This window comes from Heptranchias perlo, unplaced genomic scaffold (assembly GCF_035084215.1).
Source record: "Heptranchias perlo isolate sHepPer1 unplaced genomic scaffold, sHepPer1.hap1 HAP1_SCAFFOLD_63, whole genome shotgun sequence".
Taxonomy (NCBI): Eukaryota; Metazoa; Chordata; class Chondrichthyes; order Hexanchiformes; family Hexanchidae; genus Heptranchias; species Heptranchias perlo.
Genome location: NW_027139655.1, coordinates 521182 through 593270, shown reverse-complemented (window position 1 = coordinate 593270; position 72089 = coordinate 521182). Strand labels below are relative to the sequence as shown.

At 45.0% G+C, this 72089-nt stretch overlaps 8 non-coding genes across 8 annotated transcripts; 5 read left to right on the top strand and 3 right to left on the bottom strand.

Moving 5' to 3' along the window:
- Positions 1-13258: 13258 nt before the first annotated feature.
- On the bottom strand, positions 13259-13330 carry trnag-ucc (transfer RNA glycine (anticodon UCC)). Its single transcript has one exon. It is a non-coding gene; the product is annotated as a tRNA-Gly (tRNA).
- Positions 13331-38898: 25568 nt separating this feature from the next.
- trnav-cac (transfer RNA valine (anticodon CAC)) lies at positions 38899-38971 on the top strand. The gene has a single exon. It is a non-coding gene; the product is annotated as a tRNA-Val (tRNA).
- A 4142-nt stretch (positions 38972-43113) lies between these two features.
- trnav-uac (transfer RNA valine (anticodon UAC)) lies at positions 43114-43186 on the top strand. The gene has a single exon. It is a non-coding gene; the product is annotated as a tRNA-Val (tRNA).
- A 6448-nt stretch (positions 43187-49634) lies between these two features.
- On the top strand, positions 49635-49707 carry trnan-guu (transfer RNA asparagine (anticodon GUU)). The gene has a single exon. It is a non-coding gene; the product is annotated as a tRNA-Asn (tRNA).
- A 2547-nt stretch (positions 49708-52254) lies between these two features.
- trnal-cag (transfer RNA leucine (anticodon CAG)) lies at positions 52255-52337 on the bottom strand. Its single transcript has one exon. It is a non-coding gene; the product is annotated as a tRNA-Leu (tRNA).
- A 78-nt stretch (positions 52338-52415) lies between these two features.
- trnak-cuu (transfer RNA lysine (anticodon CUU)) lies at positions 52416-52488 on the bottom strand. The gene has a single exon. It is a non-coding gene; the product is annotated as a tRNA-Lys (tRNA).
- Positions 52489-53664: 1176 nt separating this feature from the next.
- On the top strand, positions 53665-53737 carry trnav-uac (transfer RNA valine (anticodon UAC)). The gene has a single exon. It is a non-coding gene; the product is annotated as a tRNA-Val (tRNA).
- A 1299-nt stretch (positions 53738-55036) lies between these two features.
- On the top strand, positions 55037-55108 carry trnae-cuc (transfer RNA glutamic acid (anticodon CUC)). The gene has a single exon. It is a non-coding gene; the product is annotated as a tRNA-Glu (tRNA).
- The last annotated feature ends 16981 nt before the right edge of the window (positions 55109-72089 follow it).

Genomic DNA, 72089 nt, shown 5'->3' with positions numbered 1-72089 from the left:
TCTCATAGTCTGTTTGAATAATTGCAGGGAAATCCATAGAGTGTGCGAATATTTACAGTAGAATCCAAAGACTGTGCCATTATTTACAGGTAGATCCAGAGACTGCCCCAATATTTACAAGAGGATCCATAGACTTGCCAACATTGACGGGGTATCCAGAGATTGTACCAATATTCGCAGAATGGTCTCCAAACTGACCAGTAGAATGGTTCAGTTCCCATCTCTGAGTTTAAACCCAACCCTTGAGAAGTGGATAGTAACTCTCTGAAATTAAAGGATTTCACTCAGAAATAATCTGCATCTGTGAATGAAACTGCTCTCCCTTCACATCAGTGCTGTCAGACTGTGGGTCTCATAGATTATCTTCTTTCAAATATTTATTAAAATAATGCACTGAGCTTTGGGCTTTCCATCTGTGTAATATTTGATTAAATATTTGTTGTGATATAAATCTTGTTGAATTTAAAGTTGATCACTGAATCTGTTTGTTCAGTGACTGTAATTAATGTCAATCTCCATGGGCCCTACTTGTGTCACTGGAGTGTTTCTCCCTGCTTTTAATAAGCGACTACTTTCAACATGTTATCCCATAGTGTCAGTGGGAGCATCACCTCCAACGTGGCCTACGGAGCACGTCACACTAGATTTATGTGCGCGGATTCCGGACGCCATCTGGGCACATTGTGAGGCCACGTTGCGCTGATCCAACGGGTGTTACACGACCCAATTTATAGCCCAGTGAGCTGACACGTCGGGGGAGGTTTCACAGTGCTGGAAATGCAATGAAATACATTGAAATGTTTATAAACACTGAAAGCTGACACACCAGGGGAGGCCTCACATTGTTGGAGACGGAGTGAAATACAGTGAAGTGTTTATAAACACTGAAAGCTGATACACCAGTGTCGGCCTCACAGTGTTGGAGACGGAGTGAAATAAGGTGAAGTGTTTATAAACACTGAAAGCTGATACACCAGGGGAGGCCACACAATGTTGGAGACGTAGTGAAATACATTGAAGTGTTTATAAACACTGAAAGCTGATACACCAGGGGAGGCCTCACAGTGTTGGAGACGGAGTGAAATACAGTGAAGTGTTTATAAACACTGAAAGATGATACACCAGGGGAGGCCTCACAGTGTTGGAGACGGAGTGAAATACAGTGAAGTGTTTATAAACACTGAAAGATGATACACCAGGGGAGGCTTCACAGTGTTGGAGACGGTGTGAAATACACTGAAGTATTTATAAACACTGAAAGCTGACACACCAGGGGAGGCCTCACACTGTTGAACACGGAGTGAAATCCACTTTAGTATTAAAAACACTGAAAGCTGACACACCAGGGAAGGCCTCACGGTGTTGGACACGGAGGGAACTACAATGAAGTGTTTATAAACACAGAAAACTGACATATAGGTATATTGGAAGATCCGAACAGGATTAGGGCATTTAGTCCCTCGAGCCTGTTTCGCCTTTCAATGAGATCATAGTTGATCTGTGACCTAACTTCATATATCCGCCTTAGCCCCATATCCCTTAATACATTTAGTTAACAAAAATCTTTCAATATCAGATTTAAAATCAACAATTGAGCGAGCATCAACTGCCGTTTGAGGAAGAGAGTTCCAAACTTCTCCCACCCTTTCCCTGTGGAAGTGTTTCCTAACTTCACTCCTGAAAGTCCTGGCTTTCATTTTTAGGTTATGTCCCCTAGTCCTGGACTCCCAAACCAGCGGAAATAATTTCTTTCTATCTACCCTATCACTTCCCCTTAATACCTTGAAAACTGCGATCAAATCATCCCTTAATCTTCTAAATTCCTGGGAATACAAACCTGGGTTGTTTACTCTCTCCTCGAAATGTAACCTTTAGTGCCCAGGGATCATTGCAGTAAATCTGCTCTGCCCTCCCAAATTCAATATATCCTTTCTAAGGTGTGGTACCCAGAACTGAACACTGTAATCCAGGTGTGTTCTAACCAGGGCTTTGTATCGATGTAGCATAACTTCTACCCACGTATTCTAGTCCTCTAGCTGTAAAGGCCAGCATTCCATTACCCTTTTATGATTGTTTTCTGTACCTGTCCATGATGTTTGAATGATCTGTATACATGGACTTCTAAGTCTCTTGTGATTTTGTGATTTCCGTTCCCACTGCTGTTTCCCTGCACCAGTTGCAAAGTACAGTCCTGGTCTCACTGCTGCTGAGACCCTGTGCTTCTGCCATCTCAAGCCTTCATTTCTCCAACACTCTCGCCACCTCATATATTTAAATTAGCCGAGCGAGGGAATACCACATGGAATCACAGTGCCTTACCCTGATATCTCTCGGTGAGACCCGTCCAGTTAAAGGGGCCTCACCCCACCCTGTTATCTCTCGGTGTGACCCGTCCAGTTAAACAGGCCTCACCCTGTTATCTCACGGTGTGACCCGTCCAGTTAAAGTGACCCCACCCTGAGATCTAACGTTGTGACTGGTCCAGTTAAAGGGACTTCGCCCCGTAATCTCACGGTGTGACCCAGCCAGTTAAAGTAGTCTCACCCTGCGATCTCACGGTGTGACCCGTCCAGTGAAAGGGGCCTCATCCTGTGATCTTAAGGTTTTAACCGTCCAGTGAAAGGGTCCTCACCCTGTTATCTCACGGTGTGACCCGTTCAGTTAAAGGGGCCTCACCCTGTCATCTCACGGTGTGACCCGTTCAGTTAAAGGGGCCTCACCCTGCCATCTCACGGTGTGACCCAGCCAGTTAAAGGGGCCTCACCCTGAGATCGGACGTTGTGACCCGTGCAGTTAAAGCAGTCTCACCATGAGATCTCACGATGTGACCCGTCGTTAAAGGGGCCTCACCCTGTGTTCTCACGTTGTGACCCGTCCAGATAACGGGGCCTCACCCTGAGATCTCAAGGTTTTACCCGTGCAGTGAATGGGGCCTCACCCTGTGATCTCACGGTGTGACCCGTCCAGTTAAAGGGGCCTCAACCTGTGTTCACACAGTTTGACTTGCCCAGTTAAAGGGGCCTCACCCTCTGATCTTACGGTTTGACACGTCCAGTTAAAGGGACGTGTGAGAGACATATGAAATTGTCCCAGCTCCAGAAAAGCATGCAGGATCTGCTCCAGCTGCAGTCGATGGGGATTGATGTCGGGGAGGAACTCAGGGAGTTGAAGGGCCAGAAAGTCTCACTCTTCGCCTCCGAGGCCTCGAAGATCAGCTTTCGGTCCAGAGTCCACTCCGTGGGGCAGGGCGAGAAGTGATCGCCTTTCTTCTTCCAGAAGCTGCACAGAGAGACATCTGGTGATCAGCAGCCTGAAGGAGGAAGAGGGCTCGCTGACGTCTTCGCAGACCGACAGACTGAGGATCAGCAAGTCCTTTTATGCCGGACTGTATGACGCAAAGCCCAGAGACACCACGGCCTCCCAACCCCTCCTGTCATCAATTACGGAGGTCTTTGAGGACAGCGAGCGGGAGAGCCTGGATCGTCCACTGACCCTGGACGAGCTGATAAAGTTCGCCCAGTCCTTCGAGAAGAGTAGAACTCCGGGGAGCGATGTTTTACCGGTTGAGTTGTACTGGGCTCTGTGGGACTGGATGGACGCAGACCTACTGGAAGTATACGGGAGTTTGCTTCTGTCAGGCAGCATGTCAGAGTCCATGATTAAAGGCATCATCACCCTCATCTACAAGCAGAAGGGGGAGAGGGGGAAATCAGAATTTGGCGACACATTTCCTTGGTAAATGACGACTACAAGATTCTGTCTAAGGTCATCGCCAACACGCTCAAGTCGGCTGGTGCGGGTGATCCACCCGGATCAGACCCGACAGGAAGTTCTCTGATAGCATTATGCTGCTCAGGGATATGATCGCCGACATACAGGACAGGGGGTAAACACCTGCCTGATCAGCCTGGAACAGGAGAAGGCCTTCGATAGAATATCCCACACGTACATGATGGAAATGCTCTCCAAAATGGGGCTTGGGGAGGGAATCCGCGATTGGATCCGACTGCTCTACGCGCACATCCATAGCGCAGTCCGAATCAATGGGTGGAGTCGGAGAGTTTTCCAATCAGATCTGGAGTCAGGCAGTGCTGTCCTCTCTCTGCGGTCTTGTTCGTGTATTTATCGAGCCATTTGCAGCGCCCATCAAGTAGGACACAAGTATCAGGGTGGTGACGACCCCAGGCATTGTAGGCACACAGGTTAAGGCCTCCCTGTACAAGGCTGACGTCACCGTTTTTTGGTCCGATCAGTCGGTCCACAGACTGATGGGCATCTGCCACCAGTTCGAGCTGGCCTCAGGGGGCCAGAGTGAACCGCAGTAAGGGTGAGGCCATATTCTATGGCAGGTGGGGGACCCAATACTTTGTCCCCTTCACCATCATGTCTGGCTACGTGATGGTGCTGGGTATCGGGTTCGGGGGGCCCCAGGCTTCAAACAAGAAATGTAACTGGAAAGAACCTGGTGATAAAGTGTGAGGTACTCACAGTTTTACTTCATGTGGCTCAGGTCTGGCCCATTCCCCGCAGTTCCTTTGCCACAGTCACCAGGGCTATCTTCCACCTTGTCTGGAGGCGCAAGTTAGAACGTGTCCACAGGGACACCATGTACAAACCCCCAGACAAAGGGGGGAAGAGCGTCCCCAAAGTTTTTACATTTGTGTGTGTCTGCCTCAGGATGTGTGCAGAGCCCCAGTACACAAACACCAAGTGTCACTACGTGCTGAGTTTCTACCTGTCCAATACACTGAGAAAACTTGGTCTGGTCATGCTGGCCGAGCAGACGCAGGACGTCCCGTCCAGCTGGCCCGCCCCCCCCCCCCCCCACCACCCCCAACCTGTCCCAGGTGGAGAGTTCCTGAGGAGGAACCACTTGGACCTCAAGGCCGCCAGACGGTGGTCGAAAGAGGAACGTTCTGGCGGTCCTGCAGGAAAAGGAGAGGGTGGATCCGGTTGGGCAGCTCCCCAACCAGAAGGTCGATGCCATTTGGCAGAATGTCTCATCACCAGAACTGACCAACAGGCACCAGGATGTGGCCTGGATGGTGGTGAGAAATGCCCTCCCAGTGCGGTCTTTCCACCACTGCGAGCTGCCCTCGACACTGCAGCACGGACTGGATCATCGTCCATCTCCAGGTAGACTGCCCCTTCACGCAGAAGTTGTGGAGAGAGATGCTTTTGTTTCTGTTCCAGTTCATCCCCAACACTTCGGGAAAACAGGACGCTTTGCTCTACGGGCTCTTCCCCGGGGACGCACACCGAGACAGATATGACCTGAGGCTGGAAGACCATTAACTCAGTGAAGGAGGCTCTTTGGTCCACCTGAAACCTGGCACACTCCAAGGTCCAGGAATACGTGCTGCGGGACGCACTGAAGTGAAGTGCGGCCGACGCGTTGGGTCGATGGAGAACGGCCACCGTGTAAAGCCACCCCACCTTTTATTGTACAGAATGTATAAGAAAATATGGACTGTGTTTTGTATTCAATTAATGGGATCATAGTGTGTGCGATCTGTTTTGTATTGTTTTGAATTGAAATTGCGACTTTTACCCTGAACTGTAGGTATCATTAAATTTTATGAAATAAAGTATATTTTGAAATTTTAAAAGTTGCTCCTCGAATGCGCCCCCTGCTGAAGAGCAGAGACAAATGCTCGAGTGAAACAGCCGTGTTCGGGCAGACACCTGAAGCTTTAAGGTTTGAGGAAGGAAAAGAGGTGTCCTGGGCCTCAGCGCCAACATGTTAAGCTGTCGGCTGCCTGTAAAGTTCAGAGGGCCACCTTGAGATAATTGCTGCTGACTGTAAAAGCAGACTTATTCCTTCGATCTTGAATTGAACCAGCAACCGAAGGATTACTTTGCTTTATTTATCACTTATAATCCTCTGTCTTACCACCGAAGTGATGGAAGGGATGTAGGAAATGGGATTGTTCACCATGCGCACTTTGACACTCCCGGACTCGTGGAATCGCGTGGGCATAACCGAGACTGACTCGGTACCTGCTCATACTGCAGCGCCGTGAGAGTGTGAGCTCCTATTTACTCCCCACAGCCCTGGGCCGGTAGAGCAGTGGAGATCATGTCTGACCAGAGTTCCGAAGATTGTTGATTCGATTTCGACCTGGATGGATGCTTTTTGCAGCCTGCCCCTTACTTTATGACGTGACACCCTGCAAACTGTCCTGCTCGTTAGTGCTGCCTGCTTAATTATATGCCAAGTGTCTTTTTAGCGCAGCAGGGCAGCGCGTCAGTCTGATAACCGGAAGGTTCTGAGTTCGATCCTCAGCAAAGGCATTATGGAGTCTAAAGCTTTTTTTAAACTTCTTTGCTCAACACCAAAATCAAGAATTTCTGCTTATTGTCGCACACCAAAAGATGTGCTGCCACTTGACCTCTCTGTACCGTAGCACATGGTGAACTTTTGGAATTAAGTGGGTTATGGGCTCGCTGAAAACTGAAGCCATTTCTGTTTCTGGACAATTGATCCAAGGTAAATGAAGAATACAGGTATCGATCCCGCTAAGTGAGCACGCTACCATTTGGGCGAATTCCCTGTTTAATACTCATACATTGACCCTTCCAGTATCTGCTTCACACTCGCCTCCACCCAGCTCCACGACCAGTGGAGAAATCTTGCCTTGGGTTGGTCCCGTCCCTGAACTTTTTCAATACTTTGCTCCAATCGGTGATATCGAGTAACAGCAGAACGGGAAGCCACAGTGAGCGGCCTTGATCTAACTGCTGCTTATTCCAAAATCAAATTCACGGGTGCATGACCGAGACTGACTCGGTACCTGGTCATACCGCAGCGCTGTGGGAGTGTGAGCTGCTACTTACTCTGCACACCCTGGGGGGCCAGTGGAGCAGTGGATAACGTGTCTCATGACAAATCAGAAAATTGCCTGGTTAACTCCTAACTGGCTGGATTGTTTTTGCAATCTGCCCATTACTTTATGACTTTCGATAGCTTGCAAACTGTCCTAATTGGCAGTGCTGCCTGGCAGTCTCCACCGTAAGTGCGTTCTTAACACAGCAGGGAGTGCATTAGTTTTATTAACTTTGTAAATCCTGAGTTCAATCCACCGAAAAGATATCAGGACCCGTGAAGCTTTTTTCCATGTCTCACCTCTTCTTTCCATCTTTACTAAACACCAAAATCAAGAATTTTTGCTCATTGCAGTACACCAAAAGATTTGCTTCCCCTTGACCTCTCTGCATCGAAGCTGAGGATTAACGTGGGACAACTGACACCATTTTTGTTTCAGGACAATTACCCAAGGTAAAAAAGCGAGTGGAGAATGCGGGCATCGATCCCGCTACCTCTCACATGCTAAGCGAGCGCTCTAACATTTGAGCTAATTCCCCAGTTGCGGTGGTGGAATTGCCCTTCACAATGGTCGCTTCACACTCGCCTCCGAGCAGCGGCACGAATTTCCCCCTCCCTGAAGACATTCAATACTTTGCTCCAATCGGCGGTATCGAGCGTCAGCAAGTGAGCAACAGCAGAACGGGAACCGACAGTAAGCGGCCTTGATCTAACTGTTTCTTCTTCCAAAATCACATTCGCTACTTCGAGACGGAATTAAATCAGCAACCTGAGGGTGACTCTGCTTTGTTTTCCACTCTAGTCCTCTGTTCCACCAGCTGAGCGATCGAAGGGAAGCAGCAAAGATCCTTCTGTGTGGTGATTGTTCACTGTTTTAAACTCCCCGACTCGGTAGTCGCGTGGGCCTGACCGAAACTGGTTCGATACCTGCTCATACAACAGCTCTGTCGGAGTGCATGCTGCAACTTGCTTTTCACAACGTGTGCCAGTGGACCGTGGTAGATCCTGTTCTGGTATTATACATCAGAAGATTAGTAGGTTCGAATGCTACATGGCTCAAAGGTAGCTGCAAACTTTTACTTTCTCACAAAATATACTTTATTTCATCAAATTTAAGAATACACAGAGATCAAATTAAATATCACAATTTCAAAGCAATGAATTTCAGATCGTACATCGTACGATCCCGATATTACAATTTAACCACGGTACATATTTTTTAATACATTCTATACAATACCACGTGGGACAGCCTTACACAGTCGCCTTTCCCCATAGAGCCTTTGCAACGCCGCACCTCGCTTCAGTGAGTCCCGCAGCATGTTCTCCTGCACCTTGGAGTGTGCCGGTCGGCAATACTCGGTCGTGGACAGCTCCCTCAGGTGGAAGAATCGATCCTGCTACCTCGCGTATGCTCAGCGATCTCTCGACCAGAATCATTAAAAGTTTACAGCGCGGAAGGAGGCCATTCGAAGCATCGAGTGCGCACCGGCTCTATGCAAGAGCAATCCTGCGAGTCCCACTTCCCCGCCCCATCCCCGTAGCCCTGAAAATGTTTTCCTTTCCATGATTGGACCACCCCCTCGGGCAGTGCATTCCAGATCCGAACCACTCTCTGTGTAAAAAGGTTTGTCCTCATGTCACCTTTGGTTCGTTTGCCAATCAACTTTAATCGATGTCCTCTGGTCCTTGACCCTTCCGCCAACGGGAAGCGTTTCTCTCTATCTGCTCTATCTCGACCCTTCATGATTTTGAAAACCTCGATCAAATCTGCTCGCAACCGTCTCTGTTCGAAGGAGAACAACCCCAGCTTCTCCAGTCGATCCACGTAACTGAAGTCCCTCATCCCTGGAATCATTCTAGTAAATCTCTTCTGCACCCTCTCTGAGGCCTTCACATCTTACCTGAACTGCGGTGCCCACAAGTGGACACAATACTCCAGTTGTGGCCGAACCAGTATTTTATAAAGGTTCATCATGACTTCCATACTTTTGTACTCTATGCCTCTATTTATAAAGCCCAGGACCCCGTATGCTTTTTTAACCTCTTTCTCAACTTGCCCTGCCACCTTTAATGATTTTTGCATACGTACCCCCAAATCCCTCTGACCCTGTACCCCTTTCAAAATTGTGCCCTGTAGTTGACATCGCCTCTACTCGTTAATCCTACCGAAATGCATCACTTCGCATTTGTCTGCGTTAAATTACATTTGCCATGTGTCCGCCCTTGCCACCAGCCTGTCGATGTCCTCTTGAAGTCTATCACTGTCCTCCTCACTGTTTGTTACCCTTCGAAGTTTTGCGTCATCTGCAAATTTTGAAATTGTGCCCCATACACCCAAGTCCAAATCATTAATATATATCAAGATAAGCAGTGATCCCAGCACCGACCCCTGGGGAACACCATTCTACACCTCCCTCCAGTCCGAAAAACAACCGTTCACCACTGCCCTCTGTTTCCTGTCCCTCAGACAATTCTGTGTCCTTGTTGCTACTCCCTCTTCATTCCATATTTGAGGTTGTTTCTTGTAAATTGCCCTTCACAGTAGCTGCTTCGCACTCGCCTCCAAGCAGATCCACGACCAGCAGAGAAATCTTGCCGTGGGTTGGCCCCCTCCCTGAATACAATCAATACTTTACTCCAATCGGAGGATCGAGCATCAGCAAGTGAGCATCAGGAGAACGGGAAGCCCCAGTAATCGTGAATGATGCTGAGAAGAGCCCGAGCCTGCGGAAGGTAGACGAGGTCACCGGAAACGAACAGCCACCCCGAGCTTGAGGGAAATGTGAGAGCCCTGTCTGTCTGACTGAGTGACAGAAGAGTTTTTGCCTGAAAGTGAGTGCGGTTTGACGTGTTGTTATTCAAAGGTACGCCCTGCTGGTGAGCAGAGGCAAGTGCTCGAGCAAAACAGCCGTTTTCGGACAGACACAAAAAGCTTTCAGGTATCAGAAAGGAAAGGAGGCCTCCTGTGCCTCAGCGCCAACATGTTAAGCTTTTGGCTGTCTGTAAAGTAAAGAAAACGGCCTTGAGCTAATTTCTGCTTACTCCAAAAGCACGTTCGCTAGTTCCAACCAGAAACCTAAGGATGACTTTTATCTGTTAATTATATTGCAGTCCTCCGCTGTACCAGCTGAACGATCGAAGGGAAGCAGCCAAGATTGCTCTCTTTGGTCAATATTCACTATGCGCCTTTTGACACTCCCGGACTGGTGGAGTCACGTGTGCTTGACCGAGACTGACTTATTTCCTGCTCATCCCGCAGCACTGTGGCAGTGTGAGCTGCTACTTTCTCTGCACACCCGAGACCAGTGGAGCAGTGGATATCGTGTCTCATGACAAATCAGAAGATTGTCTGGACAACTCCCACCTGACTGGATTGTTTTTGCCAACTGTCCATTACTTTATGACTTTAGATAGCTTGCAAACTGTACAAGTTGGGAGTGCTGCCTGGCAGACTCCACCGTTCGTGCGCTTTTCAGATACCAGGGAGTGCATAAGAATTATTAACTTTGTAAATGCTGAGTTCAAACCACAGAAAAGATTTCAGGACCTGTGAAGCTTTTTTCCGTGTCTCAGTTCATCTTTCCATCTTTGCTAAACAACAAAATCAAAAACTTTTGTTAACTGCAGCACACCAAAAATTTACTGCCCCTTGACCTCTCTTTATCGAAGCTTGGGATTTTCGTGAGATCTGGATTTGCTGAAAACTGACACCATTTTTGTTTCCAGACAATTCTCCGAGTTAAAAAAGTGATTAGAAAATGCGAGCATCGATCCGACTATTTTTTGAACGCTAAGCGAGCATTTAACCATTTGAGCTAATTCCCCAGTTCGAGTGATCACATTGGCGTTCACAAAAGTCGCTTTACACTCGCCTCCAAGCAGCGCCACGAATTGCCACCTCCATGAATATGTTCAATGCTTTGCTCCAATCGGCGATATCGAGCATTAGCAAGTGAGCAACAGCAGAACCGGAAGGCACAGCAATCGTGAATGATGCTGAGAAGAACCAGAGCCTGCGGAAGGCAGACGAGGTCATCGGAAAAGAACAAACGCCCAAGCTTGAGACAACAGAGACAGCTCTGACTGACTGATGGAAGACTAATTTGCTTGAAAGTGAGTGCGGTTTGACGTGTTGTTATTCAAAGGTACGCCCTGCTGGTGAGCAGAGGCAAGTGCTCGAGCAAAACAGCCGTTTTCGGGCAGACACAAAAAGATTTTGGTTTCAGAAAGAAAGGAGGCCTCCTGTGCCTCAGCGCCAACATGTTAAGCTTTTGGCTGTCTGTAAAGTAAAGAAAACGGCCTTGAGCTAATTTCTGCTTCTTCCAAAAGCACGTTCGCTACTTCCAACCAGAAACCTAAGGATGACTTTTATCTGTTAATTGTATTACAGTCCTCCGCTGTCCCAGCTGAACGATCGAAGGGAAGCAGCAAAGATTGCTCTCTTTGGTAAATGTTCACTGTGCGCCTTTCGACACTCCCGGACTCGTGGATTCACATGTGCATTACCGAGACTGACTCGTTTCCTGTTCATCCAGCAGCGCTGTGGGAGTGTGAGCTGCTCCTTTCTCGGCACACCCTAGACCAGTGGAGCAGTGGATATCGTGTCTCATGACAAACCAGAAGATTTTCTGGTCAACTCCTCCCTGACAGGATTGTTTTTGCAAATTGTCCATTACTTTATGACTTTAGCTAGCTTGCAAACTGATCTAATTGGCAGTGCTGCCTGGCAGTATCCACCGTTCGTGCGCTCTTAACACAGCAGGGAGTGCATTCGTTTTATTAACTTTGTAAATCCTGAGTTCAATCCACAGAAAAGATATCAGCACCTGTGAAGCTTTTTCCTATGTCTGACTTCATCTTTCCATCTTTGCTAAACACCAAAATCAAAAACTTTTGCTTACTGCAGCGCACCAAATGATTTATTGCCCCTTGACCTCTCTTTATCGAAGCTTTGGCTTTCCGTGGGTCATGGATTTGATGAAAACTGACACCATTTTTGTTTCGGGACAACACCCCAAGATGAAGAAGTGAGGGAAAATGCAGGCATCGATCCCGCTATTTCTGGCATGTTAAGCAAGCGCTCTACTATTTGAGTTAATCCCCCAGTTGTTAACCGAACCTTGCCCTTCACAATGGTCGCTTTACACTCGCCTCCAAGCAGCCTTCGAGACATGCAGCAACGCAAAATCGTCGAGCAGAAATTGATCGCCAAGTTCCGCACCCATGAGCACGGCCTCAGCCGGGATCTTGGGTTTATGTCACGCTGCACGTAACCCCACCAGCGAAAATAAGTTCTCTGTTATTAATACAAAGGGTCATTCTCTGTCTTTCTCTTCCTTTCGGAAGTTTCTCTCTCTCTCTCTCTCTGTCTTTTGTTCTGGCCGTTTGTATATTCGGTGGTCCTGGAGGTTACATCTATCTGTCTGAACACGTTGATTGCCTTGACAACGGGCAGTTGGAAAGATTATCTGTAATCACCAGGTATTGTTCTCTGACTATAAATGCGGTAACCTTCCATGGAATCCCACACTCACCTGACGAAGGAGAAGGCCTCCGAAAGCTTGTGATTTTCAAATAAAACAGTTGGACTATAACTTGGTGTTGTAAGATTCCTTACATTTGTCAACCCCAGTTCATCACCGGCATCTCCACATCATAAATTATTGTCGTCAGCAAACTTGGAAATAAAACTCTCAACATAAGAACATAAGAAATAGCAGCAGAATAGGCCATATGGCCCATCGAGCCTGCTCCGCCATTCAATAAGATCCTGGCTGATCTACGATCTCATCTCCACTTTCCCGCACGATCCCCATATCCCTTGATTCCCCGAGAGTCCAAAAATCTATCGATCTCAGCTTTGAATAAAACTCAACGACTGAGCACCCACAGCCCTCTGGGGTGTATAGAATTCCAAAGATTCACAATCCTTTGAGTGAAGAAATGTTTCCTCATGTCGGTCCGAATTGGCCGACCCCTTATCTTGAGACGATGAGCTTCAGTTCTTGACTCTCCAGCCAGGGGAATCAGACTCTTAACATCTACACTGTCAAGCCGTCTAAGAATTTTATACATTTCAATGCGATCACCTCTCATTCTTCTAAACTCCACCGAAAATTGGCCAATTTTACACAATATTTCCTCATACTACAATTGCAGCAAGACCTTCTTACTCTCATATTCCAACACCCTGACAATAAAGGCTAACATATCATTTCCCTTCCTCACTCTCATTCGACCCTTGGTAAATCAGTATTTCCAGCATGTTTTTCCTCTTTTGCTTCTTTCGGGAAAAGAAATGAAGGTTGAAAATATTTTACTATAATTGCACCCGATTATGTTTTGGAAACAATATCCAACTGAACTGCATCAAATTCGATTGTAAACTCAACAGTTTCTGTTGGAAATAAACTAATAAGACCACGTAACTGCGATGGCCGGGAATCGAACGCGGGTCAACTGCTTGGAAGGCAGCTATGCTCACCACTATAGCACCATCGCTGAAAATAGCCAACAATAAAATAGTTCCCAAACATCAGTATCCTGAACAGACACTGCAGGCTGTTGGATTTTGTTCTTCATTTTCACTGGTTTCTGACGGATCCTTTCTCGCTCTGTTGCAGTTCCTGTTTCCGCCCAGTAGATTTCACCAACCCCCAATCAATGGAAATTCCACACCAGCCAGTAATTCTTCACCTGATATCGGACTGAAGAGACAGTCGATACCTGCAATACTTGACCAGCTGGAAATACATTTTACCACAGCTCACATCAGCCTTTGAGTAAAGTTAAATAATTCCATTAAATCATTACAGAGACCTGACCACCAACTGGACAGGAATGGCAGCTTAATATTCAAGTCTATAAGATCTTTAGAAAGGACAGGGAAATAGGGAAAGGAGGAGGAGCAGCAATATTACTAAAGGACAATATTACAGCAGTTCAAAGATAGAATATCAGTGAGGGTGAGCGGGCAGTGTAAACACTCTGAGAGAGACCCATCACAAGTGCCCCCACTGTACTCCTCCAGAAGGTATAAGAAGGGCGAGTGCGGGAGGATTTCTTCATTCTTTGTGAAAGTGTTTGTGAGATTGTGGAAATGTCTGGAAGAGGAAAAATCGGCGGTAAAGCTCTGTCCAAGTCCAAGTCTCGCTCATCCCGGGGCGGACTGCAGTTCCCTATTACCCGTGTTCACAGGCTCCTGCGAAAGGGGAACAATGCTGAACGTGTGGGTGCCGGAGCCCCGGTCTATCTGGCTGCTGTGCATCGAGTATCTGACGGCTGAAATCCTCGAGCTGCCCGGCAAAGCGGCCCTGGACAAACAAGAAGACCCGCATCATCCCCAGACACCTGCAGCTGGCCATCCGCAACGACGAGGAGCTCAACAAGCTGCTGGGACGGGTGACCATCGCTCAGGGTGTTGTCTGATATCCAGGCCTTGCTGCTGCCAAAGAAAACCAGCATTGTGAGCTCCAAGAGCAAGTAAACCGGCCAAGGCTTAATCTGATAACCCAAAGGACAGGACCAACCTGATTGAAATCTTTGAAGAAGGAACAGAAAGTGTAGACAAGTTTAATGCAGTAGAGGTGATATATTTGGATTTTCCGAAGGTCTTCTATAATGTACCATATTGTAGACTCATGGCTAAGTTCAGAGCACGTGGAGTCAGGATCAGCTGGCAGAATGGATAGTAAGTTGGCTACAAAACTGAAAGCCGAGAATAGAGGTTAAGCGTCACTACTCAGACTGGCAAAAGGTGGGAAGTGGAGTTCCAGTTGCTGGGACCACTGTTCTTCACAATTTACATTAACGATTTGGATTCGGGAATCGGAAGTACAATTCCAAAATTTGTGGACGACAACAAATTGGGGGATTTAGTTAATACAAAGGAAAAATGCATCAAAATGCAAGAGGGCATTAATAAACTTGCAGAATGAAGAATCAAGAGGTCACACACTGCTTGGATAATAAGAGTCTAAACGGGATAGAGGAGCAAAGGGATCTAGTGGTACAGATACACAAATTACTAAAAGCAGCGACCCAGGTTAATCAGGTCATAAAAAGATAAATCAAACACTAGGATTCATTTCTAGAGGGATAAAGTTGAAAAGCAAAGAAGTTATGTTAAACTTGTATAGAACCTTGTTTAGACCAGACTTGGAATACTGCGAACAGGTCTCGTCTCCATATTGTAGACATAGGGGCATTGGAGAAGGTGCAAACAAGATTCACAAGGATGATACCAGAAATGAGAGGATATTCTTATCAGGAAAGATTGAACAGACTGGGTCTCGTTTCACCAGAAAAGAGAAGGCTGAGGGTTGATCTGATCGAGGTTTTTAAGATAATGATAGGATTTGTTAGGATAGATGGAGAGAAAATGTTTCCACTTGTGGGGAGTCCAAAACTTCAGGTAATAAATATAAAATAGTCGCTAATAAATCAAATAGGGAATTCATGAGAAATTGCTTTACCCAGAGAGTGGTTAGAATGTGGAACTTGGAACTACGAGGAGTAGCTGAGGCAAATAACACAGGGGCATTTCAGGGGAAGACAGATCAACACATGAGGGAGAAATGTATAGAAGGATATGCCGATAGGGTTAGATGAAGTAAGGAAGGAGGAGGCTCATGAGCAGCATAAACGCCGGCATAGACTAGTTGGGCCGAATGGCCTGTTTCTGTGCTGTAGTTTCAATGTAGCTCGATGCAAAGGCTCTTTTCAGAGCCACCCTCTGTATCTGTGAAAGGACTGGTTACTGTCTGAAGGGAGACGCTGATATCATGCTACCAGTGTGGCTTTGAGCTTCTTTTGTCTCGTTGTGGACGAGATGAGGTATTAATGGGACTGGAGTCGGGGCAGTGACCACAGTCCGGTACTTTAAACGGTGACTTATAGACCCCAGCCCACACATCACCAGATTTCTTGTATTTATTTAAACTACTTGCCATGCAGGGCTCGTAAAGAATCACCAGAACTGCTCGACTAACCTTTCTACATCTGTGGAATTCAGCGCTTCGCTCCGTTTCTGTTCTATTTTGTTGGATTATTCACATAACGCATCAAACTCACTGGGGAATCACTGAAATGTAACTCTGTACAGTAACAAATAACAGTGAATTGCCTGGTGCCCAGGAGATCAGGAACATTACTCACCTTTCGTCCTGTTAACGAGTAAACCGTGTTTAGAGTCCACCGACCCGCTTTGGTTCCATATGGGGGATTAAACAGAGAAATCGGGAGGGGAGGAGACAGTCAGAGTGACAGAGCGGAGAGCGGCCTCTGATCTTCCAACTCCACCTCCAGTTCTCTCCATCCGACAGTTTCAAACCGTTTATCGATAATAGAACCGAACCTCAGCGCTCCGCACAAACCCTGACAGACCCGGGCTTCATATTCAAGGATTCCCAAAACCCGAAGCTTTCAAATAAGCCCCGTTACAATGAGAAATCGTTAATATTCCTGCCAAAATACAGTCCATTCAATAACAAGTCAACTCGGCTCCTCCATTTCAGTTTGTTTCCCTGTTCTATCTCCCCACACATCCCCTCCCAGACGGGTTCAGCGTTTTACAAACACCTTATTCCAGCTTATTTGGAGAATCTCATGTGTTGGGGTTTGAGTTATGACGCGGAGTTTCTCCGCCAGTGTTACCGTCTCACAGAGACTCTCGCCCTGAATCTGTGAAAAGATTATGACCATGAACTGGGACTGGAGCCGAACACAATACCAGTTACAGTGAGGCCCGGCCCGGACATCTCATTCTCTCTATTTTATATCAGACAGTATCCCACTTTCATGTCCAGCAATCGAGAGAGAGAGAGAGAGAGAGAGACAGTATCAATCTAACACTCCCTATCTGTGTCCAAATCACGCTCAATAGCAGTATCCACCTTCATATACAGCACCAGAGAGAGAGAGAGGGAGGCAGACACGGTGAGAGAGACAGAGAGAGCGGTGAGACACAGTGACTGACAGACGTTAACAGTATTAGATCCAGACTGACCGGTAAAGTGCCGTTTTATCCAGAAAGATCGCGTTGGAGAGACAGGAGATGTAATCTCATCTCTCACTGATATTGTACAAGGGACAGACACAATATTAATCCCACACTCAGGGACAATACAGAGAGGGACAGAAACAATGGGTCACATTTAACCCTCTAATGCCTGTTGTACTATCTGCAGTTTTTCAGCTCAGGGCTGTTCGATATTACTCTCAGTGATCTACAGTTTCACTCCGCTTAAATTAATCTGCGACTGTTGCTGCCTGATATTAACCTTACACGGTCCCAGCAAATACACCGACTCCCACTTTCCTCCCATGTTTCTCCAGGATTGTTTTGAGAAATCCTCTCTCAGTCACACATTATAGGGGCCATTAATGAAGAGAATCCATTGGCTGATTTCACAGCCGCTCACTTTATCTCTGAAAGGCTCTTCACCATCAAAAGACCCTGAGAGAAACAGCAGGGGTGGAAACATCTCGTTCAATAGTTGGAGATTTTAAAGTCAGTCTGGATTCCAGCGTTAGGCACTGGTGGAATCCCATCTGTTTCCCATTCTGGTGCCTGTTCCTGCACTGCCTGTGGACCCCATTCCCTCTGACCTCTCCCCCAGCCCCACTTCCTTTGATCAGACTCGGAAAAATTCCAATTGGGGAAAGTTTCCATCGATTTTTGGATTGGGAATTGTGGGCGCCATTCCCTCAGTGAGCGGAAGAAGATGGTTTAAAACAGCCGGGAATGGAGAGATCACGGCCCCCGGGGGAAGGGAGCAAAGAGCAGCCTCGTTACAGCAGATCATCGCTTCGGGACCGTGTCCACAGATGGGCTCAGAGATCGGCATTGAGTCCGGGGGAAGTTCAGGGCGAGTCCGGGGGCTGTTTGTAAGAGGCGGAGTGGATCAGGAACTGGTCACGGAACATGGAGTGAGAGGGGGGAAGGGAGAGGTCATTCTAGGGCTGTGTGTGCACAGGGTGTGTCCAGGGGAAGGGAGAGAGAATGGGAAGAACCTGCTATTAAAATCATTGCTGCTTTCTCTCCCCAAACCAGTAGTGAATGGTCCTGGTTTAGTTCCAGCCTCACCCTATTTATTGTTATTGGAGAGTGAAGAGTGGAAACAGAGCCGGACAGTAAGGATGTGGGGAGTTATACAAAGAGCATCTATTGCAGGCATCAGGTGAGAAGTGTGAAAGACACATTTTAAACAGCGGCTGTTTGGTTTCGGTTGAACGGTTAGTCCCATGGGAGAGGAGATTTGAAACCTGACCTGTACAAAGGTCCCTGCCCCATCGGGTAGTCCCATTCATGGATCAGTGCAGGGGTTGGGCCGTGTCTGGATGTCATTAAATTGTTGTAAAACAGCCCAACACACCTGGTATGCAGAAGCTGAGTGCTGCAGTACTGCAGTGGAGTCAGACACTGACACTGTTTGTATCACTGGATTTCATTTGTGGATATTCAAAATGATCATTAACAGAGATATTAAACTGATCACTTCTGTATTTTCTACCTCACATGTTCCTGAGTAACAAGAGATAACTTTCTTTCTACAGGCAAACCCTTGAACGATCCAGAATAAATGTGATGCTTCCTCCACCCGAGGCAGAAGGAACAGTGCAGCCAGCTCCTTCTCACACACAGTAGGTATATTATCACTCACAGAGCACAGAGACACAGACAGGTCATCAGTTCCACAGTCTCAGACAGCAGAAGTAGTCAGTCCCACACTGATCACAATTTGCAGAGACATATTTTCAATCCAACAGTCAAGCAGAGCAGGTGAGGCAGACACTGTTCCATTTCCCCCGAACTCAGTCCCGCTGACAGGTAGATACAAAAATCCCAGTCCAAAATCACACTCTCAGAGTGAAAGGCACTGTGTCAATCTCACAATAGGGCAACATTAGCTACGAATTAAATACCAGATAGAAATCACACATGGTACCCGATTCAAAGGTACAGAATGAATCCCAATAATGTACCCCGAGATTCAAATTGAATACTGGCCTAGAACTCTCACACACATGACTTTAATACATGAAATATCCATTCGAAAAGTGTATCATATGACACAAATTGCACAAAAGTCCAAAACTCAGGTGGAGTATCAGATTGAGAAATATTGAAAGCTAGTAAACCTGACAAACAAATTAGATATCTGTTCAGAATGTACTCGTAGAATGAGATTTCAAGATAGAGTATCAATTCTATTAGTGCAGACTGAGATACACATTACATACCAGTCCAAAGATCTCATACACAAAAAGCAGGACAAATCCAATCCGGCCAATTACCGCCCTATCAGTCTACTCTCAATCATCAGCAAAGTGATGGAAGGTTTCCTCGACAGTGCTATCAAGTGGCATTTACTCACCAATAACCTGCTCACCGATGCGCAGTTTGGGTTCGGCTCCAGACCTCATTACAGCCTTGGTCCAAACATGGACAAAAGAGCTGAATTTCAGAGGTGAGGTGAGAGTGACTGCCCTTGACATCAAGGCAGCATTTGACCGAATGTGGCACGAAGGAGCCCTAGTAAAATTGAAGTCAATGCGAGTCAGGGGGAAAACTCTCCAGTGGCTGGAGTCATACCTAGCACAAAGGAAGATGGTAGTGGATGTTGGAGGCCAATCATCTCAGCCCCAGGACATTGCTGCAGGAGTTCCTCAGGGCAGTGTCCTAGGCCCAACCATCTTCAGCTGCTTCATCAATGATCATCCCTCCATCATAAGGTAATAAATGGGGATGTTCGCTGAAGATTGCACAGTGTTCAGTTCCCGTCGCAACCCCTCAAATAATGAAGCAGTCCGAGCCCGCATGCAGCAAGACCTGGACAACATCCAGGCTTGGGCTCATAAGTGGCAAGTAACATACACGCCAGATAAGTGCCAGGCAATGACCATCTCCAACAAGAGAGAGTCTAACCACCTCCCCTTGACATTCAACGGCATTACCATCGCCGAATCCCCCACCATCAACATCCTGGGGGTCACCATTGACCAGAAACTTAACTGGACCAGCCATATAAATACTACGGCGACGAGAGCAGGTCAGAGGCTGGGTATTCTGCGTCGAGTGACTCACCTCCTGACTCCCCAAAGCCTTTCCACCATCTGCAAGGCACAAGTCAGGATTGTGATGGAATACTCTCCACTTGCTTGAATGAGTGCAGCTCCAAAACACTCAAGAAGCTCGACACCATCCAAGATAAAGCAGCCCGCTTGATTGGCACCCCATCCACCACCCTAAACATTCACTCCCTTCACCATCGGCGCACTGTGGCTGCAGTGTGTACCATCCACAGGATGCACTGCAGCAACTCGCCAAGGCTTCTTCAACATCACCTCTAAACCCACTACCTCTACCACCTCGAAGGACAAGAGCAGCAGGTACATGGGAACAACACCACCTGCACGTTCCCCTCCAAGTCACACATCATCCCGACCTGGAAATATATCGCCGTTCCTTCATCGTCGCTGGGTCAAAATCCTGGAACTCCCTTCCTAACAGCACTGTGAGAGAACCGTCACCACACGGACTGCAGCGGTTCAAGAAGCCAGTTCAGCACTAACTTCTAAAGGGCAATTAGGGATGAGCTATGAATGCTGGCCTTGCCAACGACACCCACATCCAATGAACGAATAAAAAAAACAGTTATTAAACATAACAACGAGATCTGCACCTGTGTTTTATCTGTGCAATTTCTGATCTCCATTCAGACCTGTATCTGTGTTTCACTTTATATTTCCTGTCCTCTGTACAGTGTGTTTATTTCCCAGTGAGGAGTGGTACTCTGTAATAAATGTTCCAGTGCTGTGTTGACACAAAATGGTGGCCCTGAATAAACACAATATTGAGACATACACCTGTAAAAAAATCAGTGCCTTCACATTTAAACAAAATGCCTCTCTCAGTGTGTCTCTCCTTCTCTGTACTTTACGGCCCATGTATGGAACAGTGACAGCTCCTGGACATGTACAGCACACGGTGGGTAACAGGGAACCATTCACTCCCGCCCTGAACTGAAAACAAAATATCTGCCAGCAAGGCTTACTGAGGGGCAAGGCGGCCATCCTCCTGTGGGGCAAGCTGGCTATCTTGCTGAGGGGCAAGGCGGCCATCTTACTGAGGGGCAAGGCGGCCATCTTACTGAGGGGCAAGGCGGCCATCATACTGTGGGGCAAGGCGGCCATCTTACTGAGGGGCAAGGCGGCCATCTTACTGAGGGGCAAGGCGGCCATCATACTGTGGGGCAAGCTGGCTCTCCTGCTGAGGGGCGAAGGCCATAAAAATGCAAACATTTCTCAAAGAAGAGAATTGAAAAGCAGAGATATTATGTTGAACTTGTACAGGACCTTGGTTAGACCAGACTATGAAAACTGTAATTAAATCAGATAATGCTGGACACACACAACAAGTCAGGCAGCATCTGTGGAGAGAGAAACAGTGTTAACATTTCAGATCTGTGAACCGTTCTGGTCTCCATATTATAAAAACGATACACGGTCACTGGAGAAGGTGCAAAAAATGATTCACTAGAATGATACCAGAACTGAGAGGTTATAAATATCAGGAAAGACTGAACAGGCTGGGTATTTTTATTCTGGAGAAGAGAAGGCTGAGGAGTGCCCTAATAGAGGTCTTTACAATTAGGAAGGGGTTTGATATGTTAGAGGGAGGGAAGATGTTTCCACTTTTGGGTAGTTCAAAACTTGGGGTCATAAATATAAAATAGTCACTATTAAACCCAATAAGGAATTCAGGAGAATTTGCTCCAACCTGGAGTAGTTGAGGCGAATAGTAGAGATGTATTTAAGGGGAAGCTGGATAAGTACACGAGGGAGAGAGGAACAGAAGGATATTCTGAAAGAGTTAGATGAAGTCAGGAGGAGGCTCGTGTGGAGCATATACACCGGAATGGAACAGTTGGGCCGAATGGCCTGTTTTTGTTTAAGATTTAAGTCTCGTCTTTTCTATTCCCATGGAAATAATCCTGTTTTTTCAAGTCTTTCCAAAAAAGTTTCCCTTCCCTGGCCACATTCGAGTGAATCGACATTGTGCTCTACCGATGGCTTTAATGTTGTTTCTATAATGGGACACCGAAACTGCTCTGGAACTATGTGGTTTAACCGAATAGAATAACTAATAAATCTTCATCATAATCATCAGTCCCAGGGAGCAGTAAATCGGGTTATAATCAAAGAGTAAAAAGACAAATAACTAATAAATCTTCATCCTAGTCAGTGTTGCTTGTCTCCTATTAGATCAAGGATCCCCTAAAGGTTCCCTCACGGTTGTACAAACCGATTTCAAGGCGATGCCTGAACATAAACCAAGTTATGTTGTTCGAACAAAACGGTGTCCACGAGCAGTTTCCAATGTTTATTTATGTGAGCAAGTCTGTCTCTGATATAAATCTCTTTCTGGTACAAGAATATGATCCCAGAAACTACTTTTCCTCATACAGTAGACAACTAATGAACACATTCCAATGAAAGTTAACAACAACTTGCATTCCCAGACTGCCTTGAATGGAATAAACATTCCCAAGCGGATTCACGGAGAAGTAAAAGGAATAAGAAGGTGTCAGGAGGACTGGCGAAAACCTTGGTCAAAGAGTGGGTTTAAGGAGGGTGTAAAATGAGCAGAAGTAAATGGAGAATCGGAGGGGATATGATTGGTTTTCAAGAGTAGAATTTCGACGACTCCTGACCAAGGAAGGAAATAGTAGGAAGGACGGCAAAAGCTTGAAGCAAGAGATGGGTTTCTTGGAAGGTCTGAAAAAGAAAAGAACTTGCTTTTCTCCAGCGCCGTTCTTGACCTCGGGACGTCCCTAATCAGTCAATGAAGTACATTGTTAAGAGTAGTCGCTGTGTTAATGTAGGAAACGTGGCAGCCAATTTGCACGTATCAAGCTCCCACACACTGCAATGAGATAAATGTCCAGAAAGTCGGTTTTATAAACATTGGTTGAAGGGTAAATATTGGCCAGGACACTGGAAGGAACTCCCCTGCTCATTTTCGAATATTGCTGTGGGATCTTTTACATCTACCTGAGAGGGCAGATGAGCCCTCGGCTTAAAGTATCCTACCGTCGACACCATCGACAGGACAGCGCTCCCAGAGTACTGCCCATCCGACAGTACTGCGCTCTTTTAGCACTGACCATCCAGCAGTGCGCCAGTCCCTCGGTGCCGACCCTCCGACAGTGCAGCACTCCCTCACTGCTGACCCTCAGACAGTACTGTGCTGCCTCAATATTGACCCTCCAACAATACAGCACTCCCTCAGTACTGACCCTCCGAGAGTACTGTGCTCCCTCAGTACTGACCCTCCGAGAGTAATGTGCTCCCTCAGTACTGACCCTCCGAGAGTAATGTGCTCCCTCAATACTGACCCTCCGAGAGTAATGTGCTCCCTCAGTAGTGACCCTCCGATAGTCGAGTGCTCCCTCAGGACTGCACTGCAGTGTCAGCCGGGATTATATGTTCAAGTCTCTGGAATTAGACTTCAATGCACAGACTTCTATCTCACAGGGGAGACTGCGACCACTGAGCCACGTCTGACACGTGAAAGGAGGAATGGAGATGGAGGGGCTGAGGGTGGGCATTCAGGAGCGTGGATATGGCTGAAGGCACGACTGTCAGAAGTGGGACAAATGGACTGCAGATGCACAAGCGGCCAGAGGTGGAGGAGCAGAATGTTTGGGAGGGGCTGTCGGAACTGGTAGTTTATAGAGATAGGGAGGGGTGAGACCCTGATGGATTCAAGTGTGAGAAAGAATAAAAATAAACTAAAGGCTGAGGAGATTGGAATCCAAAGCAAGTCAGTAAGGGCTTGAGTGGTTGGTGAGTGACTCACCAATCAAAAAAACCAGGGGTGAGGATGGAATCCCTGGCAAAGTTCATGACTTCCCAATTTTTAACTGGAGGAACTGGCGGCTCATCGAAAACAGAATGTGGACCTGACAACACAAAGATATTGGAAGGGTCAAGAGAGGCGGTAGTTTCGTCAGCGTCCATCTGAAAGCTGGTCCGTGTCTGTGGACTGTGTCACCAAAGGGCAGCATGTAGATGAGGAAGAGGAGGGAGCCAAGGATTGAACCTTTGGTAACATCAGAGATAACGGTGATAGGGTGGGAAGAGAAGCTTCTCCTGGCTATGATCAGATAGGTGAGTGGAACCAAGTGAGGGGAGTCCCAGCAAAAGAGGCCAGTGTCCGATGAATGAGATGGTGACGGGTGAGTTGTCTGTAGGTATGGAAATGGGGAGGGGTGGGCTATGGAGGGTTTTAAACCCAAGGATGAGAATTTTAAATTTAAGTGATATGGAACTGGGAGCCAGTGAGGGTCAGTGAGGCCGAGCAGGACCTGGTGCTGGTTGGACACGGACAAGAGTTTTGGACGAGCTCACGTTTATAGAAGGTGGGGATTGGGTGGCCGGTCAGGAGTGCATTGGAGGAATGGAGTCTGGAGGGGACAGAGACATTGATGAGGGTTTCAATGGCAATGGGCTGAGGAAGGAATGGAGGCGGTGAGGGAATTACGGGGCCTTTGTGATGGAGGTGAAAAGGGGTCATGAGCTGAGCTCGGTTTTACACGGGACCAATTTTACTGGAGCCGTTAACCAATGTAGAATAAACGGGTAAACATCTGCAGTAAAATAGCGGAGAGAGGAATGTCAATGGGACACGTTCAGTGTCCGTCCCCTAATATCACCCACAGTCATTTCTAGGCTGCAATCCTCAACCTGCCCTTTAACTGTCCTCGTGTCAGAGACTCACAATTCATATTTTGACTGGGAAACTGCAGGAACAGAGTGAAACGGGTCTGCTGTGTCCCTGGGTTCAGTGCACACTGCGGAGACATCTGTCTAAATTATAAATGAAACACCAGGAGTGAACATGGTCAATGCAGTTATAAAGAAGCTGCAAATGCAGCCGTTTATTATTGTTGGATCAGTCCTGTATGAGATCAGATTTAAACTTTATTCCTGAGAGAGGTCTGATTAAGTAATAACCTGGACTTTGAGATGTTTGTGTTTTATTCACCACATTATTTGCATCGGAGTCAAAGCTGCTGATGTAATGTGTTTGTTAAAGTGACTGTAACTAATAGCAATGATCAGGAGTATAACCGTGTCAGTGGAGACTTAGCCCCTGTATAAATCAGGGCTTGTTGGAATGGATCAGCTCAGAGTGCCTGCTGGAGCTGTGGTTTCCAGACCAACAGAAGTCAGTGCTTCTCACAGAAATGGAAGATCCAGTAATCTATCAGATACAACGTATTTATTATCCTGTTCTTGCAGCCATTGGAGTTCCGGGTAAGCCGTTATCTCATCTGTTAAAGGTGTAAATCGGTGTTAACTCTGCTGCTGTACTTGGCAAATTGTTTTTTGTCCCGACATATTTTACACAGTCACTTGTTCTGTTCTATTGGTTGAATGATGGAATGTGTTAAGTCTCTGCTCTTTCGGTATTGAGGCGCTGCATTATATCTGTCATGAATTTGTCGATCCAACCCTGGCATTGTTACAGGATTATTCCCTGTACTGAATGTATTGGAATCAGGTGTCTGGGCTAAGAGTTGGTATCAGACCATCAGGAGATGATAACAGTTTCTTGTTGTGGAACTAACCTGTCCTGGAATATGTTTTCATCAATGTGTTTTCAGTGATTGATAATGAGACAGCTCACGGTCTCAGTGTTACAAGGAGGCAGCGCAATGTCCTCCCTCCCCAATAACATGCTTCAGTTTAACTGAGATTTCAATGTATTTATTGGTGATCACTGTTATGAAATATTATTTCATTATGTGTGTATCTGACGCCGCTTCAGATGTCTGGTTACTGAACTGAGTTTTCTGCTGACTCTTTCACATCTCCTTCTCTGCTTCACTGTGGATGAATTCACTGACTGTCACTGGACTTCACTGTAAAATGAAATGTTTTGATGTTTTGTGGTCTCAATTTACACTGTCCCTGTTGGAATCAGCAGCCCTTCTATGTACCTGTAGGTTATAAGTATGATGTTGGTGTTTTGTAAATTGAACAATCCCGCCATCTGTCCCTTTACTTTATAATTACTGGAGAAGGAATCTCAATTATTGTGAGATCTGCCTGGGAGAGGGATTCGATTCTGTTTATTCCATGATTTGTAGATGAAGTGAACAGTGTAGGTGAACAGGTGGAGAATTGGATGATCTGTGGAAATATTAAACTATTCCACAAAGGCTTCACTATTGAACAAACTAACACTGAGAATAGGATCGGTGGAACACGGGGCTGGTGAACAGAATGCAGGCACAGGATGATAGGATTTAATCGGATATGAAAATGGACTTGAGATAGGGAGTAGAGTGAGTGATAGAGAGGGTGACTGAGAGGGAAAGCGAGAGGCTGTGGTGTGAATAATTCATCAGAATGAACTGCTGAAACTTCCAGTACAATTAAACATCGAAAATGTGATTTGAAGGTGTTATTATGAAGTGGTCAGATTGGGTGAGTTTTTATTGTGGGACTCGCTCCTCATGTTTATATCCCTGTCAGGTCCTCAGTCTGTTTTTGTGAATGTTCCTTGTTTTCCAACTTAAAATTAAACATAATGAAAACTTACTTCAAGAACACAATCAGTAATTTCTTGATCGTAATGAATCATTCGGATACTCTGTTTTTAAAGCTCGGCTGAATTCAATAAACAACTGGGTTGATTTAATTAATAAATATCTATTTAATTTCAATTGAAGGTACAAAGTATATTTATTGAACATATTTTACACCCAACACAGGTTCCCTGACATCAATAACCACAGAAATGAACTGTTGAATGTATTAGTTGGATTGTGTAAGTTGGAGCTATATATTTGATTGCCTCGAACACTCTGCTGCAGTCTCTCTCTCTCCGAATCCCAGCCTCTCCTCCCACTGCATTTTATCCTCTGTCTCCTCATCCCTTACTTCAGTTTGTCCACTTTCCCAAACCATCTGCTCCTGACTCCCCTCCAGCTCTTACATATCCTTTTCCTTGCCTCCCTCCCAATCTCACTCACTGGCTCGGTCTCCAACTGCCTTTCCCATTTAGTGCCTGCCCCTGTCGGCTCACTTAACCCAGAACAACAAAGCAGCTGCACCTCCCCCTGTCCCCTCACATTCACGGCCTTTCCCCTCTCTTTCCTCGTCCGTCTGGAGCCCAAACCCGGTTTAATCCACTGTATTCCCGGTGTGTAAAACCCCTTCTCCCTTCCCCAAGGCACTGCACCCTCACTCAGCCCTTCCACTCGACCCGGTGCTCATTTATTCACTTTCTGTATCCATCTCCCAATTCATTATTGATCATTGTGTTTAAAAACATATCTCTGCCCGAAAGCACTGCCCAGGTCAATCAATCACTTTCCACCCTTCGATGCAGCAACAAAGCTGGAAATTTCACCCCAGATCATCTCAATCTGCTGCTTTGGCTCCAGGTCTGATCAGTAATTTCTCTGATTCCTTTTCTCTCTCTTACAGTTAACTTGGTGGCGATTGTGATCCTGTCCCGAGGAAAGTGCGGTCTCTCCAAATGTATCAGTGTCTACCTGGTGGGAATGGCAGTGGCCGATCTCATGGTCGTTATCGCTGATCCGATATTGAGATGGATTAATGAGCTGTATCTCTCATGGTCATTCCTGCACATCACTCCCGTGTGTAGTTTTGTTATATTCTTGTGTTATGTAACCGCGAATGTTTCTGTCTGGTTCACAGTCGCTTTCACCTTTGATCGATTTGTGGCCATTTGTTGTGAGAAGCTGAAAACTATATATTGCACCGAGAGAACGGCGGCTGTGGTTCTGGGAACAGTGAGTGTGCTGGGCTGTTTGGAGAGTGTCCTCTGGTACTTTATATATGAACCTTACGATATAATTGATAATGTTCCCTGGTTTTGTATGACTAAACTGAGCTTCCGTACTTCCCCCGCATGGACCGCATTTGACATGTTTCACCTCATTTTAACCCCTTGTGTCCCGTTCTGTCTGATTTTACTGTTCAATGTTCTGACTGTCAGACGTATTTTAGTGTCCAGTCGAGTCCGCATGGGACTCCGGGGCCGCAGCAATGGAGAGAATCAGAGTGATCCAGAGATGGAGAACCGAAAGAAATCCATCATTTTACTCTTCAGTATATCGGGCAGTTTTGTACTGTTGTGGCTGACATGGGTTGTATTTTTCATTTATGTGCGAATTGCAGACATTCGGAATTTTTACTCCTACACTGACCCTGTTTATATCACACAACAGACAGCAAAGATGCTGCAGCTTCTCAGTTCCTGCACAAACACGTGTATTTATGTCCTCACCCAGACTAAATTCAGAGAGGAGCTGAAGAACGCGGTGAAATACCCACTCAATCTAATTATTAAATTGGTGAAATCATAGAAAGAACAGAAGGGTTTCAAGCACTAGAACTAAATCCCATTTCATTCTCCATCCCCTACACTTCCCAGGGGATGGAAAGTACATTTTATATTAGCAGCACAGAGCCATTAAATGATCTTAAATCTGATTCGAAGATTATATTTTATTGATAATCTGACCTATTGAGGCAGCATTTGCTTTGCAGACAACACGTGAATTGTTGCTCAAAATAGCGGCACCAAAGAGCTCAGCTGGACTTTAATTAACTGACCGCAAGGCAAAATGGGCAAAGCTGGAAATCAAAGTCACTTCTGTGGCCCTGTTCAGAATGTGTGTACTCCACATAAATTGTGAGAGAGAGGGAGAGAGGAAGGGAGAGACGGAGAGAGAGACGGGAGACAGAGAGAGAGAGCGTGAGAGACAGAGAAAGAGGGACAGAGATAGTGTGGAGGGGGAGAGCGGGAGAGAGAGAGAGAGTGAAAGAAAGAGAGAAGGAGCTAGAAGGAGGGAGAGAAAGGGAGAGGCAATTAGAGAGGGACAGAGAGAGGGAGAGAGAGAAAGAGTGAAAGATGGAGAGAGGGTGCTCGAAAGAGGGAAAGAGAGGGATAGGCAATTAGAGAGAGACAGAGAGAGGAAAACAGAGAAAGAGAGACAGAGGGGGAGAGAGGGAGAGAGAGACAGAGAATGTGACAGAGAGAGACACAAAGAGAGAGGCAGGGAGAGAGAGACAGAGAGAAAGAGAGAGGGAGGGCAGAGAGAGAGAGACAGAGAGAAAGAGAGAGGGAGAGACAGGGAGGGCAGAGAGAGAGAGAGACAGAGAGAGGGAGACGGAGGGAGAGAGAACACAAGGACAAAAGAAATGTACCAATTACAAAAGTGCAGAAACAAAGAGGGGCAGAGACAGAGTTACTCGGAGACGAAGAGAAACAAGGAGTAGGTTATTTAGATTGGAGATAAAAATAAAGAGAGAAAAAAAGCATATATTATAATGAGAGAGAGACAACACAAATATGGATGGAACGAGAGTGAAACACTGACAAATGATAATAAAGTGATCGGAGCGGAGAGGTAATTAGATGGAAGAAATCAATTCAAAATAACTAGAGACTGAGAGTGAGGCAGAGCAGGAGAGTGTCAGACATAAAAAGACAGTAAGAGAAAGAGAGAAATAGGAACAGAAAGCAAGGAGAATAATAGAAAACAGGAGAGATGGGAGAAATACAAAGATTAAAATGGAGACTGAGAGAGATGGAATGAAATACTGAAACAGATGGAAAGAAGAGATCGAGAAGTCAAATGGAACCGGAGAGAAAGAAGGAGACAGAAGTAGAGCTGGAGAGAGTGAAAAACAAACAGAATAGAACAAAGACAGGTGAAAAGGGAAAAGTAGATCCACAGAGAGAAACAATGAGAGAGGTGATGCCGGGATGCCCCACAATAAATTCACTCAGTCTTGTGTACCTGACCCTGACCATTACTTACTGCAGGAGTTTCCCAGCTGCTCTGTGCAGTAAAAAATCATCTGATAAACGAAAGGCTGAAATTAAATCAGCTTCAGCATGTCTGAAGGAAAAGGATGATTAAAAGGAGGAAGGACTGTTAAAAGGATTGTTAATGACACATTGTAAAAGATCACACAGCAGAGGATAGATCGCCATAGCAACAAGAACGATTCAAGGAGGGCTCGAGGTCGTTTGAACACCTGCCGACTTAACTTGGTTACGTTGTGGACACTGAGAGACAACAAGTGAAGTGTCAATCAATCGTGGGTTATATTTGTCTGAACCAATTGTTGATAACCCACCGTCCCAGAGGTGTGATTCTTTGTTCAAAAGGTCTTTAAAATCTGGGCAGACGTTGATTGGAGAGAGACACAGATCCACCACGACTGCTCCAACCTCACCTTTCACTTCCTGGCAGCACCACCTCACCTGGAATCTTCCTGACTGCTCGCTACCTCCCAGCTTGATGCCTCGATGCAGGTTTACAGATTGCCTGTGAAGCAGATGACCTGGATACAAGAGAAAGTCACACTACACTACAACGGTATCCATCAAAATACCTGGAATTTTCCCGGCAAGATTGAACCAACCATGAGGATATAACTGTTGTTATGGGATCAGTCTAAGATAGATATTTGATTTCCAAACAGTTACGTATTTTGGGAATTCAGAGTGTGTTGTTTTATTGTTGTTGAAGCAATTCTAAATCTGGCGTAAACCAAAGATGTTGATTAAATTGTAATCTCAATTTTTCTTGTAAATTAATAATAATAATAAATGATTGTCTTGTTCATAAAGCCATGGTTTGTGCCTAAAGTTTCTTTAGGATAAAGAGCCCATTATTTCAAATAAAATTAAACATCGTGGAGACAAAAAGTCATTGCCCCAAATTAAAGTGTAAATTCACTTTGTACCTTTTTGCTCCTCCATCTGGACCATGTGTAACTTTCCCAGTGAGCTGCTGGATTCTGTATTAATTCACAATGTACTCTTACCCCTTCTGCTGTGTTACTAAACTGGACAGGGTCCCTCAGCACTCTCCTGACCTGTTACTGTTACAAATACTGTTATTGTTTCAGATTAAAGAAAAATATGAAGAATGGAGAAATGAATTAAATCCCAGATGAGAACCACATTCAGATTTAGTCCAATTTTACTCTGAATTATTTAACAGAAGCTAGAATTACATTCTCTACACGAAATGGCGAATTGGTCCTTTCTTCCGTATGTCTGGTCTCTCCTTCTCTGTCACCATTACGTCCAAATAACCAAATGTTAATCCACTTTTTTGCAGAAGTTCACATTTTTGTGTTTAATTCCCTCACTGCACGCTGTCTTTGTGTTAAACACCAGCTAGTACCAGTCTCACTCAGTTTGTATCTTTAACGATAGTGCAACTGTGATTTAACAAGAACACGAAATAAACCCTTTCCGTATCTCTCACCAGAACAAGCTCCACCTTGCCCCTCAGTAAGATGGATGCCTTATTGATGGCCATTCAGTTTCAGGATCAGCGCGGCCATTTTCTTTAAGCTTCATGGCGGCGAATTTGTTCAATATGACCATCTTGCACCCCCAGTCAGTTGGCCGCCTTACCCCTCAGTAAGATTGTCGCCTTAATCATGTCCATTTTGTTTCACGTTCACGGCGTTGAAATTATTGTTCATCGATTCATGGTTTCATTATGGGTACAATGCAAGAGGGAGTCCATTCAGCCCACCATGCTTTTGCCAGCTCTTTGAAAGCGCTATCCAATTCGTCCCATTTCCCGTTCTGCTTTTCCCCCACAGCCCTTTTGGAGGCTTTGTAATAGTAGGTGTATAATGGAAATACATATATATGTGTATGTGCAAATTTAGTTGCAAATGATTGTCTCTCAATCTTTTACTCTTTAGATTCTTCTCCTTTATAAACTGGGCTTTGCTTGTGCGTACATGAATGTTGCTGAGAGATTGTCCCTGTAACTGAGTGAGGGATCATGCTGTGTATTAGTTTTTTTTAAAAACACCTTTTTGCTTTGGCTCTTTTATACGTCATGAATTTGTTTGAACTCTTTGGCAGATTGGAAAAAGCCACTAACTGTAAGTTGACCACAAACTACAGGCTTTTTGTCTATTGCTTATTAAAACAAGAGAAAAGAACAAAGGTAAAGTTCGTTCACCTTTGCAAACTGCAACATAAAGGGCGAAGTAGCAAAAAATGCCCAGGGTTTTGTCGCCTGCTCCAGGAACAGAAGAGAAAATGAGCACAGGGGTAATGTGGACCATGCAGAAAACACTAACCAGGGCAGACAGACAGACCAGAACCTTTTAGGGGAGAGGTGAGAGGGAGTGGGTGAGTGAGGGAGTGAATTTCAAAGCAGTAGAGAAAACCCTGCAAACTTGTATTAGAGAGAGAGAGAGAAGCAACTTGTGCTCTTCAGCCTGCCCTGAGTGTCTTTCTGTCTCTCTCTCTCTCTCCCAACTTTTCTCTCTTTTTCTTTAGATTCTCTGATTTGTAACTGGGGAGTTTCTTTGTCAGTGGTGTTTGGTGAGAGATTGCCTGCCTATGTAATGGAGTGAGTGAGTGAGTGAGTGTGAATGTGTGTGAATGAGTGAGTGTGAGGGAGCTCTGGGCTCTTGCTGTGCCCTTTCAATCACTTGCTTTATTTTTAATCAATTCCTTTTCACCACCTCTCTCTCCCTACAGAGGATATTTTTTTGTGGAAATGCTGTAACATGAAGATGTGGAAAGAGAATTTTTGGGAGGAGGAGGAATCCTTGGACATGAAGCTTTCTCTCCACAGGGGACTGACCGAGGCCTTCATCCCAGGCTGCACTCAATGTGGCTCACGTGAGTTTTGCCTGGGTCACTGTGGGATCACTGGGAGCACTGTGGGATCACGGGTTGCTGTGGGATCACTGGGATACTGCAGGTTCACTGGGGCACTGGCGGCCATTTTGTTTCAGCTTCATGGGGTGACAGGAGAAACTACTTTACCCATTCTATGTAATATAGAAATATTATATACATATATATATATATATATATATATCTTATTTTATATACACATGAAAGTCTCTCAAACATTTACACAAATTCAGTTTGGATACTGGGACCTCTGGGTGCACTGTGGGATCACTGGGATCACTTTGGGAGCACTGTGACATTATCACTGGGTGTGCAGGAGGATCACTGGGTCACTCTGCGATCACTGTGGGATCACTGGGTTCAATGTGGATCACTGGGACAATGTGGATCACTGGGATACTGTGCATGACTGTGGCATAACACTGGGTGTACTGTGGGGGTCACTGGGTCACTCTGCGATCACTGTGCGATCACTGGGTGCACTGTGGATCACTGGGACACTGTGGATCAATGGGGCACTATCACTGGGTGTACTGTGGGGTCACTGGGTCACTCTGCGATCACTGTGCGATCACTGGGTTCTCTGCGGATTACTGGGACAATGTGGATCACTGGGACGCTGTGCAAGACTGGGGCAGTAACACTGGGTGCACTGTGGGGGTCACTGGGTCACTCTGCGATCACTGGGTGCACTGTGGATCACTGTGACACTGTGGATCAATGGGGCACTATCACTGGGTGCACTGTGGGATCAATAATCACTGTGGGGACTCTATGGGATATTTATTTACCCAGTTGGGCCGAATGACCTCTGTTTCTCTGCTGTACATTCGATGTAATTCTATGTAGTATACAAATATAGATAATGTTGTTATGATGTTGTGGGAAAACAGGGAATCCCGGAGAGACTTCCTTACACAGATGGGCCGAATGGCCTCTTTCTGTGCCGTGCAGTATTCAATGCTATATATATATATATATATATATCTCAAAAGATAAATATTTTATATATACAAGCAAATGTTGTAAAATAGAAATAGAAATCGGGCTGAATGGCCTCTGTACTATACTCTGTTGTACTGTACATTCAATGTAAAATATATGTCACTGTATAATTCTATTATATATTATATTATACCATATATTCAACAATTTGTTGTTGTTGTCAAATAAGAAATTCAGGGGAATTTCTTTACCCAGATGGGCTGAATGGCCTGTTTCTGTGCCGTGCTGTATTCTATGTAAAATATATATAAAGAAATGTACGGGGTTAAATTCGATAACCCCCGAATCCGGGCGCGGGGGGCGATTAACCCCCGAGTGATTAACCTGCACCCGGTCGTTGAGATGCAGACAGTCCGTGAGATTGGTGCTGCCTGGTGATTTACCTGATTCCTGCGAGCAGTCAGGCCTGGCTGTGCTGTTGAGCGGCTTCTCACCAGCAGGGGGGCCCTGATATTGCGTGAGTGGTGAGCGCCTCGAAAAGGCAGCCCGCACCTCTTCAAGGCAGGCCGCACCTCTGAAAGGCAGGCCGCACCTCTGAAAGGCAGGCTGCACCTCTTAAAGGCAGCCCGCACCTCTTAAAGGCAGGCTGCACCTCTGAAAGGCAGCCGGCACCTCTTAAAGGCAGGCTGCACCTCATAAAGGCAGGTTGCACCTCTTAAAGGCAGGCTGCACCGATTAAAGGCAGCCTGTACCGATTAAAGTCAGGCTGCACCTCTTAAAGGCAGGCTGCACCGATTAAAGGCAGGCTGCACCGATTAAAGTCAGGCTGCACCTCTTAAAGGCAGGTTGAACCTCTGAAAGGCAGCCCGTACCTCTTAAAGGCAGGCTGAACCTCTGAAAGGCAGCCCGCACCTCTCAAAGGCAGCCCATACCTCTCAAAGGCAGGCTGAACATCTGAAAGGCAGGCTGCACCTCTTAAAGGCAGGCTGAACCTCTGAAAGGCAGGCTGCACCTCTTAAAGGCAGGCTGCACCGATTAAAGTCAGGCTGGATCTCACAAAGTCAAACATTTGATTCAGATTCAAACCTCCGGGGTCATTTCCTCTCGTACAGTTTTGATTGGCAGCTTCTTTTGAATTAAACAAACCATTGCTTAAAATGACTGGCTCCCAGTCACTGTTTTGAAGCCATTTTTCACCTTGTCTTTTTCAAACTGGTGAGTCTGTTTGGAATCTCTGAGAATGTTAATCAAGTCGACAGCTTCCATAGTTTGTGATAAAAAGACAACAAAGAACCAGGATGTTCGAAAGTTCGGTCACAGTTTCGTATAGTATTTGTGAATTATTTATTATTTTCTTTTCCATTAAGGATCTGGTTGAGCTTTACAGTCAAACTGTTGTCTTACTGCTACTATTTTGTTTGTTCTCTTATTGTTTCATCAATTTGTTTGGCAGTTAAAGTCTAAAACAAGCTCTAGTGTAGTGTGAATCTGTCTCCCTCTGAAGAGCAGGCACTATTAGGCACTGGATAGAACGAGTGGGCTGAGATAATCTGAAGGGGTTTCACTGTTCATTACCTGGCGCCCTTCAAATGTTACATTGATATCAGGACAAGCGGAAACACTGAGACATTGGGAGTGAAGCCTCACCTAACAGAGGAGCTGCTTTTTCAAGCTTAGAAATACAGCTGATTTTAAATCAGCAAACATTCACTTCATTAAAGTAGACAAAAAGGCAACTATCTCTGAACTGTCGCCACTCTCTCAAAAACATAGATATTTTACTGATCGGGGAATGATGGTCTTGTTCAAACTGTACAAAATAAAAATCAATTGTGATCTTTTTAAAATAATGAACTGATTTAAAGCATTGTCCAACCAAACAAAGGCACCAAGAATTCCCAGGACATTGAGAGATTATGAGTGAGCAATACTGTGGCAAATGGAGTTCAATGTGGGGAAATGTGAGGTCATCCACTTCGGATCTAAGAAAGATAGATCAGAGAGTTTTCTAAATGGTGAGGAGCTCGGAACTGTGGAGGAGCAGAGAGATTTAGGGGTCCAAGTACAGAAATCATTAAAAGCTAGTGGACAGTTACAGAAATAATTAAAAAGGCTAATGGAATGTCGGCCTTTATTTCAAGAGGGCTGGAATATAAAGGGGTGGAAGTTATGTTCCAGCTGTACAGAGCTCTGGTTAGACCACATCTGGAGGACCGCATTCAGTTCTGGGCACTGCACCTCAGGAAGGATATATTGCCAATGGAAGGGCTGCAGCGCAGATTCACCAGAATGATCTCGTGGCTAAAAGGGGTTAAATTATGAGGACAGGTTGCATGGACTAGCCTTGTATTCCCCTGAATAAAGAAGATTAAGGCGTGATTGAATTGAGGTGTTTAAGATGATGAAAGGATTTGATAGGGTAGATAGAGAGAAACTACTTCCTCTGTTGGGGGAGTCCAGAACAAAAGGCCATAACCTTAAAATTGGAGCTCGGCCGTCCAGGGGTGATGTCAGGAAGCACTTCTTCACACAAAGGGTCGTAGAAATCTGGAACTCTCTCCCACAAAAGTCTGTTGAGGCTGGGGGTCAATCGGAAATTTCAAAACGGAGATTGATAGACTTTTGTTAGTCAAGGGTATTGATGATTAAGGAACCAAGGCGGGTAGATGGAGTTAACATACTGATCAGCCATGATCTAATTGAATGGCAGAACAGTTTGAGGAGCTGAATTGTCTACTCCTGTTCCTATGTAACAGGCTCGTGTGGCTGAATGGACTTCTCTTGTTCCTCTGTAACATGCTCGAGGGGCTGAATGTTCTCATCTTCTTCCTATATTATCATGCTCGAGGGGCTGAATGGACTCCTCTTGTTCCTATGTAACATGCGCGACAGGCTGAATAGCGTCCAGATCCTGTATAACAGTCTCGAAGGGCTGAATGGCTTCCTCTGTTCAAGTGCAACGAGCTCGAGGGGCTTAATGGCCGAGTCCTATTCCAGTGTAATCGGCTCGAGGTGCTGAATGGCCTTCAGTTCCCGTGGAACACGCTCGTGGGGCTGAATGGCCTGCTGCTGTTCCTATCGAACAGGCTTGAGAGGCTGATTGGCCTCCAGGTCTGATGTTTCGGGCTCGAGGGGCTGAATTGCCTTCAATTCCCGTATAACACGCTCGAGGGGCTGAATGGTCTGCTGCTGTTCCTGTGTAACAGGCTTGAGGTGCTGATTGGCTAACAGATCTAGTCTAAGGTGCTCGAGGGGCTGAATGGCCTCCTCCTGTTGCTATCTTACAGGCTTGAAGGGCTGATTGGCGTCTAGTTCCTATATAACAGGCTCGAAGGGCTGAATGGCCTTCAGTTCCCAGATAACAGGCTGGAAAGGCTAAATGGCCTCCTCCTTTTGATATTTGACAGGCTTGAGGGGTTGATTGGCCTCAAGTTCCTGTATAACAGGCTCAGAGGGCTGAATGGCCTCCTCCTGATTCTATGTAACAGGCTTGAGGGGATGATCGGCCTCCAGTAACGATGTAACGGGCTTGAGGGGCTGAATGGCCTCCTCCTTTTCCTGTGTAACAGCCTTCAGTGGCTGAATGGCCTTCAGTTCCCATATTAAAGGCTTGAGGAGCTCAATGGCCTCCTTCTGTTCCTGTCGAACAGCCGTGAAGGACTTGCGGCCAATTTGTCCAAGATGATTGCCAGACTTGCTGCCATTTTGTCCAAGATGTCGGGCGAACTTGCCACCATTTTGTCTAAAAATTAGAGCCGAACCTTTCAGGAGCGAGATTAGAAAACATTTCTACACACAAAGGGTGGTTGAAGTTTGGAACTCTCTTCCGCAAATGGCAATTGATACCAGCTCAATTGCTAAATTTAGATGTGAGATTGATAGCTTTTTGGCAATCAAAGGTATTAAGGGATATGGGCCAAAGGCGGGTTTATGGAGTTAGATCACAGATCAGCCATGATCTTATCAAATGGCGGAGCAGGAACGAGGGGCTGAACGTCCTACTCCTGTTCCTATGTTCCTATGATATTATGTATATGGAATTCCGACAGGCATTTGATAAGGTTCCACACAAGAGACTGTTGGCAAAAATGAAAGCGCATGGAACTTGAGGCAAAGTATTGGCATGGGTAGAGAATTGGTTAGGAGATAGTAGTCAGAGAGTGGGGATAATGGGTACATACTCCAATTGGCAGGATGCGACTAGTGGTGTCTCCCAGGGATCTGTAACTGGGGTCTCAGCTTGTCACCATATTTATCAATGACTTAGATGAAGGAACAGAGAGTCGTATATCCAAGTTTGCTGATGAGACTCAGTTAGGTGATACAGTGAGTAGTGTGGATGCGAGTGGAAAGTTGCAAAGGGACATTGATAAATTTAGTGAGTGGGCAAAACTATGGCAGATGGAGTTCAATGTGGGCTAATCCACTTTGGACCTATGGTCAGGGTATTTTCCAAGTGGTAGGAAGCTCGGAACTGTGGAGAAGCAGAGAGAATTAACGGTTCATTTACATAAATCAGTAAAAGCTAACGGACGGGTCCAAAAATAATTTAAAAGGCGAACGGAGTGTTAGCCCTTATCTCAGGGGGCTGGAATATAAAGAAGTGGAAGTTATGTTCCAGTTATATAAAGCTCTGGTTAGACTGCGTCTGGAGTAACTGCGTTCAGTTTTGGACACTGCACCTCAGGAAGGATAGATTGGCCTTGGAGGGGGTGCAGAGCAGATTCACCAGAATGTTACCGCGGTTAAAAAGGTTAAACTATGAGGACAGGCTGCATGGACTGGGCTCGTATTCCCTCGAGTACCGAAGATTGAGGGGCGGTCTGAGCGAGGTGTTTATCATGTTTAAATGAGTCGATAGAATAAAGAGAGAGAGAATCAATTTCCTCTGGGGAATCAAGAACGAGGGGGACAGAACCTTAAAATTAGAACCATGCCATTCAGGTTGGAAATCAGGAAGCACTTTTTTGCACAATGGGCAGTAGAAGTCTGGAACTCTGTCCCCCAAAAGACTGTGGATGTTCAATTGAAGCTTTCAAGACTGAGATCGATAGATTTTTGTTGGGTGAGGGTATCGAGAGATAGGGAGCAAAGACGGGTAAATGGATTTGCGGTTCAGATGATCTCTGATCTAATTGAAGGGTGGAACAGGTTCAAGGGGCGAAATGGCCTCCTCCTGATCCCAATGGAAATGTTGAGAATATGCTTTATTGATGCTGTGATGCCAGGTCCCACACCTGTCAAAACAAGGCCACATTTGGGAGTTTAATAACTTTGAAATGAACATTTTTCTTTTGTGACTTGTGCAACTTCGATCAATTGAATAGTTATGAAAGAGAATCAATGCCGTCATTCTAATTTCTGGCTGACCACCACAGCAAAGGTTTCTGTAGTGTAGTGGTTATCACGTTCGCCTCACACGCGAAAGGTCCCCGGTTCGATCCCGGGTGGAAACATTATGTTGGGGGAGATGTTTTTTTCATCTGTGAAAGAGCCGGTCCTGTTAAATTTAACACAAATTCGTGGTCTCACGAGCACTGAACATTTTCAACCGAGCCCTTCAAAATACAGTGTGTAAAATGAGAAGGGATAAAAAGTTCATCGCACAAAAGAAATGATTTCAAACTTCCCTCAGTCGCCTTTCTGCAAAATAACGTTATCGGTTAATTAATGGTGATGAAAACAATGATCGTTTTTTTTTCTTGCCACAGCCTTTCAATTAGTTCATGCGACTAATATAACAAGTGTTCAAAAGTTGCTTTTCTGACCGGGAATCGAACCGGAGCCGCGGCACCCTCTGAAGAGCAAGCACTATTCGGCACTGGATCGAACGAGTGGGCTGGAACCCTTCAAATGTTGCACTGATATCAGGATAAGCGGAAACACTGATACATTGGGAATGAAGCCTCACCAACAGAGGAGCTGCTTTTTCAAGCTAAGAAATACAGCTGATTTTAAATCAGCAAAATTTCACTTCATTAAAGTAGACAAAAAGGCAACGATCTCTGAACTGTCGCCGCTATCTGAAAAACACAGACATTTTATTGATCGGGGAATAATGATCTTGTTCAAACTGTACAAGTTAAAAATCATTTCGAATCTTTTAAAAATAACAATCTGATTTCAAGCATTCTCCAACCAAACAAAATCACCAAGCATTCCCAGGATATTGGGAGATTATGTGAGTGGGTAAAACTGTGGTAAATGGAGTTCAATGTGGGGAAATGTGAGGTCATCCACTTCGGATCTAAGAAAGATAGATCAGAGAATTTTCTAAATGGTGAGGAGCTCGGAACTGTGGAGGAGCAGAGAGATTTAGGGTCCAAGTACAGAAATCATTAAAAGCTAGTGGACAGTTACAAAAATAATTAAAAAGGCTAATAGAATGTTGGCCTTTATTTCTCGAGGGCTGGAAAATAAAGGGGTGGAAGTTATGTTCCAGCTGTACAGAGCTCTGGTTAGAGCCCATCTGGAGAACTGCATTCAGTTCTGGGCACTGCACCTCAGGAAGGATATATTGGCCTTGGAAGGAATGCAGCACAGATTCACCAGAATTATAGGCGGGCTAGAAGGGTTATATTATGAGGACAGGTTGAATAGACTAGGCTTTATTCCCCTGAATATAGAAGATTAAGGGGTGATCTAATTGAGGTGTTTAAGATGATTAAAGGAGTTGATAGGGTAGATGGAGAGAAACTACTTCCTCTGGTGTGGAATCCAGAACAAGGGGGAATAAACTTAAAATTAGAGCTCGGCCGTTCAGGGTTGATGTCAGGAAGCACTTCATTCTGTTGAGGACTGGGGTGAATACGAAATTTCAAAACGAAGATTGCAGATTTTTGTTAGGCATGGGTATTAATAATTCAGGAAACAAGGCGGGTAGATGGAGTTAAGATACAGATCAGCCATGATCGAATTGAATGGCGGAACAGGTTGAGGAGCTGAATTGTCTAATCCTGTTCCTGTGTAACAGGCTCGTGTGGCTGAATGGACTCATCTTGTTCCTGCATTAACATGCTCGAGGGGCTGAATGGACTCCTCTTGTTCCTATGTAACATGCGCGAGGGGCTGAATGGCATCCAGATCCTTTATAACAGTCTCGAAGGGCTGAATGGCCTCCTCCTGTTCCAGTGCAACAAGCTCGAGGGGCTTAATGGCCGAATCCTATTCCAGTGTAATAGGCTCGCGGTGCTGAATGGCCTTCAGTTCCCGTATAACACGCTCGAGGGGCTGAATGGCCTGCTGCTGTTCCTATGTAACAGGCTTGAGGGGCTGATTGGCCTCCAGGTGTGGTGTAACGGGCTCGAGGGGCTGAATTGCCTTCAGTTCCCATATAACAGGCTCGAGGGGCTGAGTGGCCTCCTCTTGTTCCTATTTTACAGGCTTGAGGGGCTGATTGGCCACCAGATCTGGTGTAAGTTGCTCGAGGGGCTGAATGGCCGCCTCCTGTTGCTACCTTAGAGGCTTGAAGGGTTGATTGGCGTCTAGTTCCTGTATAACCGGCTCGATGGGCAGAATGGCCTTCAGTTATCAGATAACAGGCTCGAGGGGCTGAATGACCTCCTCCTTTTGCTATTTGACAGGCTTGAGGGGTTGATTGGCCTCAGGTTCCTGTATAACATGCTCGAAGGGCTGAATGGCCTCCTCCTGATTCCATGTAACAGGCTTGAGGGGATGATCGGCCTCCAGTAACGATGTACCGGGCTTGAGGGGCTGAATGGCCTCCTCCTTTTCCTGTGTAACAGCCTTCAGAGGCTGAATGGCCTTCAGTTCCCATATAAGAGGCTTGAGGAGCTCAATGGCCTCCTTCTGTTCCTGTCGAACAGCCGTGAAGGACTTGCCGTCATTTTGTCCAAGATGGCCACCGTACTTACAGCCATTTTGTCCAAGATGGCCACCGTACTTACAGCCATTTTGTCCAAGATGTCCGGCGAACTTGCCACCATTTTGTCTAAAAATTAGAACCTGACCTTTCAGGAGCGTGATTGGAAAACATTTCTACACACAAAGGGTGGTGCAAGTTTGGAACTCTCTTCCACAAATGGCAATTGATACTAGCTCAATTGCTAAATTTAGACCTGAGATAGATAGCTTTTTGGCAATCAAAGGTATTAAGGGATATGGGCCAAAGGCGGGTATATGGAGTTAGATCACAGATCAGCCATGATCATATTAAATGGCGGAGCAGGAACGAGGGGCTGAATGGCCTACTCCTGTTCCTATGTTCCTATGATATTATTTACATAGAATTCCGACAGGAATTTGTTAAGGTTCCACACAAGAGACTGTTGGCAAAAATGAAAGTCCATGAAACTTGAGGCAATGCATTGACATGGGTAGAGAATTGGTTCGGAGATTGGAGACAGCGAGTAGGGATAATGGATACATCCTCCAATGGGCAGCATGGGATGAGTGGTGTCCCCCAGGGATCTGTAACGGGGTTCTCAGCTTGTCACCATATTTATCAATGACTTAGATGAAGGAACAGAGAGTCGTCTATCCAAGTTTGCTGATGAAACTAAATCAGGTGGTACAGTGAGTAGTGTGGAATGCGATTGGAAAGTTGCAAAGGGACATTGATCGATTAAGTGAGTGGGCAAAACAATGGCAGATGGAGATCAATGTGGGGTAATCCACTTTGGACCTATGGTCAGGGTATTTTCCAAATGGTAAGAAGCTAGGAACTGTGGAGAAGCAGAGAGAATTAACGGTTCATTTCCATAAATCAGTAAAATCTAACGGATGGGTCCAAAAATAATTGAAAAGGCTAACGGAGTGTGAGCCTTTATCTCAGGGGCTGGAATATAAAGAAGTGGAAGTTATGTTCCAGTTATATAAAGCTCTGGTTAGACTGCGTCTGGAGTAACTGCGTTCAGTTTTGGACACTGCACCTCAGGAAGGATAGATTGGCCTTGGAGGGGGTGCAGAGCAGATTCACCAGAATGTTACCGGGGCTGAAAAGGTTAAATTATGAGGACAGGCTGCATGGACTCGGCTCGTATTCCCCCGAGTATAGAAGATTGAGGGGCAGTCTGAGCGAGGTGTTTCACATCTTTAAATGATTCGATAGAATAGAGAGAGAGAATCAATTTCCTCTGGGGAATCAAGAACGAGGGGGACATAACCTTAAAATTAGAACCATGCCATTCAGGTTCGAAATCAGGAAGCACTTTTTTACACAATGGGCAGTAGAAGTCGGGAACTCTGTCCCCCAAAAGCCTGTGGATGCTGGGGCCAATTGAAGCTTTCAAGACTGAGATCGATAGATTTTTGTTGGGTCAGGGTATCGAGGGATAGGGAGCAAAGGCAGGAAAATGGATTTGAGGTTCAGATCATCTCTGATCTCATTGAAGGGCGGAACAGGTTCAAGGGGCTGAATGGCCTCCTCCTGTTCCCAATGGAAATGTTGAGAATATGCTTTGTTTAGGCTGTGACGTCAGGGTCATCCCCTGTCCAAACAAGGCAGGCCACATTTGGGAGTTTAATAACTTTGAAATGAACATTTTTCTTTTGTGACTTGTGCAACTTCGATCAATTGAATTGTTATGAATGAGAATCAATGCAGTCATTCGAACTTCTGGCTGATGATTGAACAGAGGTTTCTGTAGTGTAGTGGTTATCACGTTTGCTTTACACACGAAAGGTCCCTGGTTCAATCCCGGGTAGAAACATTATGTTGGGGCAAATTTATTTTCTCATTGTGAAATAGCCGATCCTGTTAAATTTAACACAAATTCGTGGTCTCACGAGCATTGAACATTTTAAACCGAGCCCTTAAAAATACAGTGTGTAAAATGAGAAGGGATAAAAAGTTCATCGCATAAAATAAATTATTAAAGTTTTCCAAATTCCCTCAGTGACCTTTCATTCTGCAAAATAACCTTATCGGTTAATTAATGGTGATTAAAACAATGATTGTCTTTTTTTTTCTCTTCCATGCGATTGATATAACAAGTGATCAAAAGTTGCTTCCCTGACCAGGAATCGCACCGAGGCTACGAAGGTAACAGCGCCAAATCCGAACCACGAGACCACCAGGGAACTCTGATGGTTGTATTATCAGATTTAACATGGAATTCCCTTTCTCTGTGATTCAACTTTTAATTCTTTTTAGCTCCTGATTGCGGATATTCCCGTGTTTCAATAGGAATAAAGTGCAATAGGCTCAGGAAAACCCGGGGAGGTGGCATCCCGCTCACCGAGCCTTTCCAGCAGCATTTATCTCACCAAGCACTGGAGTGAGTGAAACTGTCTCCTGGCGGGGGGTCTCAATGTGGAAAGGGTGGCGAATGAGGGAATCATTTGTCAGTGAGGATGGCCGAGCGGACTAAGGCGCTGCGTTCAGATCGCAATCTCATTTGGAGGCGTGGGTTCCAATCCCACTTCTGACATCTGCTATTTTATTTGCCGCTTGAGCTGCAGTTGATTTTTCGGCCCAGTTGATTTGCTCTTCCCGCAATCACCAACCCGGTCTCGATCCACGGCACGTTTTGACGCCCACCGGCTCGTCCCTGAACCGAGCTTTAAACGAAAGTATGCTGGAAGCACAAGGCGGTCATTCAACAACTGTGGAGAGAACAGACACTTGGGGAAATGTACCATAGGAACAGGAGTCGGCCATTCAGCCCCTCGAGCCCGCTCCTCCATTTGATGAGATCATGGCTGATCTGTGATCTAACTCCATATCCCTGCCTTTGGCCCATATCCCTTAATACCTTTGGTTGCCAAAAAGCTGTCTATCTCAGATTTAAAATTAACAATTAAGCTAGCATCAATTGCCCTTTGCGGAAGAGAGCTCTCAACTTCTACCATCCTTTGTGTGTAGAAGTGTTTTCTAATCTCACTCCTGAAAGGTCTGGCTCTAATTTTTGGACTGTGCCCCCGAGTCCTAGAATCCCCAACCAGAGGAAATAGTTTCTCTCTATCCAGAAAACGTCAATGACACAGTCAATGAAAGGTGCAGTTCACGAAGGCGGCTCACCAGCACCTTCTCAAGAGCAATTCGAGATGGGCAATAAATGCTGACCTTGCCATTAACACCCACATCCCATGAATGAAGACAAAAAAAGTCGCCTGCATGGCCGAGTAATTTCCTGCTGCTAAACGACGGGAAGAATGAAACCATCGGCTTCAGTCCTTTGAACGAACTGTATACACTTGCCGTCGAGCTCAATCCCCACTTGGTCCTCTGCCCCGAATATCCACTACATCAGAAAATGCTCCGTAACATAGAATCACAGCATGGAAACATCATAGAAGGAGGCCATTCGGCCCATCGTGCCCGTGCCAACTCTTTGAAAGAGCTATCCAATTAGACCCGCTCCCCTTCCCTTTTCCCATCGCCCTGCAACATTTTCCCCTTCAAGTATTTATCCAGTTCCCCTTTGAATGTTATTATTGAATCTTTTTCCACCACCCTTTCAGGCAGTGCATTCCAGATCATGTCAACTCGCTGCGTAAAAACATTCTCCTCATCTCACCTCTGTTGCCAATTACCTTAAATCTGTGTCCTCTGGTTACCATCCTTTCTGGCACTGGAAATAGTTTCTCCTGATTTATTCTATCAAAACCGTTCATGATTTTGAACACCTCTGTTCAATCTCCCCTTAACCGTCTCTGCTCTAAGGAGAACAACCCCAGCTTCTCCAGTCTCTCCACCTCACTGCAATCCCTCATCCCTGGCACCATTCTAGTAAATCACCTCTGCACCCTCTCCAAGGCCTTGACATCCTTCCTAAAGTGTGGTGGGCAGAATTGTGTGATGGCCAGCTGGGGCCTAACCAGTGATTTATAAAGGTTCAGCATAAGTTCCTTGCTTTTGTACTCTATGCCTCTATTAATAAAGTCAACGATTCCGAATACGTTTTCGTTTACAATCTCTTCAACTTGTCCTGCCACCTTCAAAGATTTGTGTACGTATACCCTCAGGTCTCTCTGTTCCTGCACCCCCTTTAAAATTGCACCATTTATTTTAAAGAGCTGGCCAACGCACGATGGGCCGAATGGACTCCTGCGATTCCATGATTCCATGTTTTTGATTACACCTCTATGAAGCGCTTTGGGACATCCCCCAGAAGTGGGAGTCAGCAGTTCACTTTCTCCCTTAACACTTCCATCTGACCTGGGCTGGACTAAATAGGTGTTTTCGTGGTGTAATGGTTATCATGTTGGCGTCACACGCGAAAAACTCCCGGTTTAATCCCGGGACAGAAACAATTTGCTGGAACTTGCTCCTCACAAACCTCCAGGCACGAGCTTTCTCTCGTGTAAATTGGGCTGCAATCCTTTCACATTCAACAACGGCTGCACCAGATTCCTCGTCTCATCACCACTGAACACTTTGAAGCAGACTCCAAAAATAAAGTGCGTAAAATGAGAAGGGATGAAAGTCAGAGAAGTTCGCGTCGTTTCGACATTTACTCGGCAAACTTGTTAGCATTTCGTTCAGTGTGAACCAGAAAGTTGTGGGTTTATTAATGGTAATTGAAAGAATCATCTAAGAGACTTGTATAATTTTGCGTGATTAAGTGAACTGTTTTGTAAAAACAAATGCGCTGACCGGGAATCAAACCCGGGCCATAGTGCTGAAAGCGCCGAATTCTAACCACTCGATAACCATAAACCCGACTTATACATTGTCAACAGATGGTTATAAATATATTGGGCTGCAGTCGTGTTAGATTGAAAATATATTTCTGATTTGTAAGATGTAAATGCATTTCATGACTGCTGCTTACAAATCTATTTAGATATATCTTTTAGTTATTCCTTTTTTGTGGGGTATATATTGTAAATGTATTTTCTGGAGATTTATTTCTCTATGTCTTACTTTTCATTACACACAAATACATAACACAGATACACAGAGATATAATGTTAACCACCAAGCAGTTACACCCAAATGTATTTATAACTGTCACAGGTGCAATCATATATATTTATAACAAGATATATCATATTGTAAAAATAATCAAAATAAATTTATAAATGGCACACATAACTTAAACACTCAATTTATAAAGAAGCATGACATCCATTTATACACATCCATAGTTTAAATTTTCACACCGTCCTGTTAGCAGTCCTGAACAAAGTCCAAACACCGAAAGTCTCAGCGTTTTTTCAGATGCTGCCCTTCCTGTTATGTATTTTGAGCAGTTCCTTTCCTGTGATGTGATGATTCTGGGTTCCGGGTGTGTGTCATTGGATTTGCTGCAGTCATGCTGCCGCGGACAGGTGAAGGCTGCTTCTGAGGCTGCCTGATACCCGGTGGGAGTGGGCGGGATTTGGAAATCTGAAATAAATGAAATGGTGCATGAGAAACTTTCATAAAGGTAAATAACCCGATCGCTAACATCAGACCTCGTAGCGCAACGTTAGCGCGTCTGAATCTAAATCAGAAAGCTGCGTATTTAAATCACGGCGGGGGTCGCATTTGGTTTTAGCGCTGGTAGAATTCTGAATAATTCCGGAATTCATATTGCATTCCCTTTTTCACAATAAACAGAACCCTGCTCTGAATTCTGCCTCACTAGTTCCCCAGTGTCAGGGAGAGAAGTGTCTGATTCACTCATTTATTTGTTGCACGAAACATACACAAACACACTTATGAATTCAAAATCAGCCTGCAGCTCCACACGCACAGAGATAAACGCAGTCAGATAGACAGGGAAAAACCGGGAAAAAGACAAACCGGTTTGTCACAGAATTGCCTGTACCTCCACGGTCGAATGTCAGGGCTTTTGTTGTTCGCTTTCGTTCCACACCCTGGAATTCAGGAGAATCTGGTACATGGTTTGTTGGATAAGGCACGGGCGCGATGGCCCGAATGGCCTGCTTCTGAGCTGTATCCTTCGAAGATTCTGAACTCAGCCCCTGGGAGGGGAGGCCGGTTCATGTGGAAAAAGATCCGGATGAGAATGATCTGATTCATAAAGGGGAGGGAAATTAGGGAGCTCCTTCGGAACATTAATTACTTGAAAATGAAGACATTTTCCAGAGTATCTTGTTTGGTTTTGATGAATGAAATGTTTGTAAAAAGGCATCCGTGGAGAAGGATTGTGAGCTTTTAGGACTAGAGGGGAAATGAGGTGATTTTTTTTTTTCACACAGAGGGTTGTTCCGATCTGGTAGCCACTCCCTGAAAGGGTGGTGGAAGCAGCTTTCATAGGAACTTTCAAAAGGCAATTGGACAGGTACTTGAAGAGAACTGATTTGCAAGGTTACGGGGAAAAGGCTGGGTTTTTTGGACTAAATTGGACAGCTCTTTCAAAGAGTAGGCACGGCAACACGGCCGAATGGCCTCCTTCTGTGCTGTAATAGTCTATGATTCTGGTCCATGATTTTAGTGTGGGACAGGAGAGATGTTGTTTAAAGAGAAGTAAAAATGTCCCAATCAGAGCAGAGAGAGGTGACTGGTCAGTTCCCCTCTGCCCAGTATAAGTCAGCAGCGGTTACCAGTTCGCTTTACACGCGAACGGCCCTGCTTTCGATCCTGGGCGGACAATTTAAGTTGCAATTGCTGTTTACAATCTATATTAATGACTGAGATGAGGGGACCGAGTGCAATGTATCTAAGTTTGCTGATGATACAAAGGTCGGTTGGAAAGTAAGCCGTGAGGAGGACGCAAAGGGAGGTGGACAGGTTAAGTGATTGGGTAAGAAGGTGGCAGTTGGAGGATAAAGTGGGAAAATGTGAAATTGTCCACTTTGGTAGGAAGAATAGAAAAGCAGAATATTTTTTTAAAAGGTGAGAGTCCAATAAATGTCGGTATTCAGAGGGAGTTTGGTGAACTTGTAAACAAATCACAGAAAGTTAACATGCAGGAACAGCAATCAATTAGGAAGAAAAATGGTATGTTGGCCTTTTAGCAAGGAGATTGGAGTATAAGAGTAAGGAAGTCTTGCTGCAATTAAATAGGGCTTTGGTGAGAACACACCTGGAGTACTTTGATGTCGTCTACATGGATTTTAGCAAGGCTTTTACAAGGTCCCAAATGACAGACTGGTCAAAAAAGCTGCGATTGCACTAGAGAGGGTACAGAGAAGATTTACGAGGAGGTTGCCATGGCTGGAGAATTTTGGCTGTGAGGAAAGATTGGATAGTCAGGGGTTGTTTTCTTTGGAACAGAGGAGGCTGAGTGGTGATTTAATTGAGGTGTACAAAATTATGAAGGGCCCAGACAGAGTGGAGGCGAAGGACCTATTTACCTTAGCAGGGAGGTTAATAACTTGGAGGCATAGATTTTAAATGATTGGTGGAAGGATTTATGGGGAGCTGAGGAGAATTTTTTTCACCCAGAGGGTGGTAGGGGTCTGGAACTCACTGCCTGACTGGGTGGTCGAGGCAGAATCCCTCGTGACATTTAAAAAAATACTTGGATATGCACTTGAAGTGGCGTAACCTACAAGGTTAAAGACCGAGTGCTGGAAAGTGGCATTCGGCTGGGTAGCTCATTTCCGGCCGGTGCGGACAGGATGGGCCGAATGGCTTGCTTTTGTGCCGTAAGTTTGCTGTGATTCGACAAAATTGGCAATTCTTTTTTGTAACAGCATATTCCCAACCCAGGCCGCCGTGATGAAAACACCGAAGCCGAACGACGAGGCCAGCAGGGAAGGCATGTAAGAGTGTTAAATATATCAGGGAGTGTTTGCATTCGGTACAATTAATATTTCAGCTCCCAGTTACTGCAGATCAGGGATCAAAACATGACATCAGCATCAGGACGCTCAGAATATATTCTTTTTATTCGTTCATGGGATGTGGGCGTCGCTGCCGAGGCCGGCATTTATTGCCCATCCCAAAAAGCCCTTGAGAAGGTGGTGGTGAGCCGGCTTTTTAAACCGCTGCAGTCTGTGTGGCGAAGGATCTCCCACAGTGCAACGAACGAACAGACAAAGCACCGGTGGGCGCGCCGGTTGCAGGAGAGCTGGTTGTCGGTGATATCGATGCTTTGAGCGAGACCAGACCGTTTCCATGTTTCCACAAACAATGTCCCATCCTTTATTTCTGGAAAAGTAACACTGATAGTGGTCAATTGCATTTCTGTGGCTGCAAAATGAAACTTTGGGTAGGTGACACGCTGCTTTAGTGTATCTTGCAAAAAAAATGTCCAGACGGTCTCTGTGGCGCAATCGTTAGCGCGTTCGGCTGTTAACCGAAAGGTTGGTGGTTCGAGCCCACCCAGGGACGAAAATTGCACCTTTTTCGTCCCACTTTCGGATTCATTGCCTCATTCTGATCGCCCTGAAGCCGGTGCCAAGTTTTGATTCCTGATCTGCAGCAACTGGGAGCACTTTAAATGACTCCGATCTCTTCATCTCATTTCAAGTTTTCTGATGTGTGATTTGGCTGCAAGAAAACACTCTGAGAACAATGTCATCTGAGCATGCCTGATTCGCCATAATTTACACTGCCATCGGATATCAGGCACATGCAAAAAAAAACAGTGAAATGTTTGTGTGGGCGCGATGCTCTGGGATTCCCTGCCTGACCATCGCCACCTGTCCTTCTCTGCAGCCTTCCGAAATACAGCGCAGTAAATGTATCCCTGTGAAATCAGCTCCTGGACAATAATACGGAAATTAGTTTGGCTGAGGGGTTATATCCCTAACACGAGGTTAGCAGTGTCAGGTTTCCGTAGTGTAGTGGTTATCACGTTCGCCGAACACGCGAAAAGTCCCCGGTTCGAAACCGGGCGAAAATATTTTGAAACCTTGTCCCCATTAAAAATGATTGAATACTGAACGAATCACATTGCTGATTGAATGTGAACAAAGTCCATATCTCCCAGCCCTGTTAATGCAGTCCGCTGAGAGCAGGCGATGAATGCCAGCGTGATTTTGTGGGTGAAGGCTGCTTGCAATGCTGTCTCATTACCGGTGGGATCTGGCGGAGATTTGATAAGCCTCATCCATTCAACCAATATATGCAACATCCAGGATCCTGTCTTCAGAGTGCGTGGCGCAAAGGTCTGACTTCGGATTAAAAGGCTGGTGAACTTGCTTCAGCTTTCTGAAATGTACTTGTCCATCCTTCAGAGGTCACGGGAAATATGTTTTTTGCCTTTCGAAAAAAGACGCGAAAGTTAGAGACATGTTTTGTTTTCAACACGGCTGGTGAAATGGCCGGACTATCATAAATTCGGAGTCGCCTTTGAAACATTTAAAGGCGACTACCTAAAAATCACTTCGTGCAAATTTAAAATCACGGTTCCTATTTATTTCGGTCTGAAAGAAATAACAATAAACATGTCAGTCAGTGCCTGCGGTGAGACGGTGATGAACTTGCTTGCTGCGCAGTTCACCGCTGGGCTAAATTTGACGCCGTTGAAAGGACGCGAACCCACTCAATGTGAAGGATGAGCTCATAACCAACAGGTCCCGTCAACGTCAAACACCTCCTTTCTTGTTCAATAGAGGGAGCAGAGGCGTGTACATCATCAGACGCCAGCAACTTTAAGAAATGGAACAGATAAAGGCACAGATGCAAGTTCCAAATCTTTTCAATGCAAAGTTATTTCACTTTTTTTAAGTGCCGTGAGGCTGAAAACGGGTCCCAGATGATTTGCGTTCACTCATGACTTGTTTTCCAGTGTTGGTCCGTCAGGTTTGCGATTCAATTTGGATTGGATATTGAAGATATTTCAGGATGATTGCACAACATACCATGTGTAAAGCAACCATCTTGATAACTTCAATCATCACACACTCTGCATCGACGCTGCAGAGACCCCAGCACCCCTTTCAATATTGTTTTTCTTAACTCACAGTTTTCAAAAGGGAATTGGATGAACGCTTGGATGGAAACATTTTCAGTGTTATGTGGAAACAGCAGGCGAGTGGGACGAACTGGACAGCTCTTTCAGAGAGCTGGCACTGGCACGATGGGCCGAATGGCGATATGTTATTCTATGATTCTATTAATAGATCAATTTCCGCCTTTCACTGAGCCTCCCTAAATGGAGTGCAGTAATCGTGTCCCTGTGAAATAAGCTCCTGAACAGTAATATGGAAATTAGCGTGGCTGACCGGTTTGAAATTCTGGTTAGGCTCCTAACAGGAAATTTCCTCTCTAAGATTGATTATTTTATCAATTATCTCCCCCCTTTGGATCTTACATGTCTTTACATATCTTTTTGATCTCTTCTTCTACTGTCACGCCCAAAATACCAGTCTCCCTGGTAAATACTGAAGCAAAGTGATTATTTAATATTTCTGCCATTTCGCTGTCATTGCCTGTGAGTTTGTCGTGTGTATCCCTTAGTGACCCTATTCCTATCCTAAACTTTTTTTGGCTGTTGATGTGTCTCGAATACTTTGCTTTTTTTGATATTCCTTTTTGCCTTTCTAATAGTTCTTTAGACTTCTTTCCCAGTCTTTTCACATTCCCCTCTCTCCTTTATTGTCTAGTTTGGGCCTTTTTCTTCAGTTTCAATTTTGCCCTTGTTTCTTTATTCATCTCTGGTGTGTCATTTCTGGCTGGTTTTTTCTTGCTTTTTAGTGGGATATATTTCTCCTGGACTCTATTGATCACTGTTTTAAATGTTTCCCACTGCTGTTCTATTTCTTTGTCCAGATCATTAATATGTCAAACATTTCACCGTTTGAAACTTCTCAAGTCACATTTCCATCACAAAGCCAGTTGCTTTTGTGGGAGGAGTAAATCAACTTGGTCGAAAAATCAGCTGCAGCCCAATCCACAAATAAAATATTTTCACGTCTTCGTAAAAATAAGCATTGTCAGAAGTGGGATTCGAACCCACGCCTCCAGAAGAGACTGCGACCTGAACGCAGCGCCTTTGACCGCTCGGCCATCCTGACTACAAATTTAACATTTCATTCTGCATCAATTCTGCACCGTTGGCCAGTGAACGCAACATAAAAGTTTAAAATGATACTCGCCCATCGTGGGGCTCGAAACCACGACCCTGAGATTAAGAGTCTCATGCTCTACCGACTGAGCTAGGCGGGTTTTCGTGCTTTTCACCACCTTATCTGTTATTGCAGCAAGCATGAGAAAGACTCCATTTCAGATTATTGGAATCAATTCTGAGGGACAGGATGAACTGTCACTTCGAAAGGCACGGACTAATCAAGGACAGTCAGCATGGATTTGTTAAGGGGAAGTTGTGTCTGACGAACCTGATTGAATTTTTCGAGGAGGTGATAAGAAGGATGGATGAGGGTAGCGCAATTGATGTCGTCTACATGGATTTTAGCAAGGCTTTTGAAAAGTTCCCACATGGCAGATTGGTCAAAAAAGGAAAGGACCATGGGATCCAAGGGAATGTGGCTTATTGGATCCAAAATTAGCTCAGTGGCAGGAAGGAAAGTGTCATGGTCGACGGGTGTTTTTGTGGCTGGAAGGCTGTTTCCAGTGGGGTGCCGCAGGGCTCGGTACTTGGTCCTTTGCTTTTTGTGCTCCACATTAACGATTTGGACCGAAACTTAGGGGACATGATTAAGAAATGTGCGGGTGACACAAAAATAGGCCGTGTGGTTGATAGCGAGGAGGAAAGCTGTGGACTGTGGGGGTTCAGGCAATTTTCTGATAACAAAGCACTCAATCCATCTCTGAACGCATTTTGAACGAATACGTGTGTTTGACACGGCACAGGCACGATGGGCCGAATGGTCTCATCTTGTGGACTAACATAATACGATGATACTAAGTGTTATCAATCGGAAAAGCAACACATTGCAAATAAGAGCAGAGAGAGGAAACTCGTCTAACAGCATAACAGCACGGTGAGATATTGTATTTGAGAAGGATGAGGAGGGATAGTTTATCATGGTGGTTGTCACATGGAGTATCATTTGTGACTTTGATAAGGACCATTTCATGCTGCGACTGGGGCGGAAACCTAATTGGAGATATTCAGCCCGGGCGCGGCCCCATCGTGCGCGGTGAGACGGAGGTGGGGGTGGGGGAAGTGTCAGAGCTGGGGCTCACCGGTGGAAGCAGCAGAAAAGTTTAAAACGGTACTCGCCCAACGTGGGGCTCAAAGCCACTACCCTGAGAGTTTTTAAAGAAAAGGGGGAGCAGCCACTGTCCGAATCTCTTGCTGGACTTGAAAGAACACATTCCAAGTACGAGCAGAGAGAGGACACCATTCAGTTGCCCATTGCGTTAAGCAGCATGCCATCGGTTTCTGTAGTATAGTGGTTATCACATTTGCTTTACACGCGAAAGGTCCCCGGTTCGATCCCGGGCAGAAACATTATGTTGGAACTTGGTCTCCATGAACATCCAGGTTAATTTTCTTCTCCTGCCAAAAAGGGAGACAGTGGCTGCTCCCTTGTTCTTTGTAAGCTGCATCCTTTACTTCATTGAGCAGATAACTTTGAGTGATAGAAAACTGATCCTCAGTGACGCTCATTTTAAATTTTATTCCCTTTTACTCCAAAAGGGTTTTTTTGCCTTGGAAGCAGCGCAGCCCTGAATTACCAGAATGTTAGCAGGGATCGAAGGGTTAAATTATGAGGAGCGGTTACATACTTGTATTCCCTGGAATATAGAAGGCTTTTTAGGATTTTGAAAGGGAGATAGACAAACCCTTTCCGCTGGGGAGGGAGTCTAAGACAATATCACAATATGACAAGAGCTGTTTTACGAGTGAAAACAGCCCAACGCATTACTGTGAGTGTCAGAGACGAGTCTCGAGGTGCCGCGCCCTGTACAGTGAATGTCAAAACTTTTAAAAGTTGCAGAAAATGTTCGTGATTCAGATACACAAATCTTTAATGGGAATGAGATTTTGTCAGAGGTTGCAGCCTTCACTACTTCTCTTGCCCTTTGCGAGACACCTGTTCCGGTTTAAATTCACAAACTGGGTGAGTTGGTGATCAGGGTACAGCAGACTCAGCGGTCCCGGGTGAGAGAGAGAGAAATCAGCCCGGGCGCGGCCACAATGTGCGCGGTGACACTGCACGGGAGGTCGGGGGGAGTCAGAGCTTGGGTTCACCCCTGAAAGCAACATAAAAAGGTTAAATCAGAATACGCCCAACATGAGGCTGAAGCCCACGCCCCTGAGATTTGGAGTCGCACACTCTATCGACTTCGCTAACCGGGACTGAAAAACTCAGCCGCTCTTGTCTATCATTGCAGTAAACTCGCCTCTGGGTATGCATGTGCAGCAATCCCAACATGACGACCATATCATTGGCTGTGTTTATCTGTGTGTGTGTGTCCACCTTCAGGTTGATTTTGAACGAATACGAGCGTTTGTCTTCCGTTTGTAACATTAAATAAAAGAGGGCATCAGACACTTCCCTCCCTGACACTGGGGAACCAGTGAGACAGACCTGTTATTGTGAAAACGCAAATGAAACATTAATTGCGGAATTATATGGACTCTTATCAGTGCCAGAAGTAGATTTACAATATATACACCTCAATAAATAAATAAATAATACAGATTCATGTAAATACATTTGCAACTAACAGAGTCACTGAACCATAAATATTATTTGAACCTAATACAAGCACTCCCAGATATATTTAGAAACTTTTCATGCCTTCCCTGGTGGTCCAGTGGTTAGGATTCGGGGCTCTCACCACCGCGGCCTGGGTTCGATTCCCGGTCAGGGAATTTGCTGTTACAAAAAAACACTTGCCACTTTTGCAGAATCATCCCAAATTGACGGCACACAAGGAGTCCATTCGGCCCATCGCGTGCGCGTCGGCCGAAAATGAACCAACCAGCCGAATCCCACTTTCCAGCAATCGGTCCGTCGCCTTGCAGGTTGCACCACTTCAGGTGCAAATTCAAGTATTTTTTAAATGTAACGAGGGATTCTGCCTCTCCCACCCTTTCAGGCAGTGAGTTCCAGACCCCTACCACCGTCTGGGTGAAAACATTTCTCCTCAGCTCCCCTCTAATCCTTCCACCAATCACTTCAAATCTATGCCCCCTGGTTATTGACCTCCCTGCTTTGGTAAATAGGTCCTTCCCATCCACTCTATCTATGCCCTTCATAATTTTGTACACCTCAATTAAATCACTCCTCAGATTCCTCTGTTCCAAAGAAAACAACCCCAGCCTCTCCAATCTTTCCTCACAGCCAAAAATCTCCAGCCCTGGCAACCTCCTCGTAAATCTCCTCTGTACCCTCTCTAGTGCAATCACATCTTTTTTGACCTGTCTGCCAATTGGGACCTTGTCAAAAGCCTTGCTAAAATCCAAGTAGACTACATGAAAGTACTCCAGGTGTGTTCTCACCAAAGCCCTATTTAATTGCAGCAAGACTTCCTTACTCTTATACTCCAACCTCCTTGCAAAAAGGCCAACATACCATTTTTCTTCCTAATTGCTTACTGTACCTGCATGTTAACTTTCTGTGATTTGTTTACAAGTACACCCAACTATGAATAACAACATTTATTGGACTCTCACCTTTTAAAAAATATTCTGCTTTTCTATTCTTCCGACCAAAGTGGACAATTTCACATTTTCCCACCTGATACTCCAACTGCCACCTTCTTACCCAATCACTTAACCTGTCCAACTCCCTTTGCGTCCTCCTCACGGCTTACTTTCCCACCTACCTTTTTATCATCAGCAACCTTGGATACATTACACTCGGTCCCCCATCTAAGTCATTAATATAGAATGTGAACAGCAATTGCAACATAAATTGTCCGCCCAGGATCGAAAGCAGGGCTGTTCGCTTGCAATGCGAACTGATAACCACTTCACCACAAAAAACCGCTGGTGATTTACACTGGACAGAGGGGAACTGACCAGTCACCTCTCTCTGCTCGGATTTGGACACTTTTACTTCTCTTTAAACAACATCTCTCCTGTCCCACACTAAAATCATGCAAGAGAATCATACAATTTTACAGCACAGAAGGAGGCCATTCGGCCGTGTTGCCTTGCCTACTCTTTGAAAGAGCTGTCCAATTTCGTCCAAAAAACCCAGCCTTTTCCCGTAATCTTGCAAATCAGTCCTCTTCAAGTACCTGTCCAATTGCCTTTTGAAAGTTCCTTTGAAAGCTGCTTCCACCACCCTTTCAGCGAATGGCTACCAGATCGGAACAACCCTCTGTGTGAAAAAAAACTCCTCATTTCCCCTCTAGTCCTAAAAGCTCTCAATCCTTCTTCACGGATGCCTTTTTACAAACATTTCATTCATCAAAACCACACAAGTTACACAGGAAAAAGTCTTCATTTTCAAGTAATTAACGTTCCGAAGGAGCTCCTTAATTTCCCTCCCCTAACCTTATGAATCAGATCATTCTCGTCCGGATCCTTTTCCACATGAACCGGCCTCCCCGCCTCAGGAAGTAGCCATTCTGATTCTGTGACTGTGGCCAGCTTTGTCCTGTCAGTTGGTTTGACAGGGACCTCACACCGCACCCTCCTCCCGTGTTTTCTTCCACATCCGCAGATTGGGGCCGGGCCTGGACTGATTTTTTTCTCTCTCACCCGGGGCCGCTGAGTCTCCAACTCAGATCACAAACCAGCTCTCCTACACCCGATCACCAACTCACCCAGTTTGTAAATTGAAACCGGAGCAAGTGCCTCGTCAGAGGGCAAGAGATGTAGGGGAGGCAGCAACCTCTGACAAAATCTCAGGCTCATCAGAGAGGTTTGTGTATCTGAACCCCGAATAACCTTCTGCTCCTTTTGAAGTTTTGACCATTGCACACTGACGCGGCACTGACAGAATCGTCTCTTGCACTGACAGTCAAGCAAGTGTCAAAGTTTAAAATAGAATTCGCCCAACGTGGGGCTCGAACCCACGAGCTGTGAAATTAAGAGTCTCCTATTCTACCGATCGAGTTAGCAGGGCATGCTGAAACTTCTCCATTTGGTCCATTATTGCAGCGAGGCGGCTGCTGGCTCCGCCCCAGGGGCTGAATTTTGAATCAGGAAGGATGCAGCTCAGAAGCAGGCCATTCGGGCCATCGCGCCCGTGCCTTGCCGACAAGCCATGTACCAGATTCTCCTGAATTCCAAGTGTGGAACGAAAGCGAACAACAAAAGCCCTTACATTCGACCGTGGAGGTACAGGCAATTCTCTGAGAAACCGGTTTGTCTATTTCCCGGTGTTTGTCTGTCTCTCTGGCTGTGATTATCTCTGTGCGTGTGGAGCTGCAGGCTGATTTTGAATTAATTAATTTGTTTGTGTATGTTTCTTGCAATAAATAAATGAGGGAATCAGACGCTTCTCTCCCTGACACTGGGGAAGTAGTGAAGCAGAATTCAGAGCAGGGTTCTGTTTATTGTGAAAAAGGCAATGCAATATGAATTCCGGAATTATTCAAACTCCTACCAGCGCTGAGAACAAGTGTGACCCCGACGTGATTTGAACACGCAGCCTTCTGATCGGGAGTCAGAGGCGCTACTGTTTCCTGAGCCTATTGTACTTTATTCCTATTGAATGACGGGAATATCCTCAATCAGCTAAAACGAATTAAAAGATGAATCACAGAGAAAGGGAAATCCATGTGATACCTGATAAACTAACTAGCCACCATACCTTGTGGTCTCGTGGTTCGGATTCATCGCTTTCATCACTATGCCCAGGCTCGAATCCCAGTCAAAACGCAACTTTTGAAAACTTGTTACATTAATTGCATGAACTTACTCAAACTCTGTGGGGAAAAAAAAATCATTGTTTTAATCACCATTAATTAACCGATAACGTTATTTTGCAGAATGAAAGGCGACTAAGGGAAGTTGGAAAACTTTAATAATTTCTTTTATGCGATGAACTTTTTATCCCTTCTCATTTTACACACTGTATTTTTAAGGGCTCGGTTTAAAATGTTCAGTGCTCGTGAGACCACGAATTTGTGTTAAATTTAACAGGATCGGCTATTTCACAGAGAAAAAATAAATTTGCCCCAACATAATGTCCCCGCACTGGATCGAACCAGGAAATTTTCACATTATGAAGCAAATGTGATAACCGCTACACTACTAATTTGATTATTAACCAGAAGTTCGAATAACTGCATTGATTCTCTTTCATAACTATTCAATTGATCGAAGTTGCACAAGTCACAAAAGAAAAATGTTCATTTCAAAGTTATTAATCTCCAAAATTTGGCCTGCCTTGTTTGGACAGGGGTTGACCCAGACGTCACAGCCTCAACAAAACATATTCTCAACATTTCCACTGGGAACAGGAGGAGGCCATTCAGCCCCTTGAACCTGTTCCGCCCTTCAGTTAGATCATGGATGATGTGTACCTCAAATCCATTTCCCGCCTTTGCTCCCGATCCCTCGATACCCTGACCCAACAAAAATCGATCGATCTCAGTCTTGAAAGCTTCAATTGACCCCCAGCATCCACAGCCTTTTGGGGGACAGAGTTCCAGACTTCTACTGCCCTTTGTGTAAAAAAGTGCTTCCTGATTTTGAATCTGAATGGCATGGTTCTAATTTTAAGGTTATGTCCTCCTCGTTCTTGATTCCCCAGAGGAAATTGATTCTCTCTCTCTATTCTATCGAATCATTTAAACATGTTAAACACATCGCTCAGACCGCCCCTCAATCTTCTATACTCGAGGGGATACGAGCCCAGTCTATGCAGCCTGTCCTTATAATTTGACCTTTTTAGCCCCGGTAACATTCTGGTGAATCTGCTCTGCGCCCCCTCCAAGGCCAATCTATCCTTCCTGAGGTGCAGTGTCCAAAACTGAACGCAGTTACTCCAGACGCATTCTAACCAGAGCTTTATATAACTGGAACATAACTTCCACTTCTTTATATTCCAGCCCCTGAGATAAAGGCTCACACTCCGTTAGCCTTTTAAATTATTTTTGGACCCATCCGTTAGCTTTTACTGATTTATGGAAATGAACCGTTAATTCTCTCTGCTTCTCCACAGTTCCGAGCTTCTTACCATTTGGAAAATACCCTGACCATCGGTCCAAAGTGGATTACCCCACATTGAACTCCATCTGCATTAGTTTTGCCCACTCACTTAATCTATCAATGTCCCTTTGCAACTTTCCAGTCGCATCCACACTACTTACTGTACCACCTAACTTAGTGTCATCAGCAAACTTGGATATACGACTCTCTGTTCTTTCATCTAAGTCATTGATAAATATGGTGAAAAGCTGAGACCCCAGTTACAGATCCCTGGCGGATACCACTAGTCCCTTCCTGCCAATTGGAATATGTACCCATTATCCCCACTCTCTGAATACTATCTCCTAACCAATTCTCTACCCATGTCAATACATTGCCTCAAGTTCCATGCGCTTTCATTTTTGCCAACAGTCTCTTGTGTGGAACCTTATCAAATGCCTGTCGTAATTCCATACAAATAATATCATAGGAACATAGGAACAGGAGTAGGCCGTTCAGCCCCTCGTTCCTGCTCCGCCATTTGATATGATCATGGCTGATCTGTGATCCAACTCCATATACCCGCATTTGGCCCATATCCCTTAATACCTTTGATTGCCAAAAAGCTATCTATCTCAGATCTAAATTTAGCAATTGAGCCAGTATCAATTGCCGTTTGCAGAAGAGAGTTCCAAACTTCTACCACGCTTTGTGTGTAGAAATGTTTTCTAATCTCGCTCCTGAAAGGTCCGGATCTAATTTTTAGATAAAATGGTGGCAAGTTCGCAGGACATCTTGGACAAAATGGCTGTAAGTCCTTCACGGCTGTTCGACAGGAACAGAAGGAGGCCATTGAGCTCCTCAAGCCTCTTATATGGGAACTGAAGGACATTGAGCCTCTGAAGGCTGTTACACAGGAAAATGAGGAGGCCATTCAGCCCCTCAAACCCGTTACATCGTTACTGGAGGCCGATCATCCCCTCAAGCCTGTTACATAGAATCAGGAGGAGGCCATTCAGCCCTTCGAGCCTGTTATATAGGAACTTGAGGCCAATCAACCCCTCAATCCTGTCAAATAGCAAAAGGAGGAGGTCAATCAGCCCCTCGAGCCTGTTATCTGGGAACTGAAGGCCATTCAGCCCTTCGAGCCTGTTATACAGGAACTAGACACCAATCAATACTTCAAGCCTGTCGGATAGCAACAGGAGGAGGTCATTCAGCTCCTCGAGCTCCTTACACCAGATCTGGTGGCCAATCAGACCTTCAAGCCTGTTACATCGGAACAGGAGGAGGCCACTCAGCCCCTCGAGCGTGTTATACGAGAACTGAAGGCCATTCAGCCCCTCGAGCGCATTACACCGGAACTAGAGGCCAGACAGACACGCAAGCCTGTTACATCGGAACAGGAGTAGGCCATTCAGCCCTTCGAGCCTGTTATACTCGAACTTGACGCCATTCAACCCTTCAAGCCTGTCAGATAGCAACAGGAGGAGGCCATTGAGCCCCCGAGCCCGTTACACCAAACCTGGAGGCCAATCAGCCCCTCAAGCCTGTTACATAGGAACAGCAGCAGGCCATTCAGCCCCTCGAGCGTGTTATACTGGAACTGAAGGCCATTCAGCACCTCGAGCCTGTTACACTGGAATAGGACTCGGCCATTAAGCCCCTCGAGCTTGTTGTACTGGAACAGGAGGAGGCCATTCAGCCCTTCGATACTGTTATACAGGATCTGGACGCCATTCAGCCCCTCGCATATGTTACATAGCAGCAAGAGGAGTCCAGTCAGCCACACGAGCCTGTTATATAGGAAGAGGAGTAGGCAATTCAGCTCCTCAGCCTGTTCCGCCATTCAATTAGATCATGGCTGATCTGTATCTTAACTCCATCGACCCACCTTGGTTCCAGAATCCTTCATACCCTTGCCGAACAAAAGTCTATCATTCTCCGTTTTGAAATTTCGGATTGACCCCCCGACTCAACAGACTTTTGTGGGAGTGAGTTTCAGATTTCCACTACTCTTTGTCTGAAGAAGTGCTTCCTCACATCACCCCTGAACGGCCCAGCTCTAATTTTAATATTATGCCCCTTTGTTCTAGACTCCCCCAAGAGAGGAAGTAATTTCTCTCTATCTACCCTATCAACTGCTTTCATCATCTTAAACACTCAATTCAATCACGCCTTAATCTTCTATATTGAGGGGGTACAAGTCTAGTCTGTTCAACCTGTCCTCATAATTTAACCCTTTTAGCCCCGATATCATTCTGGTGAATCTGCGCTGCAGCCCTTCCAAGGGCAATATATCCTTCCTGAGGTGCAGTGCCCAGAACTGAATGCAGTCCTCCAGATGGGCTCTAACCAGATCTCTTTGCAGGTGGAAATATACCTCCACCCCTTTTTGTTCCAGCCGTCTTGAAATAAAGGCCGATATTCTATTAGCCTTTAAATCATTTTTGTAACTGTCCACCAGCTTTGAATGATTTCTGTACTTGGACCCCTAATTCTCTCTGCTCCTCCACAGTTCTGAGCTCCTCACCATTTAGAAAATTCTCTGATCTATCTTTCTTAGATCCGAAGTGGATGGCCTCACATTTCCCGACATTGAACTCCATTTGCCACAGTTTTACCCACTCACATAATCTCTCAATGTCCCGGGGATGCTTGGTGCTTTTGTTTGTTTGGAGAATGCTTTATATCAGATCGTTATTGTAAAAAGATTACAATTGAGTTTTATTTTGTACAGTTTCAACAAGATCATTATTCCACGGTCAGTAAAATGTCCGTGTTTTTCAGATAGTGGAGACAGTTCAGAGATAGTTGCCTTTTTGTCAACTTTAATGAAGTGAAATTTTGCTGATTTAAAATCAGCTGTATTTCTAGGCTTGAAAAAGCAGCTCCTCTGTTAGGTGAGGCTTCACTCCCAATGTCTCAGTGTTTCCGCTTGTCCTGATATCAATGTAACATTTGAAGGGCTCCAGGTAATGAACAGTGAAAGCCCTTCAGATTATCTCAGCCCACTCGTTCTATCCAGTGCCTTATAGTACCTGCTCTTCAGAGGGTAACAGATTCGCACTAGACTAGGCCTTGTTTTAGACTTTAACTGTCAAACAAATTGATGAAACAGTATGAGAACAAACAGAATAGTCGCAGTAAGACAACAGTTTTACTGTAAAGATCAACCAGATCCTTATTGGTAAAGAAAATAATAAATAATTCACAAATACTATACGAAACTGTGACCGAACTTTCGAACATCCTGGTTCTTTGTTGTCTTTTTCTCACAAACTATGGAAGCTGTCGACTTGAAGAAAATTCTCAGAGATTCCAAACAGACTCACCAGTTTGAAAAAAACAGCAACTGGGTGCGAGTCATTTTAAACAATGGTCTGTTTAATTGAAAAGAAACTGCCAATCAAAACTGTACGAGAAGAAATGAACCCGGAGGTTTGTATCTGAATCAAATGTTTGAATTTGCGAGGTGCAACCTGCCTTTTAGAGGTGTAGACTGCCTTCAAGAGGTGCAAACCACTCACGCAATATGGGGGCTCCCCCTCCCTCTTGCTGGTGAGAAGCCGCTCAACAGCGCAGCCAGGCCTGACTGCTCGCAGGAATCAGGTGAATCACCAGGCAGCACCAATCTCACGGACTGTCTGAATCTCAACGACCGGGTTCAGGTTAATCACGTGGAGGTTAATCGACCCCCGCGCCCGAAATCAGGGGTTATCGAATTTAACCCCGTACATATCTTGATATATATTTTACATAGAATAAAGCACGGCACAGAAACAGGCCATTCAGCCCATCAGGTTAAGAAGTTCCCCTGAATTTATTTGACAACATCAACTTCTGGAGTAGAAAATATAATACAAGATATAATCTAACAATATATTTATATATATTTAAAATCGAATGCATGAGTACAAGACAGAACAGAGGCCATTCGGCCCGACTGCTATTTCTAGTTTACAACAACTACTTCTTGTATGCACAATACAATATAATATATCTTTAAATAAATATTACATAGAATGCAGCACCTCACAGAAACAGACCATTCGGCCCATATGGGTAAAGATTTTCCTTTGAATTCCTTATTTGACAACAACAACAACTTCTTGAAAACGCAGTATAAAATAATATATAATATAATTATATAGTTCTATATATTTTACATTGAATGTACAGTACAGCGCAGTGTAGCACAGAGGCCATTCGGCCCAACTGCTATTTCTATTTTGCAGCAACGTATTCTAATATGTAAAATATATTTATCTTTAGACATATATATATATATATATATATATACACACATTGCATAGAATCTAGCACGGCACAGAAAGAAGCCATTCGGCCCACCTGGGTAAAGAAGTGTCTCTGGGATTCCCTGCTTAACATCAACAACAACATCAACGACGACGACGACGACGACAACAACAACAACAACGATTTATATACTACATGGAATTGCATCGAATGTACAGCAGGTAAAAAGTGCCTTTCGGCCCAACTGTAAAATAAAAATCCCACAGTGCACCCAGTGATAGTACCCCATTGATCCACAGAGTCCCAGTGATCTAAAATGCACCGAGTGATCCCACATTGCACCCAGTGATAGTTCCCCAGTCATGCACAGTGTCCCAATGATCCACAGTGCACCCAGTGATCCCACAGTGATCGCAGAGTGACCCCCTGATCCCACAGTGCACCCAGTGATCCAAAGTGACCCAGTGATCCAAAGTGCCCCATTAATCCCAGAGTGTCCCAGTGCTCTCAAAATGATCCCAACGATCCCACAGTGCACCCAGTGTTCCCAAAGCGCTTCCAGTGATTTCACGGTACACCCAGAGGTCCCAGTATCCAAACTGCATTTGTGTAAAAGTTTGAGAGACTTTCTTTGTATTCAACAACTTGTGTATATAAAATAACGTGTGTTATAATATTTATATATTACATAGAATGAGGAAAGACATTTCTCCTTTAATACCATGAAGCTGAAACTTAATGGCGGCCAGCAAGGCGGCCATCTTAAGCAAAATGGCCGCCAGTGTCCCAGTGATCTCACAGTCACCCAATGATCCCACAGTGTCCCACTGGTCCCACAGTGTCCCCAGTGATCCCACAATGTCCCAGTGAACCTGCAGTGTCCCAGTGATCCCACAATGTCCCAGTGAACATGCAGTGTCCCAGTGATCCCACAGTAACCCAATGATCCCACAATGTCCCAGTGAACCTGCAGTGTCCCAGTGATCTCACAGTAACCAAATGATCACACATTGTCCCACTGGTCCCACAGTGACCCCAGTGATCCCACAATGTCCCAGTGAACCTGCAGTGTCCCAGTGATCCCACTGCAACCCAATGATCACACATTGTCCCACTAATCCCACAGTGTCCCAGTGATCCCACAATGTCCCAGTGAGCCTACAGTGTCCCAGTGATCCACCAGCAGCCCGTGATCCCACAGTGTTCCTAGTGATCCCACCGTGACCCATTGATCCCATAGTGATCCGTACAAAATTCACGTGAGCCCCATTGCGTGCAGCCTCTGGTGAAGGCCTCGGTCAGTCCCCTGTGGAGAGAAAGCTTCTTGTACAAGGAATACTCCTCCTCCAAAACATTCTCATTCCACATCTTTATGTTACAGCATTTCCACAAACAAATTCCTCTGGAGAGAGAGATTGTGAAAAGGAATTGATTGTAAACAAAGCAAGTGATTAAAAAGGCACAGCAAGAGCCCAGAGCTCCCCCATACTCACTCACTCACACATATTCACACACAGTCATTCACTCATTCCATTACACAGGCAGGCAATCTCTCATCAAACACCACTGACAAACAAACTCCTCAGTTAAAAAGCAGAGAATCTGAAGAAAAGAGAGAAATGCTGGGAGAGAGAGAGAGAGACAGAGAGAGAAAGACACTCAGGGCAGACTGAAGAGCACAAGTTGCTTCTCTCTCTCTAATACAAGTTTGCTGCGTGTTCTCTCCTGCTTTGCCACTCATTCCCTCACTCCCTCACTCACCATCCCCCAAACGTCCCCTGAAAGGTGCTGGTCTGTCTGTCTGTCCTGGTTAGTGTTTGCTGCAGGGTCCAAATTACCCCTGTGCTCATTTGATCTTCTGTTCCTGGAGCAGCCGAAAAAAGCCAGGGCATTTTTTGCTGCTTCACCCGTTTTGTTGTAGTTTGCAAAGGTGAACGAACTTTGCCTTTGCTCTTTTCTCTTACTTTAATTAGCAGTGGACAAAAAGCCTGCAGTTTGTGGGCAACTTACAGTTTGTTGATTTTTCCAATTAGCCAAAGAGTTCCAACAAATTCATGACGTTTAAAACAGCGAAAGCAAAAAAGTTTTTTTAGAAAGCTAATAAACAGCATGATCCCTCACTCAGTTACAGGGACAATCTCTCAGCAACATTCATTGACACAGAAACAAAGCCCAGTTTATAAAGGAGAAGAATCTAAAGAGTAAAAGATTGAGAGACAATCTTTATCGACAACAACAACTTGTATTTATATATTACAGCAACTGCTACAACATCAATTTGCATCTATACATACACATGTATTTCGATTATACAACTACTATTATAAAGCCTCCATAAAGGATGTGGGGAAAGAGCAGAGGGGGAAATTGGACTAATTCGACAGCCCTTTTGAAGAGTCGGCACACGCACAGTGGGCCGAATGGCCTCCCTTTCTGCCATAGTCACCATGAAACCATGAATCTATGAACAACAACTTCAATGCCATGAAACTGAAACAAAATGGACACCAGTGAGGCAGCCATCGTACTGAGGGGCAAGCTGGACATCTTACTGAGGGGCAAGGCTGCCATTTAACTGAGGCGCAAGGTGGCGAACTTAATGGGGGCAATATGGTGATCAGGAACAAATTGACCACAACGAAGCTTAAACAAAATGGCCGTCCTGATCTTGAAACATAATGGCCGTTAATAAGGCATCCATCTCACTGAGGAGCAGCTTGTTACGGTGAGAGACAAGGAGAGGGTTCATTTGGTGTTCCTGTTAAATCATTGTTGCACTATAGTTAAAGATACACACTGTGTGAGACTGGCACTAGCTGATGTTTAACACAAAGACAGCGGTGCAGTGAGGGAAATAAAGACCAAAATGTGAACTTCTGCAAAAAAAAGGATTAACATTTGGTTATTTGGACTTAATTCTTACAGAGAAGGAGAGACCAGACATTCAGAGGAAAGGTCCAATGAGCCATTTTGAATAGAGCTTGCAATTGTAGCTTCTACTAAATAAATCAGAGTAAAATTGGACTCAATCTGAATGTCGATCTGATCTGGGATTTGGTTAATTTCTCCATTATTCATATTTTTCTTTAATCTGAAACAATAACAGTATTTGTAACAGTAACAGAGCACTTTAGTGACACAGCAGAAGGGGTAAGAGTACATTGTGATTTATTACAGAATCCAGCAGCTCACTGGGAAAGTTACACATGGTACAGATGGAGGAGCAAAAAGGTGCAAAGTGATTGTTTATCTCCACAAGGTTTAGTTTCATATTTAAATAACGGGCTCTTTATCCTGAAGAAACTTCAGGCACAAACTATGGTTTTATGAAGAAAACAATAATTTATTAATATTAATAAACTAGAAAAATTGAGATTAGAATTTAAACAACATCTTGGGTTTATGCCCGAATTAAAATTGCTTTAACACCAATAAAACAACACATTCTGAATTCCAAAAATACGTAACCGTTTGGAAATCCAATTTCGATCTTAGGCTAAGTCCGTAACGAAATTTATTTCCTTGTGGTTGGCTCAAACTTGGGGCCAGATTCCAGGTATTGTGATGGATAATGTTGCAGTGTAGCGTGGCTTTCTCTTGTATCCAGGTCATTTGATTCACAGGCAATCGGTAAACCAGCATCGAGGCATCAAGCTGGGAGGTAGCGAGCAGTCAGGAAAATTCGAGGTGAGGTGGTGCTGACAGGAAGCGAAAGGTGAGGTTGGAGCCCGAGTGGTGGATCTGTGTCTCTCCCCACTCAACTTCTGCCCAGCTTTTAAAGACCTTTTTAACAGAGAATCACATCTCTGGGACGATGGCTTATCAACAAAAGGTTCCTACAAATACAACCCATTATTGATTAACACTTCACATGTTTTCTCTCAGTGTCCACAAGGTAACCAAGTTAATTCGGCTGATTTTCAAACCACCTCTAGCCCTCCTGGAATCGTGCTTGTTGCGATGGTGATCTATCCTCTGCTGTGTGATCTTTCATAATGTGTCATTATCAATCATTTTAACAGCCCTTCCACCTTTTAACAGTCCTTTTCCTTCAGACATGCTGAAGCCGATTTATTCTCAGGCTTTCGTTTATCGGATGAATGTTTACTACACAGAGCAGCTGGGAAACTCCTGCAGCATGTAATGGTCAGGGTCAGGTACACAAGCCCGAGTGACTTTATTGTGCAGCCTCCAGGCATCAACCTTATAAATGTCAAAATTAAATCCACAAGAGTGTTACCCCAGAACAAACATGAACTGTCTGGCCTGCTTCATCTGCTGCTGTTCTGCTGGTCAGCACTCTCACACACTCCAGGCTGATTACACAGTTTGTTTGGTTATTTAATGCTTTCTGTGTTCTATTCTCACTCCTGTCTCTACCCTCCTGTCACTATATATGTTTGTCCGTCTCTCATTGCATCTGTTCTCTGTTTATGTCGTTTGTCTCTATTTATTTTCTGCCTGTTTTTCTATCTTATTATTTCCACTTCTACTTCCATCGCTTTGTAACTTTTTGTCAGTCTCTCTCTCTCGTTCCATCCATGTCAGCTTGCTCTCTTTCATTATATAGATGATTTATTTCACTCTTTATTTCTCTCTTTATTTTTCTCTCCTTTCTTACAAACTGTCTTTATATCTCTCCTTTTCTGAGTAGCTCTGTCTTTCTCCCTCCATGTTTCTCTCTCTCTCTGTGTCTCTCTCTCTCTCTATCACACACACACCCCCTCGCTTTTATGTGAATCTGTCTGAAATTTTTCTGCGCTTTATTAATCATTATATTTCTTTTGTCCCTTTATTCTCTCCCCGTCTGTCTAAATCTCTCTCTTTTTCCCCCTTCTCTCTGTTTCTCTCTCCCGCTGTTTGTGTGTGTCTCTCTCCCTCCCCTGTCTCGCTCTCCCTCTCCCTCTCTTTCTCTCCCCCACCTCTGTCTCTTTCTCCCTCTTTCTCTAAATCTCTGTCATTTTTTTTCTCTCTCTCTCCCTCTCTCTCTCTCGCTCTCTCCTTTTCCATTTATGTGGACTGTATCCATTCTGATCAGGCCCACAGCAGCTACTTTTGTTACCAGCTTTTCAAAACTTGCCCGGGGGCCAATTGGTTGAAGTCCAGCTGAGCTCTTTAGAGCCGCCATTTCGAGCAACAACTCATGTGTCGTCTGCAGAGTAAATCCTGGCTCAATAAGAAAGATTGTCAATAAAATATATCAGAATCAGATTTAAGGTCATTTCGTGATTCTGTGCTGCTAATATAAAATGTACTTTCAATTCCCCGGGAAGTGTAGGGGATGGAGTATGAAATGGGATTTAGTTCTAGTGCTTGAAACCCTTTAGCTCGTTCTATGATTTCACTAATTTAACAATTAAATTGAGTGGGTATTTCACCGCGTTCTTCAGCTCCTCTCTGAATTTAGTCTGAGTCAGGACATAAATACACGTGTTTGTGCAGGAACTTAGAAGCTGCAGCAACTTTGCTGTGTGTTCTGTGAGCAAAACAGGGTCAGTGTAGGAGTAATAATACCGAATGTCTGCAATTCGCACATAAATGTAAAAGACAACCCATGTCAGCCACAACAGTATAAAACTGCCCGATATACTGAAGAGTAAAATGATGGATTTCTTGCGGTTCTCCATCTCTGGATCACTCTGATTCTCTCCATTGCTGCAGCCCCGGAATCCCTTGCGGACTCGACTGGACACTAAAATGCGCCTGACTGTCAGAACATTGAGCAGCAAAATCAGACAGAACGGGATAAAAGGGGTTAAAATGAGGTGAAACATCTCAAATGCTGCCCATGCGGGGGAAGTACGGACGATCAATTTAGTCACACAAAACCAGGGAACATTATCAATTATGAAGTGAGTTTCAAGTGTAAAATACCAGGGGACATTCACCAAACAGCCCAGCACACTCACTGTTCCCAGAACCACAGCCGCCGTTCTCTCGGTGCAATATTTAGTTTTCAGCTTCTCACAACAAATGGCCATAAATCGATCAAAGGTGAAAGCGACCGTGAGCCAGACAGAAACATTCGCGGTTACAAAACCCAAGAATACAATAAAACTACACACGGGAGTAATGCTCAGGAATGACATTGGGAGATACAGCTCATTAATCCATCTCAATATCGGATCAGCGATAACGACCATGAGATCGGTCACTGCCATTCCCACCAGGTAGACACTGATACATTTGGAGAGACCGCACTTTCCTCGGGACAGGATCACAATCGCCACCAAGTTAACTGTAAGAGAGAGAAAAGGAAGCAGAGAAATTACTGATCAGACCTGGAGCCAAAGCAGCAGTTTGAGAGGATCTGGGGTGAAATTTCCAGCTTTGTTGCTGCATCGAAGGGTGGAAAGTGATTGATTGACCTGGGCAGAGCTTTCGGGCAGAGAGATGTTTTTAAACACAATGATCAATAATGAATTGGGAGATGGATACAGAAAGTGAATAAAGTGAGCACCGGATCCACTGGAAGGGCTGAGTGAGGGCGCAGTGCGGTGGGGAAGGGAGTAGGGGTTTTACACACCGGGAATGCAGTGGATTAAACCGGGTTTGGGCTCCAGACGGACGAGGAAAGAGAGGGGAAAGGCCGTGAAGGTGAGGGGACAGGGGGAGGTGCAGCTGGTTTATTTTTCTGGGTTAAGTGAGCCGACAGGGGCTGGCACTAAATGGGAAAGGCAGCTGGAGACCGAGCCAGTGAATGAGATTGGGAGGGAGACAAGGAAAAGGATATGTAAGAGCTGGAGGGGAGTCAGGAGCAGATGGTTTGGGAAAGTGGACAAACTGAAGTAAGGGATGAGGAGACAGAGGATAAAATGCAGTGGGAGGAGAGGCTGGGATTCGGAGAGAGAGAGAGTGCAGCAGAGTGTTAGAGGAAATCAAATCTATCGGTCCCAATAACACAATCCAACTAATACATGCAACAATTCATTTCTGTGGTTGTTGATGTCAGGGAACCTGTGTTGGGTGTAAAATATGTTCAATAAATTTACTTTGTACATTCAATTAAAATTAAATTGATATTTATTAATTAAATCAACCCAGTTGTTCATTGAATTCAGCCCAGCTTTAAAAACAGAGTATCCGAATAATTCATTACGATCAAGAAATTACTGATTGTGTTCTTGAAGTAAATTTTCATTGTGTTTAGTTTTAAGTTGGAAAACAAGGAGCATTCACAAAAAACAGACTGAGGACCTGACAGGGATATAAACATGAGGAGCGAGTCCCACAATAAAAACTCACCCAATCTGACCACTTCATAATAACACCTTCAAATCACATTTTCTCTGTTGAATTGTATTGGAAGTTTCAGCAGTTCATTCTGATGAATTATTCACACCACAGCCTCTCGCTTTCCCTCTCAGTCACCCTCTCTATCACTCACTCCACTCCCGATCTCAAGTCCATTTTTATATCCGATTAAATCCTATCATCCTGTGCCTGCATTCTGTTCACCAGCCCCGTGTTCCACCGATCCTATTCTCAGTCAGTTTGTTAAATAGTGAAGCCTCTGTGGAATAGTTTAATATTTCTACAGATCATGCAATTCTCCACCTGTTCACCTACACTGTTCACTTCATCTACAAATCATGGAATGAATAGAATCGAGTGCCTCTCCCAGACAGATCTCACAATAATTGAGATTCCTTCTCCAGTAATTATAGGGTACAGGGATTGATGGCTGGATTGTTCAATTTACAAAACACCAACATCATACTTATAACCTACAGGTACATAGAAGGGCTGCTGATTCCAACAGGGACAGTGCAAATTGAGACCACAAAACATCAAAACATTTCATTTTACAGTGAAGTCCAGTGACAGTCAGTGAATTCATCCACAGTGAAGCAGAGAAGGAGATGTGAAAGAGTCAGCAGCAAACTCAGTTCAGTAAATAGACATCTGAAGCGGCGTCAGATACTCAAATAATGAAATAATATTTCATAACAATGATCACCAATAAATACATTGAAATCTCAGTTAAACTGAAGCATGTTATTGGGGAGGGAGGACATTCCGCTGCCTCCTTGTAACACTGAGACCGTGAGCTGTCTCATTATCAATCATTGAAAACACATTGATGAAAACATATTCCAGGACAGGTTAGTTCCACAACAAGAAACTGTTATCATCTCCTGATGGTCTGATACCAACTCTTAGCCCAATACATTCAGTACAGAGAATAATGCAGTAACAATGCCAGTGTTGGATATACAAATTCATGACAGATATAATGCAGCGCCTCAATACCGAAAGAGCAGAGACTTAACACATTCCATCATTCAACCAATAGAACAGAACAAGTGACTGTGTAAAATATGTAGGGACAAAAAACAATTTGCCAAGTACAGCAGCAGAGTTAGCACCGATTGACACCATGAACAGATGAGATGACGGCTTACCCGGAACTCCAATGGCTGCAAGAACTGGATAATAAATAAGTTCTATCTGAATTATTACTGGATATCCCATTTCTGTGAGAAGCACTGACTTCTGTTGG